Source organism: Aquarana catesbeiana, linkage group LG07, assembly GCF_042186555.1.
Source record: "Aquarana catesbeiana isolate 2022-GZ linkage group LG07, ASM4218655v1, whole genome shotgun sequence".
In the NCBI taxonomy this organism is placed as follows: domain Eukaryota; kingdom Metazoa; phylum Chordata; class Amphibia; order Anura; family Ranidae; genus Aquarana; species Aquarana catesbeiana.
This window is the reverse complement of record NC_133330.1, coordinates 291,585,375-291,642,095: the sequence shown is the minus strand read 5'-3', so window position 1 is coordinate 291,642,095 and position 56,721 is coordinate 291,585,375. Positions and strand designations below refer to the sequence as shown.

The following is a 56,721-nucleotide window of genomic DNA, read 5'->3' as shown; positions in this document are numbered from 1 at the left end:
AGCTGCACATCCATGATGAGAATCTCCCATTCCACCACATCCCAAGGGTGCTCTATTGAATTGAGATCTGGTGACTGTGGAGGCCATTGGAGTACAGGGACCTCATTGTTGTGTTCAAGAAACCAGTGGTGAGATGATTCGATCTTTGTGACATGGTGCATTATCCTGCTGGAAGGAGCCATCAGAAGATGGGGACACTGTAGTCATAAAGGGATGGACATGGTCAGCAACAATACTCAGGTAGGCCAAGGTGTTTACACGATGCTCAGTTGGCACTGAGGGGCCCAAAGTGTGCCAAGAAAATATCCCCCCCACCATTACACCACCACCAGCCTGAACCATTGATACAAGGCAGGATAGATCCATGCTTTCATTATGTTTACACCAAATTCTGACCCCATCGGAATGTTGCAGCTAAAATCAAGACTCATCAGACCAGGCAACATTTTTCCAATCTTCTATTGTCCAATTTTGGTGAGCCTGTGCAAATTGTAGCCTCAGTTTCCTGTTCTTAGCTGATAGGAGTGGCTCCCGCTGTGATCTTCTGCTGCTGTAGCCCATCTGCTTCAAGGTTCAATGTTGTCGTGTGTTCAGAAAGTTTCCCTTTGTCTTCCACACAGAACTGCGGTCCCATAGTGAAGAATGGGATTTCTACATGAAATGCCTTTTTATGCAGCAAAATGCATTTGTTTGCTGCATCAATATGGACAAGTGGGAATCAGGCCATAAGCTATCTTGATGCTTATGTGTCACTTTCCCCAGCCAGTATGGCCGGGCAGAGGCTAATGGAACACGATTTGCACTCCAATAGCTTCACGGGGACAGAGGAGACATTAGAGGCTGTTAGACCCCTGATGTTTCAATAAAGAGAACCTGTCACCAAAAAAAATCATCACATAGGGAACTTCTTGTCCTCTATGTGCTAAATTATAACGTTTAGTGAAAAACATTTTTTATTAAAAAAAGTATAAAAAAAAATGAAAGTTCCATCCAATCACTTAAAACGCCAACAAATGTTGAGCCCCCCCACATACAAACGTAAATACAAACATTGGGGGCACCTACACATGAAAATGTTGATTGCACTACACATACAGTATCTCCACTCACTCAGAGAGCAATAATTCTAGGCCCATTTTTCATGGTTAAAGCAGAGCTCCAGACCGCCACCAAAAAATTAAAAGTCAGCAGCTACAAATACTATAGCTGTTGACTTTTAATATTAGAACACTTACCTGTCCAGGGATCCCACGATGTCGGCGCCCCAGACGATATTTCAATGGGTTCTCAGGTGCTGCCACTGCCATTTCCTGTAAGGGGAACCAGCAGTGAAGCCTTGTGGCTGCACAGCCGGTTCCCTACCTACTCCCTACAGCGCTGCGCTTTGTGGATGCCCAGCAGCGGAGGAAGGGGGCCGAACTTCAGGGGGACATTGCTGCAGTGAGGTCACCCGGTAGTGGGGATAGGCATCTGTTAAAAAAGCAGTTACCCACTCCCCCCGAAAGTTGCCAAATGTGGCAGCGGGGGGGGGGAGGAATCAAGCGGAGTTTCCCCTTTGGGGTGGAGCTCCACTTTAACTGATGACCTGTAGGGACATTTAAAGTGTTTACAATTTCGATTTTTGTGTTGCTTTAATATTGAGTGACATGTAGAAAATGATAACCACCACTATTTTATTCTCCAGAGTCTGCTTTCATAAAATATATAACGATGGGGGGGGGTTAACGCCTATCAGCAAATGTATGCAGGCATAGGACACACCCCTTGCCACGCCCCCTTAAAGGAGAATTGTACACAAAAAACAAGATTGGGTAAACCCACAAGTGCTTTTTTTTACCACTATTATTCCTTTATTTTGGCTTTTGGAATTTACAAATGCAGCTATTTAAAAATAAGATGAAAGGTTTAGCACTGGGAAACCTTTTGATAGATAAAAAGTGCATTTTACATACAACTATATAGATCAGACCAAAATGAGGGACAAATGAGGAGGAAAGAGGGACAGAGGGACATTGCTCCAAATCAGAGACAGTCCCTCGAAATCAGGGACAGTTGGGAGCTATGGTTAACGTAACCTTCAGATCTAAACTTATTTTTTAAATGTAAAAAAACAACAACGAGCAAAACCGGTTTTGGCAGTGAAATAGTTAAAAGTGCACAGGTGAGAATGAGCCCCTTAGAAAAGATCTATATATATAATAGTAATCTTCTTGTCATGCATTATTGTACAGAACAGCCAACCTGCATACAATGAGATCACTGTGATCTGGGATTAATAAAGATCTGAACATACAATGCACATTGGGCACACTGGAGGTCACACTGCATCTGGAACCAGCTTTGCATATAGGTATTTTTTTTTTTTAGCTCAGCTCCCCCTTGCCCTTTGTCTCCGCCTCTTACTTCCAGATATCAAACTACAACAACCCAAATCAAGCAGCAAATAGGGACACTCAAAACCGTACAGGCACTGCGGCGGACAGCTCTGTGGAGGCCTGTGTTTCAGACAGGCAGCGCAGCGGGCAGCCCCGGAAGGGTCCTTGTTCTCCCATGCCGCGCTGAGGGTTTGAATGGTGGAAGCGGCAGCGTCATGACAGAGATTGGAGAGAGACAGGTGAGAGCCGGGCCCGGAGGGGCTCCTCATGTCTGGGGGAAGGGCTGCAACGTGTCACCCTGCAGCTCCCGCGGTAGCAAGGCTGGGACTTGTAGTTCTATGGAAAGGGAGACAGGCTAGAACCTTCCTCTGTCCCTGTGGTCGGGCCAGGCTCTGCTCTATGGAGGATTTATAGAGATCCTGTCACAGGACTCTTCATTTCAACAGCAGTCTTCCCACAAGGCACTCTATAGTGGGGGTAGGCGACCTCAGCACTCAGCTGGCGTGGAACTACAAGTCCCATGAGGCTTTGCAAGACTCTGATAGCAACATAGAGGCAGGGGCACCTGCCGCCACCACCACCAGAACACAGCGATCGCAGCCAATGGTTGCAAGCGCTGACTGGTTTTCCATTATGCTCATTTGAACGAGGAGCTGAACACACAGGTCAAAAGTTGACCGTTTCCTGCTGAACCAACCTTTTTTGGCCTCCATGTACCCAGCTTATCCACTTCTGGACTGTCCCATGTACATATACTGCAGCTGGGCGGCCCTTAAATGCAAGATCACACACCTGTACGTGATTTCCTCTTCTGGGGTGCGTGTGCCCGCCGGCAACCTGCTCCCGCTGTGATTGGACACAGCAGGAGCCACTCGTTCCCGAGGCAGACACAACGGAGGTCTGCCTATGTAAACAAGGCAGATCGCTGTCCTGTGACAGGAGCAGACCGAGATCTTGTGTTTTCTGCTAAGCAGGAACACAGATGTCTGTCTAACAGTACAAGCACCTCCCCCCCACAGAAAGCACTCCCTAGGGGCACATTCAACCCTTTGATCGCCCCTTCCCTGCCAGTGTCATTTGTACAGTGACAGTGCATATCTTTTTAAGCACCGATCACTATATTCGTGTCAAATAAGTGTCCGATTTGTCCGCCGCAATACCGCTAAAAATCAACAATAAAAATATCCCATAGTTTCTAGCTGCTATAACTTTTGTGCAAACCAATTAAAGTGGTTGTAAATGCTTTTTGCTGACTTTTACCGATGGGTAGAGTTATTGGAATTTCCTTTCAAATTTGGCTGTTAGTGAACATAACGAATACAAATTTATCCGAGGCTACGAATTATCTGAAAATAAGGAATGTTCCATCTAAATGGAACAAATTGATAATAATAATAAAAAACATTTTATTGTTTATTATTATTCATCCATTCGTTAGCTACAGCATTCGTTATTTTGGAAAATTCGTAGCTTTGGATAAATTTGTATTCTTTACATTCACTAACAACCAAATTAGAAGGGAATATCCAATACCTATAATTTAAGTTAGTAATAGTTAATAATTCTGATTTTCGTATTTTTGATTTTCGGAATTTTTGTAAATTCGGCATTTCCGAATATTTGGAAAAATTTGTTAAACAGGTTTTCGTTAATTCGGATATTTACAAATTTTTCGAAATTCAAATTGGAACGAAACTTATCGCACATGTCTACTTTTCAGTAGGCCAACATTTCTGTATTAAAAATCCTTTTTTTATTGGTCTTATGTAATAATAATTTTTTTTTTTTTTTTTTTTTTTTTTTTTTTTTTTTTTTTTTTAACTTTTTTATTTATTTAATTTTTTTTTTTTTTTTTTGTTCTAGTCACACTTGATAGTGAAGCCATGCTTTGATCACACATTGCAAAACAAGAAGTGTACATTGATACCTTTCTTCCCAATCACACATACTCACCTTCTCTTCCTTGCCAACTCTATCACCCTGTACAAAATTCACATTGATCCAGGTTAACTTTTGCTCCCTGCCTTTAAACACACCTCCATACTGTTGGTGATGGAAGTAGGCGTACATGTTATGTAAATAATCCATATGCTGCATTTGTGGACAGTGTAGGTTACTGTAAGTCATAATCTTGTTTTTTTGTTGTAGGTGTTAAAATGGAGAGTGGCAACCAGTTTTGCCTGGTCAGTCATATTACTACCTCTGAGCTGTATAACCTTCATAGCTCTCAGCAGGCTCAACATCTTTCACCCTATACAGTGGCTCACAGGTAAGTGTCCTGGGGGTAGATTGTTGCTCACTATTATGTAAGGAAACACAGAAGTGCTGGGGTGTCCCTTCCCCCACCTTCTCGGGAGGCATTGTGTAGCTGGGTTTTCAGGCCTAATGACTTGTGTGTAATCAAATCACAAGTGTGCCCCAAAATTGAAATCTGTGCAGTAAACCTTTTTAGTAGTAAAAAAACAAAACGCGGAAGTAGACAATGCATTTTGGGGTCTTGGTGGTCCCTCCATTAGGGCTTATGATGGTGGAAGTTTTTTCACAAATTTTGTACCAGGGTGCGTTTCTTTAGGGGAATTGCTAAGTGTTCATGTATGTGCTCACTTGGGTATCTGGTAGAGCTGCATGATTAATCGTTAAAGAATCAGATTCTTCACTCCCCCTCACGATCTTGACACAGCATTATCCCGATTCTATGCAGAGTTCTCTGCTCATAGTTGTAAAAAAACAAAAAACAGGCAGCCTGCCAAGTGTATGACAACATCGCTAAGTACATTGTAACACTTAGTCCTTTTTAGATCAAAGGAATAAACTTTACTCTGTAAATGAGGGAAGCGGACCTTCAGTCATTTTTTTTTTCAACTTTGCATTAGAGCTGCGCGATTAATCGTTAAGAATCGAAATTGCAATCTTTTTCCCTTCCCGATCTTGAAAACATCATGTCACGGTTCTTTCTAACAAGTGCAGAGTCACAGCTGGAAAAAAATTAAAAATAAAAATTCCAATTTAATCACAACACCAAAGTATCTTTTCGTTCTTTTATCAAAGGAAAGAACTCCGGAGTGTAAATGAGGCAAGTTTAACCATTTAAAGACAAACCCTTTTCTGACATTTTGTTGCTTACAAGTATAAATCATTATTTTCTGCTAGAAAATTACTTGGAACACCCAAACATGATATTTTTTTTTTAGCAGAGACTCTAGAGAATAAAATGGTGGTTGTTGCAATATTTTGTCGCACCATATTTGCGCAGCGGTTTTTCAAACGCAATTTTGTTTTTTGAAAAAATACACTGAAAAAAAAAAAAAACTAAACAGTAAAGTTAGCCCGATTTTTCTTTTGTATAATGTGAAAGATGTTACACCGTGAGAATCGTGATCTTTATCCTAAGATTTCAGCTCCTGGAGAACAAGAAGTGATCTCAAGAGAATCACAGGTCTCTTGAGCCAGTTAAGACACCTATCCTGGCATTGTAGATTGTGACTGTCCAGTTTCCGGGGCAAATGCTTGCTCTAGGCCAAATTTGTCATCATGGGGTTGATTTACTAAAGGAAAATCTACTGTGCACTTGCACCAGAGCTTGGTAATTAAGGGAAAGCTTCACTTTGCAAAGAATACACAAGGAAAAGGAAAAACAGAATTTTTGCTTGCGCGTGATTGATAGAAATCTTCAGAGCTTTCCCTTCAGATCTAGAGCAACTGCACTCGCCATGCACGGTATATTTCTCTTTAGTAGATCAGCCTCCCCATATGAGGCTAAGGCTTCCCTCATTGTTTGGTTTTGGCAGCCTTCAAGACAGGTTAAGTATTTCATTAGACAAGAATATATGTGACACATTCCCTTTGATAAAAACGATCAAGTCATAATAAAAAGTTTATTGTAATTTGCCTTTCTCTGTTTTACAGATGTACTGGGTGATGTTTCCAGCAGTTCCACATTCTTTTGTCTGCTTCTGCTGTCATTACTGCAGGGGGTCCAATGTGCCTTCAATGTAAAGTTTTACTCAGGTGAGCTTTAATAGATTTTAGAAAACCTGGACCCAAAACCAGTGACCTTTTTTGAGATGAGAGCAATCCTGGAAGTCACATTTTAATGATCCCCGTGCCAGATGGACAAATCCCAAATGCTGTCATGGTTACCGTGAGATCTGATGACCAGGAAATGTCTATACAGTTAACTATTCCTTTTTCAAGGGGACTTTTCATAATTTACTTGAACAATTTGCTTACTATTGCAGCCCTTCAGAATGCAGCTGTCATTTTATTTCTAAGGCAGGTTAAAATTGAGGAATAATATTTGATTCTCTTGGGCAACAGCCTCCTTCCTGTGAATCTGTGCTCTGGCCAATTCACAGTTGTTAATGTTAAAGGGTAAAGTGAATCTAGGACTGAGGTGCCACATTTGTATTTTCTAAGTACTTTTTTAGATTGGGGCAGCTGTTTTAGGCCTGATTCACACCATAGCACAGAGACTTCAGTTTTTCTACATGCATTCAGCAAGGGCAAAAAAAAAAAATGTTCTCTGTGCTCTGTTCATACCAAATTTTATTCTGCACAGGGCAAAAACAGACTCAACATTGGTGTGAACGGGGCACATAACTGACACGTATGAAAACTGATGTCTCTGCAAATGAAATCTGCGTGATTTTTCCCTTCAGTTTTCATGCACGTATGGTATGAACGAGCCCTTATACTATATTATAATATTCTGTGTCTGTTACCTGCAAACTGTTATTTTAGTATTTTTCACTAGAAGCCAAGAGCCCCTAAACGGTAAATCATAAAGCGAAACTAAGATTTAATAGTTTAAAAAAACATCATTCCCAGCATGTGCCAGGGATGTAACTGCCACATTTGCTTGTGTCCTCAATCAAACTGTCAAACCATCAAATGGCTGGTGTCATAACTGATCATGTGCAGCACCATGACTGTTGCAGATCCAACAGAAGCAGCTTCCTTTGGCTGTAAAGGATAGATGGATTTCACCATTTGACCTCTGAAAGATTTACCCCCCTTCATGACCAGAGCACATTTGCACGGACATGCAATGCTGTGCATGAATGAAAATTTGTAATTTTTTTTCCCCACAAATAGCTTTCTTTTGGTGGTATTTGATCACCACTGGGTTTTTTATTTTTTGCCCTATAAACAAAAAAATGACAATTTTTTTTACTTCCTGCTATAAAACCTATCCAATAAAAAAAAAAAAAAAGTGAAAAATCTAATTTCTACATAGATTTAGGCCAATATATATTCTGCTACATACTTTTGGTAACAAAATCCCAATAAGTGTATATTGATTGGTTTGCGCAAATGTTTTAGCATCTACAAACTATGGAATGTATACCTTTGTGGTGATCAGCAATTTATAGCGGTACTGCGATTTTGCAGGAACTAGTGACAGGAATACAGTGATCAGTGCTAAAAATATACACTATGTAATGAAACTTGCTGGGAAGGGGTTAATCATCTAGGGCGATCAAAGGGTTAAATGTGTGCCTAACCAGTGTTTTGTTTTTTGTTTTTTGTACTATGTAATGTTTTTACTAAGGGATGTGCTGGATTCTATTCCCTGCTTCGCAGGGAAATAAAATCCAGGACATCCCCGCTGACAGGACAGAGCTCTGCCTTGTCTACATGGGCAGAGCTCTCTTCTGTCTTTCTCCATTGACGGCACCCGCTGATCGGCTTGTACTGGGCAGCACAAGCAGCGCACCCCTAACCGTAAGTGAAGCATTCAACCTCTTTAAGGCTGTCAGCAGATCGGCTTGTACAAATTCGGTAGTGCCAAAAAAAAAAAAAAAATTTGGAGCAACTAAGCATGTGCAGAGCAGGGTGAGACTGTGTTTTATTGGATTTTAAACAGCATAGGCATTTATTTTTAATGTTTTACATACCTACCAAAGGGGCCAGAATCAAGTGATCTATTGGAACTTTAAGACTTCACGTTATTGTTATCTATAAAAAAAAAAAAAGTTATACTTGCCTGCTCTATGTAGTGGATTTGCACAGAGCAGTCTGTATCCTCCTCTTCTCAGGTCCCTCTTCGGCTCGCCTGTCCCCTCCCTCCAGATGAGTGCCCCCACAGCAAGCAGCTTGCTATGGGGGCACCCAAGCCAAATCACTGCTCCCTGTGTCCATTCAGACATGGAGCTGTGATCTCTCCTCATTGGCTGACTGACTTTGACAGCAGTGGGAGCCAATGGCGCCGCACTGCTGTCTCAGCTAATGAGGAGGGGAGTCCCAGGTAGCCCAGACAATCCTACAACATTGCTGGATCTAGATGAAGCTCAGGTAAATATTAGGGGGGCTACTACACACCAGAAGGCTTTTATCTTAAAGCGGAGTTCCACCCAAAAATGGAACTTCCGCTTTAAGGGAAGGTGACCCCCTGACATGCCATTTGACATGTCATTTTTTTGGGAGGGGGAAGCGGATACCCTCTTTTTTTTTTTTTTAGGGGATTCCAGCTCCCACTTCCTCCTCCATTCAGCACCGAATGGGAGAGATTCCCCCCCCCCCCCCCCCCCCCCCCCTCGGCAATCATCTGGGACACGTTACAGGTCCCAGATTGCCCTGCCAGTCACGGCTCGGGCATGCGCAGTGCGTGCACGGCTGTGAAGCCACAGACGGGTGCCCACAGTCACAATGCCGGAGCTGCAGAGAGGAGGGGGAGATGAGTGGGGCTTTATTCCCCCGCATCGCTGGACCCTTTTTTGCAAAGGCTGGTACATGATATTTGCTGCACAATATACACAGTTCACAAATACATTCAAATTATAATAAGAAAGAAGAGGGTGGGACTTTGTATGAAGCTTACATCCCTGGAGATGTCACGGTATACATAATAGTGGGCGATACTTAGTATATTAGAGCTATGAACGTTGACAAAATTGTAAAACAGACATTGAGCAATCACTGATTTATTGGTATATAAAAAATATAACAATAATAGTATTAACATGGTAGGATAATGACATAATAAGTTCATAATGTAACCACTATAGAGAATCGGATACATTGCAATAAATATAACAGTGATATTGATAATATATTATACTTATAACCGAATCAGTTCATATTGTACCCATGATAGAAAAACCACTTTCATTGAGACGTGTCTCCCTGGTAAAAAGTGTAACTCTGATTGTTGGTACAGTCCAATTATTAAATATGATAATTGATAAAAATATGAACAAGACGGCATCTATTGGCTCGACGTGTTCCGTGGCGACTGCCACTCTTCAGGAGCAAGTATGAGGTAGATGTCTAGGTATTAAAACATAAAGTTAGTTTGTAAGGAATGTACAAAATAATGGGTAGGTTGTAATAGGGAGAGGAGCGGGGAGAAATCCCCATTTACCACGACCACTTACAAAAATGCCAATGAAACTGGGTGCAGGCATGGAGGGCTGGAGGCCGCCCAAAAACAATATCAGTCCCGGGAGCTGAGGTGGATTGCCCCGACCAAGATGGAAAACCAGGGGGAGACAATGTTCCCCAGGAATAGGCCTCCATGGGTGGGGGTGAACCACAAAATTGTGAGGCAACTATAAGAAAGGGGAGGGTATATAATGATATATGTGAGTATACCAGTAAATGTAATAAAATAAGTAACTAATAATGTTAAAATAAGGTAATGGTTCAAAATTGGGAGTAAATGGTGCAGGGACTATGAATGGTATAAAAATAGCAAGAAAGTGACCTAGGGTGCAGAGAGATGGTGGTAACAGATTGACCCTAAAAGCTATAACAAGGTAGTGTATAAAGTGGAAAAATACCACCTGACCCTAAGGGTGAGGTATTGGGAACAGAAGTGGTTGTGAAAAACGAAAGAGAAAAGGGGCGAGGGAGAGTCAGTTGATGTACCTGAATAAGCGAGGAAGCTGATGAGGTCTGGTGGTGTAACATAGCCAAGGGGGCTTTGGCCCTAAGGGGAAATTGAATAACCTGCAAGGAGTATATATACTCCACTTGGGTCATGGGTGTCCACCAACGGCACGTTGACTGCCTATGAGGGGAATTGGCGCCAAAACGAGGAGCGGGAACCGTCTGGCGCCAGCCATCTCGTGGAGGACGTCTGATGGACAAATATACATATATAAATACATTCAAATTGCTCCCGTCTTCCTTTACAGTGGTGCCTACCATCCCTGGCTCCCGCCTCTCCTTGATTGGCCAGATTCTGCTGCCACAACGTGTGCTTCATTCATTTGTTCATTCTCTTATGGGAGTGTTGGTGTTTTGGTGCTGTACTGTCCTCAGCCAAGGTCCATACCAAAGTCTGGCTGTTCCCTGCAATACTGATCCCAGGTGAGTTAGTCTAGAACAAATCATTGTAATAATGCAAAGAGTGAGGTGTGGTTGGGATTTGTGATCTTTTCACTGATCTGCTGTGTACTTGTGTTTTTTTTTCCTTTCAGTGATAAAGATGGTGTACAGAAGATGTGTTTGAATGAGCGTTACCTCTTCCTTCTTCTTACTGGAGCTTTTCTGGGTTACAGTTACAGCGTGCTGTATTTCATACACAACATGAACTACCTGTCCTTTCCTTTCATGCAGGTGAGAAAGGGCAGAATATTTATTAAAGGGGTGCACCACTCGCTGCTTACATTAGATTTAGAAGTGAATGTTGGGTGATTGATTCACCTACTAGTTTCTCATATCTTTTTTGAAGCATAACTGGTGATATCTCGGCACTAAAAATTTCAGTACCTCCAGCCCCATGCGGGTACCTACTCTGGTACTAAAGTATGGGCAGTCATAGGGGCCTATGCGGCTCACCAATGGAGACACGGTGCTGCGTCTCAGAGGCAGCCGATTGTAGATGGAGGCATAAATCTGTACTACTGATGTTACATGTATATCCTATTGGTAGTGGAGGGGCTTTAGAAATGTTTGTATCATAATTCTAGTCCCTCGTTAAGCACTTCCTGCTTGGCCTGTGTGTGTGTGTGTGTGTGTGTGTGTGTGTGTGTGTCCACACACATACATACGGCCGGCCAGGTGCTCTCCAGTTCTGGGAGGGGGTATAATTCCTGTCACAGCTGTGAAGCTTATTGCACAGCAGGTGTACTTCCTAACCGCTGCCTCTGCAGCTAAAAGGGTATAGCGTTTGAGGGATGGTTCAACTACGAGGTTTGGCTGTCCCTCCAACTACACTTGTGCACGAGCCCCAATAGTGCAGCCAGTCACAGTTCTCCAGTCACCACCATACCAGCCACAGTGTTGTCAGACCAGTATAGCTAGAATTAGTGTTCCTGATTTGCCTGTTGATTGACCACACTTCTGCCTGTTGCCTGGACCAATTCCCGCCACCCCCCCCCCACACATTCCTAGCCACCCCCCTGCAGACAACTACCCTCCTGTAACCAAAGGAGCTCTTTATCTTTTTTCCTTTTTTTTTTTTTTTTTTTTTTTTTTTTTTTTTTTTCTTGGCCATGGCATTTCTAGGTACAGTAGGCTAGGTTTGCTTGGCTTATAGGAACCAGGACTGCTATAGGTGACGATACACTAAGCTATATTCCCTGACCAATCTTATAGAGATGACCATTACAGTACATTGGTTTTGATACAATTGGTTGATTTTATGTGATACACAAGGTAAAATGTCTGTTACATTATCAGTCCAGACACTAAGTCTCACACGTGCGGTACCATAAGAAAGAGTAGCGAAATGTGTTTTGGGTTGTAATTCTAGGTATGACCATGTTGTATGTGAAAAAAATCCTATTAACCACTTAAGCCACGGAAGGATTTTCCCCCTTAATGACCAGGCCATTTTTTGTAATACAGCACTGAGTTGCTTTAATTGACAATTGCGCGGTCGTGCAACGTTTTACCCAAATAAAATTGATGTCCGTTTTTTTTTTTTTTCCACAAATAGCGCTATCTTTTGGTGGTATTTGATCACCTCTGCGGTTTTTATTGCTTTATTGTACATCACGGGACACAGAGCAGCCTTAACTAACTGGGTTATACGCCACCTATAGGTGAATGTAAGGTGATGGTCATGGTTGGAGAAGCTCTCCATGATCTAGCTAAGAATGGTCCTGGAACAGATCCTGAAGGATTTAAAGGGCTTGTATAATCGTATCCACCCGGACGGTGATGCACTAGAATGGATGGTACTCGAACCTCGTTTACACAAGATTACAAGATATTGCCTGTAATGTGACCCTTTGGGCACTGGACCCTGGAAACCGGACCCTTGGTTAGAAAAAAACCCCAAAGGAAGATCCGGCAGGGTGCTTCACAGGTCCAAGGGAGTGGCTCCATATTCAAGAGGACCCGGTCCTTGAAGGTCCAAGAGACCTAACCCGCCGTGATTGGGGAAGATTGAAATTTTAGCTTTTTAGCAGAATCCTGTGGCGGGACTGGTACGGTAAGTGTTTTAAAAAAAACAAAACAAAACAAAAAAAACTCTTTGCACTTGTTTAAATTGAAAAATGTATTTGCAGTCTCTTACTTTTTATAGGACCAGGTGTCATATTTTTTCTGTCCACTGGGGGCAGTGGTGTTGCAGTGCAGCAGCCCTTCTCCGGAGGCTACCAGCCGAGATCATCCTAACAGGAGGCAGGTGGCTCTTCAGATTCCCCCACCCCTGTACACCTAGTTCCTTTTCCGGCACCTTCGGTGGCCCTTTCCCACCGCTATTTATGCGGCGTGCACGTGGGAATGGCGCGACGAGCGTGCATGTGGCAAACGTGCACGCTGGACATGCGCAGTAGGGGCGGAGGCATCCATATTGGCTGTTTCAGTACTAGGCTTCTGTAAGCAGGCTGGAGGGGACACAGCAGCGTCAGCTGGGAACGTGAGTCACTGTGGGTGGATGAACCAGGGCACTTATTACCACCAAGTTTTGTCCCAGGCATGTCTTCCCGGAAGAGAAGTGGGGGAGGCACAGAAGGAAGGGGTGCAGATGCACCACCATCTGTATTGGGGGATGCTAGCCTTACATCTGCTCTGTTTAACTCTCCTGAAAGACCTGAGGCAACTGGCCAGTCTGGGCCATTATGGTTGTCAGGCATTGTAGCAACAGCTAATGCTTCTGCCTCAACCTATGTCACAAAGGACGACTTAGCATCAGCTTTAGCTGGGCTGGAGGGAAAAATAGCAGTTATGATTACTTCATTTTCCCAAGGTGGAAGGAAACGGGATAGATCCCCTTCACCTGAGCCTCCACCTGCATTTGAACAGGATTGGGCAGAAGAGGTGGAAGAAGTGGCAGTAAATGACCGTGAAGGAGGTCAGGCCACTTCTGAGGAGTCGGGTTCTGAAGAACCATTTTCAGCACCTCAATCCCAGAGACTGCTAATCCAGTGGGAGATGGTCCAATCAGGATTTAAATTGCCGCCTGTAGAGGTCTCTGAGGTTTCCTTGTCTTCTTTAGGATCTCTGTGGCCTCCACAGAGTTTGCAGACGTTTCCGTTGCTAGAGCAGATTGTGTATGCTGACTGGGATCACCCTGATAAACTTTTTATTCCTCCTAAAAGATTTGCACTTCTGTATCCTATGGAGGTAAGTTTCCTCTGTGAATAAAAGTCTTACCTGTCCTGTAGATAATGCCCAGGTGTTTAACCACTCCCATATGACTTCCTTGACTTTCAGTGGGAATATCTGAACGATGCCTGGAGCTACGGCATCATTCAAATATCCTCGTTTTCAGCCGGCGATTCTGTGCACCATAAGAATGATCATAGCGGCAGGTCCGCCGCTTGATTCTTCTTACAGGCGACGGAAGGGGACATCCCAAACCCCCCCCCCCCCCGCCGCCGCCATCCGGTGCTTCTCTGTGCCTCTCTCGGAGACCCAGAGAAAGAATCGGCTGATGGCGACCATAGAGATTTCTGGTGACCAGATGGTCTCTGTCTGTTGGAGGCCCGGGCGCAGCGTTATGATGTCACGTCCGGGCCGCGATTTTAAACAAAGCCGGTGATCTCATGCTTTCAAGCCTGGAGGAGAGATGTGGGGTCTTACTGACCCCGCATCTCTCCATAAGGAGGACCTGTCACGCACCATTCCTATTTCAAGGGGTGTTTACATTCCTTGTACTGTAATAGGAATAAAAGTGATTAAAAAAAATGTAAAAGAGAAAGTGTAAAAAAAAAACAAACAAAAAAAAAACCTGTCCCCAGTAGCTCACGTGTGTGTTTGCTTCTGAGTGCAAGTCCCGCTCACATATGTAAACGCCGGTACCTCCTCTAACTTTAAACTGGTAACCTGTAAAAAAATTTTAAAGCATCGATCTTTATTTACCATCGATTTTTATTTACCAAAGTTTGGCGCCATTCCATGAGTGTGCGCAATTTTAAAGCATGACATGTTGGGTATCTATTTACTCGGCGTAACATCATCTTTCACGTTATACGAAAAAATTGGGCTAGCTTTACTGTTTTTTTGTTTTTTAATTCATGAAAATTCCATAAAAAAAATGTTAGGGGGTTCTGAGTAATTTTCGAGCAAAAAAAAAATAATTTTTACATGTAGGAGAGGCGTGCCAGAATAGGCCCGGTATGGAAGTGGTTAAAGATCCAGCAGATAAGAAATTGGAGTCTTTTATTAAAGGGTTCATTTGCTATTGCCAGGTCTGTTACCAATAGCTGCCACTGCGATTGTGCATCTGTCAGTCTTTTAAAGGATCAGGGGGTATCTGCTGAGGATTTGGCTGAGTTACCTCATACCTTATGTTTCACAGTAGATGCTCTTAAAGTGATTGTAGAGGCTCGTTTTTTGTTTTTTTTTCTTGGGGTGTTTTTTTTTTTTTTTTTTTTTTTTAAATGTCATACTTGCCTCCACTGTGCAGCTCATTTTGCACAGAGTGGCCCCAAACATCCTCTTCTGGGGTCCCTCGGAGAAGCTCTCCCTGGGAGGGTTACCTTGCGGGCATGCTCCCGAGTCCAGTATTGGCGTCCATAGACACGAATGCCGGACTCGGCCCCCACGTCGTTGGATTTGATTGACCGCAGCGGGAGCCAATGGCTGCGCTCCTATCAATCTATGCAATCAAGAGCCAAGAACCCCGGACAGAGAAGGAGCGTGTCTCTGGCGTGTGAAATTCCAGGGCTCATGTAAGTAAAACGGGGGGGGGGGGGGGGGCTTGGGGGTTAGTCACTGCCAGGTGTTTTTTCACCTTAGTGCATAGGGTGCATTAGGCTCGATTCACACCTATGCATGTTGCTTTTGAGCGTTTTTGGAGGTTTTTTTTTCATGCTTGCCGCGTTTTTGCCGCGATTTGCGTTTTGCGTTTTTTTTTTTTTTTTTTCATTTTTTTTTACAGTCTTAAAAAAAAATTACAAAAAAAAAAAAAACGGCAAAAACGCTGCAAAAACGGTGCACTTGCGTTTTTGATGCTTGTCCATTGAAAACCATTACATGCAAAACGCTGCTTTTTGCATGAAAAAAGTCCCCGACCCTTTCCAAAAACGCAGAGATACAAAAAAGCATTGATGTGAACATGTTCCATAGGAACCCATGTTAAAAAATTCCCGTGCATTTCTGCAAAATGCAAAATGCATCAAAAAACGCGCTAGTGTGAATGGGGCCTTAAGGGGAAAAAACATGAGGGTTTACAACCCCTTTAACCACTTGAGGACCAAGCCTCTTTTTGAGATTTGTAGTTTACAAGTTAAAAACAGTTTTGTGGTTTGGCTTTTTTTTTTTTTTTTTTTTTGGAAAATGGTCTGCGAAATTACCCTGCAAAGGATTATTAGCTGGTTTCCCCTTTCACGGGGAGCTGCTATTTGGAGAAGATCTGGATAAATATATCCAGATGATTTCAGGGGGTAAAAGTGCGCTTTTACCAGTTAAGAAGAGGAGCAGACCACTTCCTTTTTAAGGTGTCTAGTGCTTCAGTACCCAGCACTTATAATTTCAGCCAGTTTCAACGGCCTCAGCCGTCTGCGTCTAGGGGAAAGCCTCAAGGCCAGGGACAGAAAAAGCCCTGGGTCCAGAGACCCCCTAAAGCCAGTCCCAAGCCCTCCTTATAAAGGGGAAGCTATTGGAGTTCTCGGACGCCTGGGAGGAAGTGATCCGAGACTGGTGGGTTATTTCTACGGTGTCTCAGGGGTACTAAATAGAATTCCGGAGGCTTCCCCACTCTCTCGGTTCTTAAGGTCCAACGTCCCCATAGATCCGGTAAAGAAAGTCTTTTCTTCAGGCAATAGATCATCTAAGGTCACAAGGAGTGATTTCAGAGGTTCCAGCCAATGAGAGATTCGGGGGCTTTTACTCAGATCTTTTCATAGAGCTAAAAACTGAAAACTGGTCTGGAAAGGAAGGGGGTGAAAGTGCCCAGTATTTTAAGTGGTTAAATACCACCAAAAGAAAACTCTGTCTCATAAAAATGGTAAAAATGTAATTTGGGTATAATGCACATGACTGAGTTATTGTCATTCAAAGTGTTACAGCACTAAACTTAAAAATGGCCAGTTGCATATCCTAGATTTTCTTTTTGTAGTATTGGTTGTATTAATAACAGTTTTTTTTATGTAATATCATTGATTTTGTATGTTTGTTTTTTTTTTTTCTTCTTCTTTTTTTTCCCCCCAGCAATTTAAATATGTGCAGTTCAGGCGTTTCCTGCCTTTACTTCTGCACCACAGCTGTGTCAAGTCCCTGTACTTAGTTCGGAATTGTACTGCTCTCTATTATTTCCTGGGTATGTCTTTTGTCTCTTAACCTGATTTTGTGTGGCTGCCCAGCCAAAAGGTATGTTAGTGGTAGCATTGTATGTGTTTTGGACTGTGAGGTTAAGGCTGAACTCCAGGCAAATGGCTAAATACACTGACTGAATACATATATTGGAGCTGTCATACCCCAATGGATTTGGTCTAGTCCTGAGATTCATGCAACCCCATCACACTTCGAAGCCTTGTCTGCCAAGCCAGAAGACCTTACTCTTCATTCTTCTGCTGCAGATACGTAACACTTGACCAGTTCAGCCCCGTAATGATTTACCCCCTTAATGACCAGGCCATTTTTTTGGGATACGGCACTGAGATACTTTAACTAACAATCGCGCGGTCATGCGACGTTGTACCCAAACAAAATTGACATCCTTTTTTTCCACACAAATAGAGCTTTATTTAGGTGATTTTTGATCACCTCTGCGATTTTTTTTTTTTATTTTTTTTTTATTTTTTGCGCTATAAACAAAAGGCAACAATTTTGAAAAAAACTACTACTACAAAAATATAAAAAAACAAATGTATTCATCAGTTTAGGCCAATATTTATTATTCATATTTTTGGTTAAAAAAAAAAAAAAAAAAAAAAAAAAACCCCAATAAGCGTATATTGATTGGTTTGCGCAAAAGTTATGACGTCTACAAAATAGGAGATAGATTTATGGCATTTTTATTAATAATTTTTATTTAATTTTTTTTTTTAACCAGCTAAAAATATGCATTGACATTGTACTAATGACACTGGCAGGGAAGGGGCTAAATGTGTTCCCTGTTTGTGATTACTAACTGTATGGGGGACTGTGTGACCGGGGAAACGCACAGATCTGTCTTCCTGCTTGGCAGGAAGACAGATCTCAGTGTAATCCCCAGACAGAACGGAGATCTGTTTTTGTTTACTTTTTAGATCCCTTTTCTGTTGCTGCGGGGAACGATCCCGGGCGGCCGGTGTTCTGCCGAGAAAGTTCCCCTCGGCGGATAAAGACCCCCCTGTAGTGCGCAGGCACTACTGAACACCTGAGTCAGCAGTACACAGCGCCTGCGTAAAAAAAAAAAAAAGAAAAAAACTTTGTAACAGGCCCCTCGCGGGCTCGCTGCGCTCAGTATTTTAATATTCTAACTCCATGTCTACTTGGATGGTGGGGCTTTAATGTGGACTTAGGTCAGAATGTAGTGCGCAGGCGCCGTATAGAGCTGACGATCAGCTCTTCTTCTTCGGCAATTTTCGGCAGCTCTGTAGTCATTCGTACTGCACTACAGTTTGTGTGTTTTTTGTGGTGTGTTTTTTTTTTTTTTTTTTTTTTTTTTTCGGTCAGCCAGCTGGCTGAATTTAAAAAAAATTAAAAACGGAATCTCCCCCCGCCACTGTCATAATACACTGATGAAAGCGGCATCCAATTGGCTGAATGTGTTCATCAAACAAAACTATACCAACAAGCCCATTCATTAAACGTTGGCCGATAGATTGATTTCTAATGAACGGGCACAGCCATACATTGAAATTTGGCCAGCTCCTTACACTTTTTTTTTTTTTTTTTTTTTTTTTTATTATTAATTATTACTATTAAGTTATAGGTTTCCCCTTCCACACTGTACAGATAAAGCCCTCAATCATTACATATTTAACATTAACTTTTTTCAGTTTAATTATATCAAGTGTGGTGGTGTTGTAAACAAGTGTTTAAAGCGAGAGAGATCATATTTACATGTATACACGCGCATTTCAATTTTATTTAACATCTCTCTGGTTATTATTCTTAGGTTATATTCCACGGACTTGGTTTCAAGGCATTCTAAACTTGCACCTTGATCAGTGAGTATTTCTGGACTCGCTCTGTAAATTATTAGTTAGTTATTTTATTTGTATGTCATTATTTTCTTTTTTATATATACAGACAGTTACCACCGCTTGATTCTCTGTTTGGCCTCCTGGATCTGTCATTATTTTGCCAGATTTGGTTATGTGGTGCTTTCCTGCTTGTCACCTGGCACATAGTCTGGTTACTATTCCAGATCCACGCAACAGAAGTAAGTACCAGGGCTGTCATCCTGTTTTCACTAGATGGTTAGAAATACAGTATGCACTCCTGAATCGTTATTGAGCCGAGTTCAGTCCTGTGGGTGTTTTAGCGACTATACTGTATGGCTTTGGGAAATTAGTGCTGCTGTAAACTCACCCATTGTATGTATCTTTACTGAAAGTGGTTGTAAACCTCAGACATGAAATATGAACAAAGCATATCCCCTAATGTGTACTCAATCCAGAGCATGAAGTGTCATTTCTGTCTGCTGCTTCATTCCTCAGCTTTTAGAATCACTTCTGACAAGTTTTACTGACACCAAGAGAAAAATGATGAGACCTCCAGCTGATTGACAGCCTCAGCTCTGTTGTTGTGGGGGTCCCTTCCCCTCCCATCAGCTGTCAGAGCTCTTCTCACTAATATCTGCAGAGTGCAACTATAATTCTTTGCCCCCTTTTTTCTGAACTCTCAGGAAAGCATTTAAAATTCAGCACTTTCTACGGATGTAGTTAAGAAAGGGCTGCAGATAGAACTTTTATATAGGAGATTTTTTTTAATCTCTATGTATCACCTGAGGCCAGTCAGGGTAAAAGGCCAGTGACAGCGGCCCTTTACTACATGATCGCTCCATCCAATGACAGAACAATCACTTGTCAACAAACCGGACCTTGTCCGATGCAGCTCCTCCCCTCTCCTCGCACCGATCAGTAAAGTGTGCGAGGAGAGGAGGGAGCCGGGTGCAGCAGCGCTGTGGGCTATCTCTGGAGTGCCCACAGTTCTCCATATGTGCCCATCCGTGCTCCATCCATCCCTGGCTCATCTGTGCTCATCCTTGCCACTACAGTGCCCATCAGCGTCTCTCAAAAGTGTAATAGGTAGTCAAATTAGAATTGAAATGTATGTCCCTGATGGTGTTCCCTGCATGTTGGGCCTCTGTATGTTAGCAGGCTGTGGAAAAGTCTCCCACATGTGGTATGGCCGTACTCAGGAGTAGCAGAATATATTTTGGGGTCTCATTTTTGCTATGTACATGCTATGTGTTAGAAATATCTTATAAATGGAAAACTTTCTGTGAAAAAAAAAAAAAAAAAATGTTTTCCTTTTTTTTTCTTTCTGCGTTTTCCAAAAACTTGTGGAAAAAAATGACATGTTCAAAAGACTCATTATGCCTTATAGAATATATGTTGGGGTGTTTACTTTCCAAAATGGGGTCATTTTGTGGGCATTTCTGTTGTCCTGGTGCTCCAGGGCTTTCAAAAGTGTAAGAGGTAGTCAAAAAGTGAAATGTGTAATCTATGTCCCTTGAATGCGTGATGGTGCACCCTGCATGTTGGGCCTCTGTATGTGGCCTGGCTGTGTAGAAGTCTCACATGTGTGGTATTGCCATACTCAGAAGGAGTAGTAGAATGTGTTTGGGGTGTAACTTGTGGTATGCATATGCTGTGTGAGAGAAATAACCTGTTAAAATGACAATTCTGTGGGAAAAGAAAAAAAAAAATCTTCATTTTGCAAAGAATTGTGGGAAAAAATTACAACTTCACAAAACTCACAATGCCTCTTACTAAATACCTTGGATTGTCTACTTTCCAAAAAGGGGTCATTTGGGGGCTATTTGTACTTTCCTGGCTTGTTAGTGTCTCAAGAAATGAGGCCTTTAGTACATCAGATGAGATCAATTTTCAGTGATTGGCACCATAGCTTGTAGACTCTAACTTTCACACACACCAAATAATATACACTGATTTGGGTTAAAAAATTACTAATTTGCAACATTTTATAAAGAAATTCTTTTTAATTTTTTTTTTTTTTTTTTGCTACAATGTAAAGTAGTGAATGTTCAGCTTGGATAACAGTATAAATTTGCTGTCCCCTCAAAATAACTCAACACACAGCCATTAATGTCTAAACCTCTGACAACAAAAGTAAGTACACCTCTAAGTGAAAATGTCCAAATTGGGCCCAAAGTGTCAATATTTTGTGTGGCCACCATGATTTTCCAGCACCGCCTTAACCCTCTTGGGCATGGAGTTCACCAGAGCTTCACAGGTTGCCACTGGAGTCCTCTTTCACTCCTCCATGACGACATCATGGAGCTGGTGGATGTTGGAGACCTTGTGCTCCTCCACCTTCCATTTTGAGGATGCCCCACAGATGCTCAATAGGGTTTAGGTCTGGAGACATGCCTAGCCAGTCCATCACCTTTATCCTCAGCTTCTTTAGTAAGGCAGTGGTCGTCTTGGAGGTGTGTTTGGGGTCGTTATGCTGGAATACTGCCCTGCGGCAGGGACATGCAATCAGGTGAGGCAGAGCCATGAACATGAAAAAATATAATAAAATCAAGCTTCGTAGCCCAGCGACCTGAGGTCAGACAACCCAAATTTGGGGGGTAGGTAGCCTAAGTTCTACCCCACCACTGGTAAAAATGGGGCTCCAACGACCTATGGTAGTGGAGATACGAGGCTCCTTGCACAGCCTGTCAGAAGCTACATACAGAGCGGCCAGTTTAAATACAAGCTGGCACACTGTTTGCAGCAGACTGAGAGGATGAGCTCACAGTGCCTCTTGGAGGCACTGAGCTCAATGGACAGATTGGAGTCTTGGACCAATAAAAATGCTGCAGTGTGGGCACGCCTCTCACTGCAGTGTCATTAGAAGGGGGCATGTGTCTTAAAGACCAATGCTAACTTCCAGCCCAGCCCTCTTAACTACAAGGAAAATACATGGGTTTATGGGTATAAGATTTACCCACAATCCCATGTTTTTCTCACACAGTTAAGAGGGGGAATGAGAATCTGCTGTTAGAAAGGTACTGTTATCAAGCAACACTATTTATTTACTGTGAAAGTACTGGTTTGAAGTTATAACGTTGAGGGCAAAAAAAACCACTAAAGATAACCCAATTTATTTATGTATTTTTTTTGTGAAAGATGTTACGCCAAGTAAATGGATACCTAGCATGTCACGCTTTAAAATTGCGCACGCTCGTGGAATGGCGCCAAACTTCAGTACTTAAAAATCTCCATAGGCGCTTTAAATTTTTTTACAGATTACATGTTTAGAGTTACAGAGGAGATCTAGTGCTAGAATGATTGCTCTCGCTTTAAAGATTGCGGCGTATGTATGTAACCCGTGTGTATCTGGCTCTGATACTAGCCAGTACCTCACCAGTCAATAACCTCACTGCACGTCCCTGCCCTGCGGCCCAGTCTCCAAAGGGAGGGGATCATGCTCTGCTTCAGTTTGTCACAGTACATGTTGGCATTCATGGTTCCCTCGATGAACTGTAGCTCCCCAGTGCCAGCAGCACTCGTGCAACTTCAGACCATGACACTCCCACCACCATGCTTGACTGTAGACAAAACACACACTTGTTTTGTACTCCTCACCTGGTTGCCGCCACACACGCTTGACACCATCTAAACCAAATAAGTTTATCTTGGTTTCATCAGACCACGGTTCCTGTAATCCATGTCCTTAGTCTGCTTGTTTTCAGCAAATTTTGCAGGCTTTCTTGTGCATTATCTTTAGAAGAGGCTTTCTTCTGGAACAGCCATGCAGACCAATTTAATGCAGTGTGCAGCGTATGGTCTGAGCACTGGTGGTTGTGAACAAGCAAGCTATCGCTTGTGAAACGTCTACCATTGCCTGTATCTGTCTGACCCTTTTGACAATAAAGATGACATCGAGATAATTTGGAGTTCCAGTGTGCGACCAATTCCTTGTCTTGTTGGTCCGAGCACTGACAGGCTGACCCCCCCACCCCTTCAACCTCTGCAGCAATGCTGGCAGCACTCATACCTCGATTTCCCAAAGACAACCTCTGGATATGATGCTGAGCACTCAACCTCTTTGGTCGACCATGGGGAGGCGTGTTCTGAGTGGAACCTGTCCTTTTTTTTAACCACTGTATGGTCTTGACCACTGCTGCTTTCAGGGTCATGGCAATCTTATAGCCTAGGCTATCTTTATGTAGAGCAACAATTGTTTTTTTTTCAGATCCTCAGAGAGTTCTTCGCTATGATGTGCCATGTTGAACTTCCAGTGACCAGTATGAGAGAGTGAGAGCGATAACACCAAATTTAACATGCTTGATTCCCATTCACACCTGAAACCTTGTAACACTAACATGTCACATGACACCGGGGAGGGAAAATGGCTAATTGGGCTCAACTTTGACATTTTCACTTAGGGGTGTACTTGCTTTTGTTGCCAGCGGCTTAGAAGTGTCGTTTCTTCAGTGTCGTTGCATGAAAAGCTATAATAAGATTTACAAAAATCTGAGGGTGTACTCACCTTTGTGAGATACTGTGTGTGTGTGTGTGTGTGTGTGTAAATATATATTATAATTTTTATTTTTTCTGTAAACTGTCTTTTGTCTGTTTAGGAACGAATGTTTCCTGTACAAATATCCTTTGTTGAAGATGCGGAAAGGTGCCTTCCCAATGCTTTAGGCTGCAACTCTCCATACTTAAAGGTAAATGATTAATTTTGTCTTTTATCAAAGCACACAAGGCATACTAATATTGGAAGTCTTCAATTAAACTGCATGAACCCTGCTGATATAAACATTTACATGAGAGAATCTTTATTTTCCAAACTATTGTGAGCAAAAAATTCCAACTTCAAACTTTTACTAAATACATTGGACACTCATCTTTACAAAAAAGGGGTCATTTGGGGGGGGGGGGGGGGGGGGGGGGTGGTGGTATCTGTACTGTCCTGATATTTTGAGCCTCAAGAAATGAGAGGCGGTCAGTACATCAGGATTTTTTTTTTTTTTTTTTTTTACCAAAGACATGTAGCAGAATACATTCTGGCCTAAATGTATGACTGAATTTGATTTAATTGGATTTCTTTTATAATAGTGTGTATAGAGAGATAGATATATCTCGCTCTATATATCTATATCTGATGAGACCAAGATAGAACGTTTTGGCCTTAATTCTAAGCGTTATGTGTGGAGAAAACTAGGCACTGCTAATCACCTGTCCCAACAGTGAAGCATGGTGGTGGCAGCATCATGCTGTGGGGGTGTTTTTTAGCTGCAGGGACAGGATGACTGGTTGCAATCGAGGGAAAGATGAATGCGGCCAAGTACAGGGATATCCTGGACGAAAACCTTCTCCAGAGTGCTCAGGACCTCAGACTGGGCTGAAGGTTTACCTTCCAACAAGACAATGACCCTAAGCACACAGCTAAAATAACAAAGGAGTGGCTTCACAACAACTCTGTGACTGTTCTTGAATGGCCCAGACAGAGCCCTGACTTAAACTCAATTGAGCATCTCTGGAGAGACCTAAAAATGGCTGTCCACCAACGTTTACCATCCAACCTGACAGAACTGGAGAGGATCTGCAAGGAGGAATGGCAGAGGATCCCCAAATCCAGGTGTGAAAAACTTGCTGCATCTTTCCCAAAAAGACTCATGGCTGTATTAGATCAAAAGGGTGCTTCTACCAAATACTGAGCAAAGGGTCTGAATACTTAGGACCATGTGATATATTTCAGTTTTTCTTTAATCTGCAAAAAATGTCAACAGTTCTGTGTTTTTATGTCAATATGGGGTGTGTGTATATGTATATATGTGTGTGTGTGTGTATATGTATGTATGTGTGTATATATATATATATATATATATATATATATATATATATATATATATATATATATATATATATATATATATATATATATATATAGTGTATGTGTGTGTGTGTGTATATATATATATATATATATATATATTATATATTCAAAATTTTTGCTCCCTCCTCAGATCGCAAAAAAAATTAAACGCAGTGGTGAATAACTAACCACTAAAAAGAGAGATCGATTTGTGTGAACAAAATTATAAAAATTTGATTTGGGTACAGTGTAGCGTGACTGAGTAATTGTCATTCAAAGTGAGAGCACTGAAAGCTGGTCTGGGAATGAAGGGGGTGAAAGTGCCCAGCATTACCCAAAGGTAGTTTAAAAGTCAGTTTATTACTAAACTCGCAAATTTTATATATGGTCATATCTGTTCTGCAGTGGCTACTGGGCTGCTTTCAAACTGATCCACAGGTGCAGGTTACCATTGCGCATGACTGATCGGGTCCGCCTATCTGCTTTTCAGACAGGCCCGATCGGACCCTTCATTCACCTGTATGGAGTGGCAGATGTAAATGAACTTGTGTCCGTTTTATACTCTCCTACTCCCATCTGCTAGAAAAAAACATAAGGGGATCCCTCCTCTTCTGCCTGGGTGGATGGGATCGGAGGGCTCATAGAGTAGAGCGGGCTGTGTTCGTGTCCACTCCGCATATGCAGAGTGGACATAGACCTGTCATCCTCCAGCTCCACTCATTGTGACCCGCGACCAGTTACCAAGTCTCTTGAGTGGCCTTGCTCTTCAAGGGCACCCCTGGAATAGAAAGTAAAAACTAATTTTCAGCTTGTTTGTCTTTTACTCAATAAACTTTTTAAACTTGGCTATGTTCAAAAGCATTGCGCTAGTTTCATTTTTGTATATGTAAATTTTTTTTTTGTCAGTAGGTAGCTCATCTTAAAGTGTTGGGAAGCAGTATAACCTAATTTTAATGTTGGGATGAAGTATGTCAGGTTTTTTTGTTTACTAAATTCCTCCTTCTGTGCTATGTTGTCATTCCAGTACCTGGCGTTTCAAGATCTCGTGCTGCTTTCTCAGTATTCCAAAATTCGGAGACAGGATGTGTTCAGCCTCAGCCAACCAGGTAATTGTCAAAGAAAACAGAGCAGATCTAGTCTGTCATCTAATAAAAGGAAGACTGAAATAAAAGCGTCCGTGTTCTTTCTATGGCAGGAGGTCATCCACACAACTGGATCGCGATCTCAAATGAGTGCCTGAGCGTTTTAAGCAATCTCACAGCCAGACTGGTGGCTCACCAAGAAGCTGCTGCAAGTAACGGGCGTGTGAGGCTCCCATCTTCCTCAGCAGAGTTGAGGAAGTCCTCCAGCAGCTCAGGTATGTCTTCTCTGTTGTGCAATGTATTATTATGTTTTACTGTACAGTGATACTAATGGGGTGATGTAGTTTGAATATTGGTGATAATACATTTCACACAGGTCATGAAAAAGTACATTGTATCTATACAGTTTTGCGAGCTCCTGTACTGGTAAAGTGTCAACAGATGTAAAAGTGAGAATATAGGGAGTGAAGGGCTATCCTGGAATCGAGTATTTAACCGCTTGCCGACCAGTGCACAACGCTATATGTCGGCACAATGGCGCGGCTGTGCAAATGGGCGTACAGGTCCCCTTTAGGACGCGGTATTGTGGGCGCACCCGCCGCGTGCTCCATGCCCGTGGGACCCACGGACTTTATGTCCACCGGTGTCCCACAATCGTGTCACGGAGCAACACAAGGCATTTCCTTGTTCTGCCTAGTGACATGACAGAGATCTACTGCTCCCTGTCATGTCCTAGGTAGCCCACCCCACCCCACAGTTAGACTCACTCCTTGGGACACACTTAACCCCTTGATTTTCCCCCCAGTGTTTAACCCCTTCCCTGCCAGTGTCATTTATTCAGTAATCGGTGCATTTTTATAGCACTGATCTCTGTATAAATGACTGGTCCCAAAATAGTGTCAAAAGTGTCTGATGTGTCCGCCATAATGTCGCAGTCGTGATAAAAATCGCAGATTGCCACCATTACTAATGAAAAAAAATTAACAAAAATGCCATAAATCTATCCCCTATAGATTTAGGCACTATAACTTTTGCGCAAACCACACTTATTGAGATATATATTCTTATTTCTTATATATATATATTTTTTGGGGATATTTATAGCAAAATGTAAAAAATATTGCTTGTCAATTTTGTTTGGGTGCAACGTCAAGCGACTGCATAGTTGTCAGTTAAAGCGACGCAGTGCTGTATTGCAAAACGTGCTCTGGTCAGGAAAGGGGTAAATTCTTCCGGGGCTGAAGTGGTTAAATGACACCACCTAGCACATTGAAGGCTAGGCATAACCCCTCACAGCTAGGTGAGGCTTCAGTTTTTTTCTTTTTGTTAGTGTCTTTGACCATGACCATCACATCATGTCAATGCAGCATCAGCACGAAAATGGCTAGCTTCTCAAGAATTCCACCAGGGGTTAGGAGACTGATTGTTTTGGATTCATTGCTTACAGCTCAAAGTAATGATACCCAAACCCCACACTGGGCATGTGGGGATGAGACCCTATGCAATGATGATATATTGCCTTGCAGACCGATATGGCATTATACAGATCCAGGGCAGTATTCCCCATCTGGGGAGTCAAGCCTGTGAAGGCCCTAGTGGAACAATTTATTGTGATGGGTGAAGATTGTACCTCTTGGGGGGGGGGGGGGATTGGGGTTCCTGCAGCTGTACTGGTGAGTGCCCTGGGGTAGTGCTTTCTGTGCGCTCACACTTTTTTTTTTATTGCTTTGGTGTTCCACTGGTGAGATTGGAGGTGGTCACTTTTTCTTTTTTTTTCCCCTTGTATCGGTGTGTTCCATATTGTTCTGACTCCCTCTGCCTATTCCGGATTTCCGCGGCGTCTTCAGGAGGCATATTCTTTTAGACCCCAACCCCCCCCCAAAAAACTGTCTGGCTTGGACTGCCTTGGTCGCAAGTGGAAGTGTTACCCTTCCCTCTTGAAGAGAAGCCAGAGGAGGGGTAAGAGTTTTTTTCTCCAGATGAAGGCGCTTCTCTTCTGAGAAATCTACCCCCCCCCCCCCCCCCCCCCGAAGAACCCCAGGGCCTGGGTATATCTCAGACTCACAAGGTTTTTTGTGAGTTTTCTCTTGGAAGTGGTCTAGAACTACAGCTTCCCGACTTCTAGTCCATGAAGATTACAGGTTTTGAATGGTGGCATTCTCTGCAACATCCTCAATTCTTCTTTTTGCAACCTCGCTTAAAGGATGTTTTGAACGCGCACACCCTGACTCCAGCAATACCCCGTGGAAAGTGAGTTCTCTAAGAAATGAAGTATGCCTTTGGTGCCTCGGCACAAAAAGACCCTCGTGTCCAGTGAATGAGGTCCCAGTATTTAAAGTGTTATTAAAGCCTTCTTTTTTTTTTTTTAATAACAAACATGTTATACTTCCCTGCTCTGTGCAGTGGTTTTACACATAGCAGCTCTGATCCGCTTCTCTTCGGATCCCCTGCCAACTCCTCCCCCTCAAGTAGTGCACCCAGAGAAAGCTGCTTGCCCTGGGGGCACAGCTGCATGCTTGCTCACAAACTGCTGCCGTATGTGTCAATAAGATACAGAGCCGCAGCTCAAATGCCCCACCTTCTTTTCAGGTCCCCTGCTGGCACTCCTGGTTCCTCCCTGTCAAATACTGCGCACAGAGAGAGCCACTTGCCCTGAGGGCACCGCTGCATGCTCACTCCCAATCCCAACTCTCGCGGCCCTTTGTGGGAGTTTGGCAGGGGGGATTGCAGATAAGTGGGGCTGCAACACAGCTACAAGCTGGAATTTCAGAGCCTTGCCCTCCATGCTGTATGCTTTCAAATGTTTCTTTGAATCCACAATAACAAATATGCACTTTTGCAAGCCTTGATCATTTTGTATCTTGGAGTGATCATTTCTGTTCCAAGGTTGAAAGGTTTTGAGGTTTTTACTCGAACCTCTTTGTAGTCTTGGGGCTCAAGAGACTTTGCAAGTTCAGAAGTTCCAGATGGAATTGGTGCAGTCTGTGGTGGCCTCTTTCAAGAAGAGAGATTTCCAGACATTGGTGGATAGCAAAGATGCTTTCCTGCACGTTCTGATCTTTCCACCTCACCAAAGGTTTCTCCGGTTTGTGGCGGAGAACCACCACTTTCATTTTCAGTTTGTGGCCATGTCTTTCAGGCTGTCCACTGTTCCCAGAGTGTTCACCAAGGTTCTGATACTGATTCTAGGGCTCCTGCATACCTGGGGTATCCCTGTTATAGGGTACCTGGGTGACTTCATACTGAGGCAGCGATCTGTTTCTCTATTGGAGACCATTGTCTCACATGTTGCAATCTCTGAAGAGGTTTGGCTGGGTTCTGAATTTACAAGTCGGCATTAATCCCAACCCTTCTTACCTAAGGTGGATTCTACATTCCACCTTCATCAGGAATTTCTGTCACATAATTCCTTCTGTTCTAAGACTCAGATGCCAAAGGTACAAGGCTCTTCACAACTTGGACGTTTGAAACTTTTTTTTTTTCTTTTTAATGCATTTGTAAAACACAATGAGAAGATTGATTTGATCAGCTACATTAAAAAAAACAAGCTTAAAGGTATTTTCAAACTAACGCAAATCTTTTATCATTTTAATCATATATGACTCCTTCTGCAGGCACATCCTTGAATGAATCTATTGACCAGGCTGGGAAGATTGCTCCTGTCTCTCGAACACCCATGTCTTCTCTTCTGAAGACCACAGCTTCTCTCAAAAGACCCTGGGACTCTAGCAGTGCCTTTGCCTCCCCAGTGGTAGGTCATATTTCTACTGCCCAGGACCAGAATTCTCCATGGCATGGATCAGTGCAGAGCCCCAATGTTATTAGGAGAGGTGCAAAGCTTTGGACGTGTGGTACAGGTGAATGTCAATCATTTTGGTATTTTGTGCATATTTAGTTTTCTACCTGAAGCATTTACAAAGGAATCTAAGCTCTAGAGAAACTTTTTATTTTTTCAATGATTAAATGTTCCATCCTGTCACATGGAGGAAGGGGAGTGAGTTATGTGCTCCTCGATCCCTGGAAGTACCTGTTATTTCTCTTGGCTCCCAGTAGCAAAACAGTGCCCAGGGGGATGTAGAAAAGCTGAGGTGTGTGTGTGTGTGTATGTATAATAATAGGTTGGTATTTGGCTTTGTCTCCATTTAGTGCAGATTTTGTTGAGAAATGGTAAATTTCTTTTTACTATCATCAGTGCATGTCAAAATGTTTGGCATGCAGTTAAATAGTAACCATGTGGTATGCTGCAGCGAACTGAAACATTTCAAATTGGTGCTCAAATATGGGGCTAACAGTGTCAAAGAAAAACATGTACCCGGGTTATTATTGTCACTGAAAAGAAATGGCCTCAAGTTGGGGGTGTGACTGGAGTGAAAAAATGTCCATGCGTCAGTGGTATCACTGAAAGGAAAATGTACCTGCGTTGGTGTTGAAAGGAAAGCCATTCCCCCTCAGGGTTGATTTGATTAAAATCACTAGTAAAAAGGCTTGATTTAAATCAACTCGATTTTAAATCATAATTTTTAAATCGCAACTGTCATCTCCGTCCTGCAGCCGCTCCTCCTCTGACTCACCGACAGTCCCATTCGCTTAATGGGACGGCTGGTGATTAGGCAGTGACACAACAAGGTGAGGGACGTGGGTGCCCGCTAACAGGCGCTGCCATGATGAATCTGAAATGACAGGTGCTCTTTAAATGTAAGAAATCATTCTTGCTGGTAATTAGAATCTTTAATATTTGCAAACAAAAAATTAAGGTTTCCTATTTAGAATAATAGGATGTTTGCTTAGTAAAACAAAGATATCAGAATCGATTCAATCATACAGTTTGTAGTGCACATACATTTGCAAAACAATGGGATAAAGGAATATTCCTGAACTTTGTTTTATCTCATGATTACTGTGAAATTATGTGAATGCATCAATGCAGTGCATGTTATCTCAGCTTGCAGAGCTTGGATTCATTGAATGAGTTTACCAAAAATGTAAACATTGCAGAGTATACAGCTTCATGCTACATAACTAAGCTTCGTTTTATGCTGAATAAACTTAATTATACTTTAAGGCTTCCTGGGGTTGATTTTACTAAAGGCAAATAGGCTGTTTGAAGTCTCACTTTGCAAAGAATGCAATATCACAACACTATAAAGAAAACACAGCATTTTTTTTTTTCTTGTACTTGATTCATCTCATTTCTGGGACAGATTCCCTTGCAAAGTGAATAAGAATATTTCCATTTATAAATTAGCCCTATTCCCCCCCCCCCGAAAAAAAAATGTACCTTTATCCAGCTAAGGTGATGCTTATTTCTATTGTTTGCAGACTTGGATATCCAGAGAAGCGGTTCAGAAACATCCTCTATCTCCCAGATGAGCCCAAGACCTGTCGGCAGCAGTGAAGGGCCGAGCTTCCTCTTTGTTTGGTACCAAAACAGACAGGAGCAGGTAAGTGTAAGCAGTAGTTGGTGTAGGTCTGCAGGTGCTAGTAATTAGATTTGCAAAGCAAAATTCATCTTTAGAATTCTATTAGCATATCACTTTAATGTATATCCTAACTGACCTATAGGAGGAAGGGGGCCAGGTCTTTAGCTAGTCACAGATAGGGAAAGTGAAAATTCTTAGGAAAAGAAGGCTCTAAGAACTTTTTTTTTTTTTGTTTTTTCTAATCCTTAATGGGGGGCAAATCAACATTCGTTTTGATAAACTGCCAGTGGCCTTTTCTCTAACGGATTCAGATTGCACTACCCTCACTGACTCTACTATGTCTCCCCCCAACCTGGTGAGAGCATACAATTCCCAAAATCCAACAGATGAGCGGTCATCCAGCTGGCGGAGCTGGCTGGAGGTACATGATTTAAAACGTCTGAACTTGAAGGAACAGTGAAAAAAATCATTGCTACGGGGGCGACTTTTCACTGCACAGTGCGTGGTAAGGTGTTGGAGGGAAGTCAGACTGGTGGGGGGTCTGGGGTAGAATTCCTTCCGTGGGGGCCACTTGCATCCAAGCAGAGTAGTGCTGTAGAAAATGCCTGTCATCAGGGTCTTCTCTGGACCTAGCAAGTAGTAAAGGAGCGGAAGCACCAGGAGTGGGCAGGTTTAATATCCAGAAGGGCACTCATAGGAAGGGATGTGAGGCAATGGTACCCCTTATGGGTAAGTTGTGACACCAACAAGTCACGGGCTCCAAAACAAGCAGAACTAACAGGTGGGGGGAGGGGAAAACACCCGTCTGCTTTGAGCCAGCCATGCAGAGGCCTTGGCTGGGTCCTCGAACTGTACACGACCGTCCTCTTCCACCCGCAGCCTGGCGGCAAACAGCATGGTGTACTTGAGGTGCAGGGCGCACATGCAGCGTTTGACACCTTGAAACTGGGATCTCTTCTATCTTCTGTACCTCGTTAGAGAAACACCGCAACTTGAACATTCCCCACAGGTCCCGAAAATTAAGAAATTGAACCCATTCTACCGCAAACATAACAAAGAAGGCTTCTCTGCCATAGGTCTTAATGAGGAGGGTCTCCAGATATTCCACCGGGTCATTACCTTCTGCTCTCTTGGGAAGCCCAATGAATTGGAGATTGCAGCGACAAAGGCGAATCTCCATGTCATCTTTGGTGTGTATGCAGTTGCTGTATTTGCCTCTGCATCTCTTCAGTGGTATGCCATAATGGGTGCAGGATATCCTCTGCTGTTCCTATACTAGCTTCAGTCTCTCTAACCCTGTCTTTTAGTTTGGAGAGATCCTGACGGAGAAGAGAGATGTTGATTTTGACTTCATCAATCTTAGCCGTAAGAGTACCCTGGAATGCAGCTATAGCCTCCAGCACCTTGGCAGTATCGGCCACATGGTGTTCTGAGTCAGAGCAGATGACAGCGCCACTTTCGGCCTGCTGGTCTTGTCTTGCCGACGATATTAGACTAGCTGATTAGCCGTCTCCATGTTTCTCTTAGGTGGAGATATATTCCTTCCGGGACCCAGAGGATGCTATGTAGGGAAATATAGCTTCGGTTTTAGCGAGCAGGATAGTATACAGGATAAGTAGCAAGCGGAGCTCTTACAATCCATAACCTACTCCATCGCTCTCCAGGCCACATCCCCTGTTCCTGTTAAGAGAAATAAAAACCTCTTTTATTTTTAAAAGTGACTGGCGCCCAATCTTTCCACCTTGCACAACACCCACTATGACTAGTAACCTGCACCCTGAGGAGGAATGTCAGCTCTCCCTGACTCTGGGGGTCACCACTAGGTCTCTGGACGTCGGGGAGACCGCTACATGTGCAAAAATGTTTATAATACTTTCCTAATAATTTTTGTGTGAAATTCTATCCACCTATGGCCAGCTTTTAAACTTGGCATGCCATAAAGAATGGGAAGTCCCCATATGCAGGAGTCTTACAAAGATGTCAGAATTGTAATGCCACAGCCTGTTGTAGTATTGGCTGGTGTATTTTGAGATGAAACTAAGATATACACTGTGGACACCTTTCCATAGCACACAACTCCTTTCTATGTTTAATCTTCCCTAGCACCCCGTCTTCACCCCCCCCCCCCCTCTTTTTTTTTTTATTACTGTGTGTGTTTAATATGGTTGAGCAAGAGGCAGTTGTAGGGGTGGATTTGAAACTAGAAATGAAATTGCACACCTTAATCTCACTTTTGTTGCTGGTGTATTGACATTTAGGCAAACTAAAAAGATATATATATTTTTTTTTTGTTCCTCAGATCAAAAACTTCTTGTCAAAGCGAGTCTTGATCATGTATCTTTTCAGCAAGGTAAGCTTATTGGAGTTGCTCTTCTAATTGAACATGCAAATGTGTGTGCAATGCTTCAGGTTTATCATTGCTTGCTCTTTTGTATAACTGTTGCGTGTTGTGAGTTTACAGGCTGACAGTGAAAGATGCTTTATTTTTAATGGCCCTGTATCCCAAAATTAGATTCCACTCCAAATCTTTGAATGGCTAATATCAGGTTCAGACATCTATATGGGTTTTAATTCACTTATTCATTTATATATGGAGTTCTCGTTCAGACAATGTATCCCTGTGCACTCTGGTGTGCATCCTATGCTTACCATGTGTCTGACAGCGATACGCGATTCAAGCATTTCATTATTATTCTTAATATACTATACTGAGAGAAATACTGTAGGTTGCTCTAGACGTGTATGGGCTTGAGAAGGTGCAGCTTGCTGCCACCATGTATCCCAGGCTCAGCTGCCCCTCCTGCAATCCAGTGATGGGAATTGCAAAAGTTAAACATATGTGCTTGTTTGGGGGTTTTAAAGGCTAAATTCACCTTTTTATAAAAAATAAAAAAAATATGCATTTTCCTTTTTATTATTTATTTTTTATTTATTTTTTTAACTCTGCAGCCTTTAAGGCAATGCACCCATGATCTGTAGATTTTGGGTGCAATGCCAGGATCCTGCAGACTTAAAGTACACTGTCTGCTCATACCTCTGATATGGGCAGGCAGTTACTGAGTAGCAGGAAGAATCTTTGAACTACGAGAGCGCCCACCAGCGCACACTCAGTTCATTGGGAACTACAAGCCGTTGGCCACGGTGACCGATGATAGTTGCAGTTCATGCATTCACAGAACTCTCTTAGTAAATGAGGTGGCAGTGTGGGTGGGGCTCTACTTGGCTGCGCTTTCTTTCAATTCTGACAGCAGATTTCACAGTGGGGGGGGGCAGCGGGATGAGAAGAGTCAAGAACTGGAACATATTAGAAGTTCCAACCTAAATACAGGTGGAATATGTAACATGTTCCAAAGGTGAACTTAACATTTTAAGTACATTTTCTAGCCACAAATTCTGATTTTATCGGTTTAGTTTACCTTTGCCACAAAACTATCTATGCTGATAAGGGATTGCTGTAGATGAAAACATGACAGGTTTGACTAAAGTTGAATAATACCTTCACTATAGGTGTAGCCATTTATGTACTTCCATGAAGCCTGACCTGAATACCCCCAGGACCTTGCTAGGACATTGATAAGAGATGCCTAGCTATTACTCTTCACCGGAGTGAGTTGTCAAACGCTGTGCGCACAGCTACTGCATCAGGTGGGCAGAGCATGCATGTGAGGAGATTTGACTCTTAAGAACTCACTCCTGTGATGGTGAAGTGATTTGTAAAGTCTTCTTCTTTATTATTTTTAACAAAAAAAAAACATGTTCTACTCTGTGCAGTGGTTTTGCACAGGGCAACCTGGATCCTCCTCTTCTTGGGTCCCGCTTTGGCTCTCCTGGCCCCTCCCATTGAGTGCCCCCACAGCAAGCAGCTTGCTATGGGGGCACCTGAGCTGAGCTGCAGCTCCGTGTATCCATTGAGACACGGAGCTGAGGACCGCCCCCCCCCTTCTCTCCTCATTGGCTGACTGACTTTGATAGCAACGGGAGCCAATGGCTCGGCGCTGCAGTTTCAGCCAATGAAGGGAGTCCCAGGCAGCCAAGACAGTCTTACAGCCTCGTGGATAGAGAGGGGGTTAGGTAAGTATTAGGGGGGATGCTGCACACAGAAGGCTTATTATCTATCTTGATGCATAGAATGCATTAAGATAAAAAAAAAAATACTTCTGACTTTACAACCACTTTAACAGTAATAGCTGGGCCTCCCTTGGCAACATTCCAGTCAGGCTTTATGAAGTATGTATCTTGCCTGTGCCTATAGAAGGGGCTTTTTATGCAATTTTGGTCAAAGCTGCACAGCTTGTTTTCATCTACAGATATTATCAGTATAGGCAGGTTTTGGTTAAGGTAAACTAAAAAAATTGTTCTGTTTTAAAGTGGTTAAAACACGCACATATGTATGAGCAGTGATCAGTCTGCAATATGCAACTCACTGCTTGTCTGAACAGCTCTAAAATCTCACATGTGTCTTTCAATGAGTTTCTTACTGCTCTGGGATGTTTTATTCCGTGAAGGGAGTGATGTGTATAGTGCAGGTTTATAGGGGTGTGTGTATATGTGGTGCTGCTTTTATTACATCTGTATGCTATATCACCAAAATGGTGTTTGTTATTTTGTCTATGCAGCACCCGGAAGCCTCCAGTCAAGAATTGTTTGCAGATTCACAGATTCATATCTGGGCTTTGGAAGGTGAGATATGAGAAAACCTCTAACAAGCAGTTTAGGTCCTGAACACAATACAATCTCATAGCTATGCATTATTTCCACATTGAGCTGTACACTGGCCTCAATGTCTAATAATAGTAACATTTTACAAAATAATTTCCTTACCCCTAGCATTTTTACACAATTAGAAATGCACCTAAGGAATAATCTGAATAGGCAATCACTTGGGAACAGAGCTTGTTAGATGGGTTGAGTTAACAAATTCTGTCCAGGGGCTCCTCAAGCTGAAGGGATGATGGAGAAATGCATACAGAGGTTGCTTTCAGTGTGTGTTAAAAAAAAAAAAAAAACTTAATGTATCAAAGTGATCAGTAAACCTAGAGTCCTAGATGGCTAAACCATCATGTCAATCTTACCTAATTGCCCCTTCACTTACAGAGCCTCTCTAGTAGTCAATGAATCTGTCCATTAACCGCTTTATGACTTCCCCATAGCAGATTTATTGCTACAGGGAAGGCCGCTCTGTGTAGAATTACGTTGTATGCATTTCTGCACTTCTGGGTTTTGGTTGGGAGCGTGTGCCCCTGGAGGCCCGCTCCTGCCTTGATTTTGCACAGCGGGAGCTGATGAGTGGGTCCCGCGGACCCGATGTCCACCAGGACAAGACAATTGTTCGGTACTATGACAGTCTGCCTATGAAAACAAGGCAGACTGAGTACAGAAGACATGGATCCTGTGTTCATGTGAAGCAGGAACACCGATCTATGTCTTCGAGTAGTAAAAACACCTCCTACCCAGTTAGTAAGCACTCCCTAGGCACACTTTTAACCCTTTGATTGCCCCAACGGTAACCCCTTCCCTGCCGGTGTCATTAATACACTGATAGTGCATATTTTTAACATTGATCACTTGAGTTTGGTTTGTGCAAAAGTTATAGCATCTACAATCAATATACGCTTATTGGGATTTGATTTTTTTTTTTACCAAAAATATGTAGCATATATATTGGCCTAAATTGATTTAGAAATTCAATTATTACATTTTTTTAAAATGTGTTTTTTAAAGCAGAAAGTATTATTATTATTATTATTAATTTTTTTTTTTTTTTTTTTTTTTTTTTAATTGTTGGTCGTTTTGTGTTTCTAGCGCAAACAATAAACACAGGGGTGATCAAATACCAACAAAAGAAAGCTCTATTTTTGGGGAAAAAAAGGACATAAATGTTGTTTGGGTACATCATCGCACGGCCGCGCAAATTATCAGTTAAAGCAATGCAGTGTGCTTTAACTGATAAAAGGGGAGAGAGAGGGTTAACCTTTCTGGAGCTGAAGTGGTTAATCGGAAGTACCAGGGAGTGAAGTGTTGAAGGCTTGACTTTACAAAATTAGCAAAAAATTGCAGGTGTATATGACTTGTGTGTTTTTTTTTTTTTGTTTTTTTTTTTGTTTTTTTTGTTTTTTCTACTGATGTTTTATATTCTGTGCTAAAGTTGACCTTTGTATAAAAGGTGGGCTCTGACTATGTAGAGTTTTCTTTTCTCCACAATATTCTTGGATTGTTCACCATTGTGAAAGGGTTTCTTGTATCATATCAACCAGTGACGAGTGCACACCTCTCCTGTAGTTTATATCCATTAGCATTTCTATTGATCATGCTAAATGTTCACACAATCGCAAGAAAGGAATAATGTGCTGCAGACATTCATTGCATGGTTTGTGTAATATATATAACATGCAGGCAGCAGCACCAGGAACTGAGTAGGTTTAAGCTGATCTCCACCTTTTTTAATGTTCCTTTTTAAATAGTTCATTTGAGCCATGCTGAATTAAACCAAATATTTACTGCACTTGCTGGGCGCACTGTATGAATTCTATGCAGTCTCGGCTACATGTAGTATATATCAATGTGTTCCGGCATTGGGATGGGAGCTTCCTGTCTCACTACTGGAACACAATCAAATTGGGTTGAAGCCATTCATGGGAAGCTGGTTACAAAGCTTCCTCTAATTGGCTGATTTCAGAGATCGTGATGTCATCCATCCGCCTCAAACAATTACAGGAAGATGAGACTACATACAGTTCATTCTGTGCGCCCAGCCATGTGCACCTGCTAGCGCAGTAAAACATTTGTTTGAGCCAGCTTGGCCCAAATAAACAATTTAAATGGACATTAAGATGAAAATCAGCTTTAAAGCTTTTGTTACCCCAACACTTCATGTTCCTGATATGTGCCTGCTGTACCATGTACTTGTATGAGAAAGTATCCTGTTCTCTTTGTATTGCTTCCTTTATGTGAAATCCCTGGTGTCCCTGCCGGTCCCTCTGCTTTACTGTTAAAAGCTGACCACACTAAGCAGGAGAGCACCCTGTGGTTAGTTCTCTAGCTATGCCATGTCCTGACATGCCCCCCTGCACAGCCATTCACTGGGAAGCTCAGTGTGCTGTTGCTTCTCCTCCCCCCAGCTCTTATGCAGCTGAGAACAGAGAGAATGAGATCACATAATAAAGGGGGAAAAAAAGGTATTTTATAGTTCTTTATATCTATACAAAAATCCTATTCCTTTCCTTTTTTCATTTCCATTTTTCTTAACTAAATGGGTTGTTTTAAAAAGGTGGTTGTTTGCAGTCACTTTAAGCCTGTTCATTTTTGAAGTTTGTTAATGTGGAACACTTCAGCAGAATGGATTATATGCTATAACAAAAAGATGGTTGATGTGTTTGCTGTAGACTAAAGAGATTGTTCTGTTCTTTGTGTACCCCTTATTTTTTTCCTGGCACTAAATTGTCATTACTTTTAATAGAGCTCTGTGATGAAGTAATACCCTTTTTGTCCACCCTACATCCTTAAATCCTTGAATGTTGAAAGCCCATCATGTGGACAAATAGATGCTTTGTGCATTGGTGACGTGATTTACACTGAAAGGGGTAAAAAGAGGTCAGACAGGACCTGGCTAGTTTATGAATCATGTCTACGCCACACCTTTTTAATAACCCCAGCTGTTGTATCAATAAATAGCCTCTGATATTTAGAGTACAATACAATATAAGACTGCTTAAATCATTAACATCTTATATACATACATTAAATAATGTGTAAATGCAAGAAATCCTGTGCAAAACACAATACATCTTTTTGTGCAAAAGTCTTTGATGCAAAACTGTGCTGGAAGCTGTGAATACATCAATTCCTAGTATATAAATATAAATATATAGATATGTATATGTATGTATGTATCTATCTCAAAAATATTTGTAAAGATCTGTTGGAAGCTGTGCATACACGAACAGTCAGTGCTATGTGCAATCTTCAAACACATCAAAAGTGCAACAACTTCACAGTGTGACACCTTCAATCAGTCTTGTGTGAATCCTTTCCCAATTCTCAGAGAACTCACCAAAAACAAAGACCCTTAAAGTGGATGTAAACCCGAAAATTTTTTATTGTGTTTTTTTTTTTTTATATCATACTGTAGAGTAAAAGATTTCCTATCATTTGAGCCCAGTCTTGCCACACAGAGTTACTCTATCTCTGAGCAATCTCTTTTTTTTTTTTTTTTTTATTGTTCAGTGAAAAAATCTTGACATACTGAGAAACTTTGTCAAATACTCCCCCTTGCTGTGAGTGACAGCCTAAGACATGCATTATTTTTTTAATTCCCTCCCCCACTCCTTTCTTCAGCAGCTCTGCAAGGATTGGCTGTTCCACACCTCAGCATGATTTGGCATGCTGAAGTCATGTGGTTACTTTCCTGTCCTTTCACTGGATGTTAGAGATCATAGCAGAAGTTCAGTGTTAGAAATACACAGGAAAAAATGCATATTGACAAGGGGAGTGTAGAGGTGGGCGGGGAGTTTACTGACATCACAACTCCACCCACCGAGCTCCAGACAACAGACCCACCCACAGAATCTGCAGTTTTTCGGGTCTCATAACAGACAGAGGGGAGACATTTGACAGGTAAAGATACAAGCAGGAGGCATGTATATCCTTATAGATAACCCCCATGGCAGTAGTTTAGAAAGGATGACATTGGGTTTACATCCACTTTAAGATTTATGAGTTATACTTGGTAATATCCAGATCTCAAAAGCCATAATTATCCCCTATGTATTATACATGAAAACAAGACGATAAGCGGAAAGCATTGCATAATTCAGTTTATTATAACACATTAAAGCGGAGTTCCGCACAAAAATGGAACTTCTGCTTTTCGGAACCCTCCCCCCCTCCGGTGTCACATTTGGCACCTTTCAGGGGGGAGGGGGGTGCAGATACCTGTCTAAGACAGGTATTTGCACCCACTTCCGGCATAGACTCCCATGGGAGTCTACGCCACTTCCCGTCCCCACCGCGCTGTCTGCTGGGAACACACAGCTCCCAGGAGAGAACGGGGACCACTTGGGATGCGCAGCGCGACTCGCGCATGCGCAGTAGGGAACCGGGAAGTGAAGCCGCAATGCTTCACTTCCTGATTCACTCACCTAGGATGGCAAGGCAGCTGCCGAGAACCGAGCGGGTTCTCTGCGTCCCCTGCCGACATCGCTGGACCCTGGAACAGGTAAGTGGCCATGTATTAAAAGTCAGCAGCTGCAGTATTTGTAGCTGCTGGCTTTTAATTTTTTTTTTTTTTTTTTTTTTTTTGGCGGTGTGGGTGAACCCCCGCTTTAAAAGCAAATAATGCTATTGCAGCAATAACAATAGAGCTTATGTGGTTGTGAATAGAACTTATGTGGAAAAACACAGCGCCACCTGCTGTCTGTCAGTGGCTTTTCTTTATCATACATCATGGGACACAGAGCCTAAGTATTTACTTAATGGGTTATGGGCCACCTTCAGGTGTTGACACTGTTCAGTTCAGTCCCTATATAACCCCTTCTCCTTCCAGGAGCACATCAATTTTTTCGCCAGTGTCTAAGGTGTTGGTCACGAGTGAAGATGTGCTCTGAGGAGCTCCAGGAGGCATCCATGCTGGATTCGAATTCCTCCATTTGACCGGATCCATCCAAGCCACTGAGGAAGGAGGTTTTGCCTGTAACTCCTCTTTCGAGGGCTGCTGGACCCTAGGAACCAGGACTCTCTTCTTCTTTTTTTTTTTTTTTTGTCATGCATCACCTAAAGATTTTCCTGAAGGGTGCTATACAGGTCCAAAGGAGTGGAACCCCTATAATAGGGACCCAGTCTTTGAAGGTTACTAACGCTGCCCGCCGTGATGGGTGAAGTTTGGATCTGTCTGTTTAAGCAGTATCCTGCAGCGAGGAAAAGTTAAGGGAAGAAACTTAGTAACTGCAAAGTCCACCTATGCCTTTTTTTCTTCCATATGAAAAAATTGTAAATGCCTTAAAATCTCCTCTAGAGGGAGTAAAAATACCTTGTGCTTCTCAGCAGCTCTGTGTCCAGCTACAAACAGCAGTGTGTGTCCCAGTAGCAAGTGGGGGTTTGTAATTGAACATAATGTCGCCCCCCCCAATTGGGGAAACTAAGGGGCTGGGGCTACAGCATTTTTTATGTAAAAGTTGTACTACATCCTACATTTGGGTATTGTTGCATGTCTGAATAAATTATTACATGATTGGCAAAAATGACAGCGCTAAAGCTAAACTAATTTACGCTTATGAAAACAGAATATAAGCCTCAACTGCTAAATAAAATTATTTCCTGCCCCCCCCCAGAGGGGTGCGGGGCGGCTTATTATACATCATGTGGTTAGGGGGTTTAGCAGCCAACCAGCAGTGTTGATGAGGATTTTAAAAGATCTTAAAACATTTTATTATGTTTTACCCATACATATAGCAATCCTGCCAGGAACGCCAGATGGCGGCTGCAGCCTCCTCTCCTTCGGGTCTGCATTCAAACCCAAATGCCGTGCCATCCGCGCGCTAAGGTTCATTTGAAAGGAGGAGGGCGGGTCACTGAAGGGGCGTGGCTATGGCAGGCGGCGCCGTGTGCAGGACTCAGGTAGGCTTTCCGGGTCAGTTATCTCTACTTTGATTAATGCAAGGAAGCCAGCTTCCAGAGCTATATATTATAGAGTCCAGAAGGCTTATGTTTCCTGGTGTGAATCCAAGGGTTGGCACCTTCGGAGATATATTCTAGGCAGAATTCTTGCCTTTCTACAATTAGGTGTAGAGATGAAGTTGGCCTGAGTACTATTAAGGGCCAAGTCTCAGCCTTATCGATTTTATTTCAATGACTGCTTGCTACGCATTCTTTAGTCCGGGTTTTATGCAAGGGGTGATGCGGATTAATCCGCCAGTTAAATCACCTTTGAACCCTTGGACTTGAATTTAGTTTTGTCAGTGTTACAAAAACAGCCATTTGAACCGATACAACATATTCCCTTAGTCCTTTTGACAAGGAAGCCGGTGTTTTTGGTTGCTATATCTGCAGCAAGGAGAGTTTCGGAATTGGCTGCTCTTTCTTGTAAAGAGCCATACTTGATTTTTCATGAGGAAAGCGTGGTGTTAAGCCCTCTTCTGGGTTTTTACCAAAAGTAGTCTCAGGTTTCCACCTGAACCAAGATATTGTCCTGCCATCGTTTTTTCCAAAACTACATTCCAGGGAAGAAAAGTCACTACATTGTCTTGATGTGGTGAGAGCAGTGAAAATCCATTTAAAGGCAACTGCTCAGGTTCGTAAGACTGATGTCTTATTTATTCTGCCAGTGGGTTCTAAGAAAGGACAGGCAGCTTTGAAATCCACTGTTGCTAAGTGGATTCGGCAAGTGATAATTCAAACATATGATTTAAGGGGTAAAATTCCCCCGTTTCAAGTTAAGGGGCACTCTCTACCAGGGCGGTTAGTGCTTCTTGGGCAGTGCGTCACCAGGCCTCCATGGATCAGATCTGTAAGGCTGCAACTTGGTGTTCAGTGCATACATTCACCAAGTTTTATCAAGTGGATGTAAGAAGGTATGAGGATATCGCCTTCGTGCGCAGTGTGCTGCAGGCAGCAGTATAAATCCTCAAGTCTGGGGGTACCCTCCGGGTTGTGTCTCCCTCCCCTCAAGTAGCATTGCTATGGGACGTCCCATTAAGTAAATACTTATTCTCTGTGTCCCATGATGTACGATAAAGAAAATAGGATTTTTATTACAGCTTACCTGTAAAATCCTTTTCTTGGAGTACATCATGGGACACAGAGGTCCCTCCCCTCTTTATGGGGTGTTTCTTTGCTACAAAAACTCATGTGCTCCTGGAAGGAGGAGGGGTTATATAGGGAGTAAACTTCCTTGATTGGGTATACCAGTGTCAACACCTGAAGGTGGCCCATAACCCATTTAGTAAATACTGAGGCTCTGTGTCCCATGATGTACTCCAAGAAAATGATTTTACAGGTAAGCTGTAATAAAAATCCTATTTTCTCAGTGTGGGATGACATCTCATTCCTGTAGCAACGCCATATTGTTCTTCTCGTCAAGACGTCTTCAGGGGCCCCTTTTAAGACACGTTTGATTATAGCACTTTAGTTTAAAGGGATAGTGCACATTATAATGCTCCACAGATAATTAACTGGCTAATTAAGCACCTGTTCAGGGTTTCCCAAATAGTATTGGCAGTTCCTTCTTTTTGCCTGGTAAATGGCTGGATTCTAAACTCGGGATATCTTTTCAGGGTTGTCTCATCTGGTGGCAGCCTCATTCTCTGAAGATCGCATGGGAGTGGTACAGACAACATTGTCCAACATACTAGCCACACTTCTGAATCTACAAGAGGTAAGAGACAGTGGTCATGCCTTAGCAGCTGTGTTAAAGCTAAACTCCACTAAAAGGCCACCCTTTAATAACTAAATTCTATTCATTGGCTTCACCCTGTATAAGTGCAGTGTACTACAAGATTTTGCAAAGCATTTTTAAGCTTTCAGCAAACTTGCAGCATCTTATTGGAAGTATTTAAAGTGTTATTAAACCCACAACTGTAAAATCAGTCTGTATATGCAGTAAAGCATGCTTGGTATACTCACTGTGGAACCTCAGGGCTTCTCTGCATTGTGTAAAAAGGCAGTTTGATCCTGTCTTCTCTTATCCTCCCCTCCTTCCATAGTCCCCAATCCATCTCCTGATATAGGTGTGTATTGCTAGAGGTGGTGTGTGTGGTGTTGTGTTTTTTTGTTTTTTGTTTTGGTTTTTTTTTTTGTTTGTTTTTTTGTTTTTTCTTGGGAGGGTGCATGTGATCAGCACAGAGCCAATCAGTACTGTCAAGACAGAGGGTCAGGCATCCTGCAGCCTCATAGAACAGTCAGAGGAGAATGGAAACTCCTTCTACAAGCTTTAACTAGACACTGATAGAAGTCATAAGGCTGCTATATACTGCCGCTGAGAAAAGGTATTTAGCAGTTTAGATTTTCTAGAACTATTGCATTTCCATTTTCTGTGTACTGCAGGAGTACTGTACTGTACTGTACTTGCGCTATAAACAAAAGTGACAATTTTGAAAAACATTTTTTTTTTTTTTTTTACTTTTTTGCTATAATAAAATTATCCCCCAAAAATATATATATAAAAAAAACACGAATTTCTTCCTCAGTTTAGGCCTATATGTATTCTTTTACATATTTTTGATTAAAAAATCTCAATAAGCGTATATTGGTTTGCGCAAAAGTTATTGCGTCTACAAAATAGGGGATAGATTTATGGCATTTTTATAAATTAAATTTTTTTTTTTTTTTTTTTTTATATCGTGACTGCGACATTGCGGCGGACAGATTGGACACTTTTGACACTGTTTGGGCTATTGGCATTTCTAGGGTGATCAGTTTTATAAAAATGCACTGATTACTGTGTAAATGTCACTGGCAGGGAAGGTGTTAAACATTAAGGGGCGATCAAGGGGTTAAGTGTGTTCCCTCAGTGTGTTATAACTGTAGGGGGGATGGGCTCACTAGAACATGACTGAGATCACTGGGAACAGTAGATCTCTCATGTTGCTAGGCAGAACAGGGAAATGCCTTGTTTACATAGGCATCTCCCTGTTCTGCCTCTCCATGCCACGATCGCAGGCCACTGGCGGACATCGAGTCCGTGGGCGCGCCCCCGCCCGCTAGCTGACAGTGACGTACGGGTACGTTGTTTTGCGCACCAGTGCCACTTTTCCAACATATATCAGCGTAAGCCGGTCGGTAAGTGGGTTAAACAAGCTGCTAGCAGGCCTTTACTAAGCTTCAGCATTACATGAAACGTGTTGAAAGTTTTGTACACACATTGTTGTTTCACAAATTTGAGCCCTGCGTGTACAAGGTCTGCATGTATGTTTTACATACAGCTGGCAAATTTACCTGAATGAACCTCCTCTTGCTGTCAGTCTCTCTCAATCTTCTGAACAGCTGACTGAGAGAAGAAAAGGCAGAACTGTTGGCCTTTTTGATTTTGTTGCATTACAGTGGTGACCATCTTCCTGTGGGGAAGGAGAGACTAGTGATGGTGCCATAAGTGTTTTGCTGCTCATTCAGTTAGCGTCTTGGGGTGAGATCAGGCTCTATTTCTTAAGAGGTATTGCCAAAGCTTTTTGGTCATACACCTCTTCTGGGTCACAGGAGCGCACTTAGTTTGCTCTCCTCTGACCCAGAATCAGCAGACAGTGGGCTAAAGCCTGTTATGAGCTGTTGTCCCAGAGCTGGGACATATCTCTAAGCTCTGAAGGGATCCCAATCATATTGTTTAGATCCACCCAGATGACTGATCGACAGTTGGCTTCAGCTCTTAGCACACCACTGACTGTCAGTGACTGCTCGCCACTCTGAGCAGATTGAGAACCAAGCGATCTGCATTTTTTGTCTTTGGGGGGGGGGGGGTGCAGGATTTGGCTGTGGGTTCGAATTTTTTTTTTTTTTTGTTCAATTGCAAACAATTCGTCAAGTTAGACAGCTCGCTTAACTACTTTTTTCATGTAATTTGTTGAAACTTAAAGCGGACCTTCAGTCAATTTTTTTCATCTTTACATCTATTAAATCTTCTGACCTTGTTGTTAACTTTGGTTAGTAAAACATTTTTTTTTTCTGCCAGTTAATACCTTATACAGCCCACTTCCTGTCTCTTGTCTGGTCATTAGCCTAGGACTTATGACATCATACACAGCTCTCCCTCTCTTTCACTCTTGTGAGAGTTTGCCAGGAAGGGAGAGGGGATGAGAGCTACAGAGCTGGAGGTGTGTGTCTGTGTTTGTGTAAATCCAGGAAATGAACAGGCAGCAGCTTCAGCTGCCCACAGTTAAAATGGCTGCAGCCAGACCTAGTGAAGGGAGATTTCTGCAGCATATTTGGCAAGTACAGAATCACAGTATATATAAAATAATATGCAAAGTGGTTGGAGGGAAGCTTCAGAATGGTAAAGATAATTTTATTACAATTTATGTGAGCAGACTGCAGTTCTTCTTTAAGCCTAGTACACATGATGAGGGCTAATCTCCATATCAAAAACGAATAGGTCGCTAAGGTATGAAAATTTTCATATAACAGAATGAAAATTGGGAAGTAATGCATTGGTATTGTATTTTCGGACAAAAATTCTACCGATTAAACAAAAATCTTATGATCTGGTATCGTACAAGAAAAAAGTTCTTGTTTGTGCCTTCAGAAAATTTTGGATGAAAGCTTTGTAGTAGTGATCCGGTTATCGTATGACCGCTTCAAAAGCAGTAATTTTTTTTTTTTTTTTTTTTTGTACGATATTCTGTTCATGTGTACAGAGCTTTAGCCTTTTTTAACTGCTGCTGATTACATTTTACTTGTTTTGTTACAGGCCGTAGAGAAGCATTTTAAGCTCCCACATGTATCCAGCAAGCCTGCCAGAGCTGCACAATGTTTGGTAGATTCCTCCTATAAGACACTACGATTTGCCCTGCGATCTACTCTAAAGACTGCAATCTATAGGATAACCACAACGTTTGGAGAGCACTTGCAGTATGTATTTATCTGCTCCAGCTATCATTCCTTCTCACCCCTTTTTTCTACTATAGGCCTGTTTATTCAGCAAAAAAGTTTTTTTTTTTTTTTCTCTTTTTTTTTTTTTTCTCTTTTTTTTTTTTTTTTTTTCTCTGGGACAAGCTAGGCTTTCTTTTGACAATATGCTAAAGATAAAATAAGTAACAAATTGTAAAAAGGAAAATAAATTCTAACTTGACCTTAAGAAAAAAATATATATATTTACTGTAAATAAGTGTATATTTCTTGAAGTTGTCCTGTTTAAAATGACACTAAAATATTTTACAGAACATGGAAGTTTTTTATTTAATGCAACACTGGAGAAAAACACAAATGTAAACTAAAACAAAAAAGTTTAAAATGCTTAAACGGTTGTTAACTGCGTTTGACCATTTCCGGACCTGCTGCCGCAGTTGTACTGCGGCAGGTTGGCTCGGCGAATCAACGTTACAGTATGGCGGCCGCGATGATCAGATTCACTTAAGAACCGATCAGTCTCCAGGCCCAGGCCAATGATTTCTGGCCTGGACCTGGTGATCAGTTCTGGCAAATGAAATCCTTCCCCTGCTTGTAAGTGTAAACACAGGCAGGGGAAGTGATGTCCTCTCCCCTTGTGGAACTCCTTTTTCCATTCCAGAGAGATGTCTTCTCTCCTCTCACAGTAAGTTGCACCAACACTACACAAACACCAGTACACATAGGTACATTTGTCACCCCCCTGATCGTGCATTCCCCCCCCCCCCCCCCCCCATTAACCCCTTCACTCCGTCAGTGTCACCCAGTGCAGTGTTCATATTTTTCTTTGTCACAAATGACACCAGTACAGTGATCAATCAGTGTTAAGGTACTTGGTCGTTGCCCCAGATAGGTCTAGGGAACCCCCCCCTAATAAAGGTTATCAGTGATCACCATATTAGTGTTACGGGTGACGCTGGTTAGTGTTTTTTTTTTTTTGTTTTTTTTTTTCGTCAGGGCACCTAATAAATTACCTTATTACCTAATAAAGGGTTTAACCCCCTGATCCCCCAGCAAGTGATATCAGTTAGGTTGTAGCATCAGTTAGGGTCTGTGTCACCCCAGGCAGCGTCAGATTAGTGGCAGTAGCGCTAACACCCACGTACGCACCATACGCCTCCCTTAGTAGTATAGGGTCTAAACAGATTGATATCTTTTGACCTGATCAGAACTATATTAGCGTTCCCAAAAACGCAGTGTTAGCGGGATCAGCCCAGATACCTGCTAGCACCTGCGTTTAGCCCCTCCGCCCAGCCCGCCCAAGTGCAGAATCAATCGATCACTGTCCCTTACAAAACACTTAACACAACTGCAGCATTCGCAGAGTCAGCCTGATCCCTGTGAACGCTAACAGTTTTTTGGTAGCGTTTGAAGCAGTCGCTGACATTCAGGTGCTCTCTCTTTCCTGTGAGTCGCACTAGTGTACCAGTAAATTTAGAGTCCAACATGTCCAAATTGAAGGTACACTAGTGAAGAGGCTTACATGTTTCTGAGCATGACAGATGAGAGTGGAGAGGAACTCGCCCATCTGTGAGATTAAGGCTCAGAATACAAACCAGTAGACAGCAGCAGCACCCTGACAGATGGCTCTGATGACAGAGTAGTGGTCCCTGCCAAGGTCAGGCGTACCCGACCCCGTTCTGCTGTTGTTGAGGTACAAGAACCGCAGGGCTCTCGTATGGAGCAGAGAGCCAGTACTAGTGCCGCTCGTTCTGGTGAACTGGCAAGCAACAGCAACCTAGTACATCCTGGTCGTACATCCAGCACTGTAGTAACACTTGGTGACGTGGCGAGTCCCATAAGTGCAGTTCCAGCTGGTAAGGTGGCTAGCACAAGTTGAGTCCCGCAGCCATCAAGAAGACAAACACAGGCCCGTCGAGCCCATAGTGCCCTTCCTGCTGCATCTGCCAATCCGAATTGGGAGCCCACCACTTTTGCAGCACCCGTACTCTCCCCCCCCCCAATCCCCCCCCCCCCCCCTCCCCCCGGAATTCAGGTGGAAACAGTTGATTTCACATCACTTTATTCGCTGTTTTTCATGGGAGATCTCTATAGATCTGTTGTGGACCAAAGCAGTTGTATGCTGGTCAATTCATTGCCGCTAATCCCCAGTTGTCATTTGCCAGAGATTGGAGACCTATTACGGTTTCCGAATTTAAGACTTACCTGGGCCTATCCCTCCTCATGGACATAGTTAAAAAAAAAAAAAGTGAGTTGCGGTCATATTGGTCCACTGACCCAATTCACCATATGCCCGTGTTCTCTTTCCATGACCAGGGCACGATACAAGCAGATCTTGCGGTTCATGCATTTCAATGACCTTGAACTTGGGTTGACCCTGGATACGATCGGCTGTACAAAATTCAGCCCCTCCTAAACCACTTCAGCCAACAGTTTGCAGCCTTGTTTACTCCCGAGCAAGTTGTCTGCGTTTGATGAGTCCCTGGTTAAGTTTTCTGGCCGCTTGTCTATCAAACAGTATCTTCCCAGCAAGCTTGCCAGATATGGGGTCAAGATGTATAAGCTCTGTGACAGGGCAACAGGCTATACATATAGTTTTATGGTCACGTGGAGCCCGAGAACTGCCCAGACTACATAGAGCGCGCTGGTAAGATTGTGTGGGACTTGATGTCACCAAGTATTTATTCCAATTGTGTCTGCTGCTAAATGCTTATGTGCTATAGAAAGCTTCAGGACGAACTGGATCCTTCCTTAAATTCCAGGAAGAGATCATCACAGCCCTTCTGTTTCCAGACGGTGCTGTGGCCCACCATCCCAACGCAAATGCGGTGAGCCGGCTGCATGAGAGGCATTTTCCGTATGTCCTCCCTGGTACCCCTACCCAAAGAAATCCCCAAAGAAGATGTGTCTGCAGAAAATGTGGATTTAGGCGTGACACCCGCTTTTATTGTCCCTCCTGTCCTGACCAACCTGGTCTCTGCATCAGTGACTGTTTCAAACGCTACCACACACTAGTGGATTTTTACCATAGGACTGTGCAATGCTGTACCCTAGGGCACACTTGCACAGGGTCTCGAAAGTTGAGATGTCCATCACATTTTGAGAGACCCTAATCTGGAACGTTTACAGTTTTAAATAAAAGTGCAAAAAATTAAAAAAAAAAATAAAACACAAAAAAAAGCCAAAAATAGTTGTGGTTTTATTTTGCTTCTCTCTATTGTTCTCTCTTATATTCGCTCTCTATTGTTACTGTATTTTAGAACTGTTTTATTTTTGCTATTTTTTTTTGTATTTGCTTTGCAGGTATGGTATGTCTTACTGTTATACTGTAATGTTACTTTGTTTTATTGTTAACCATCATTTGCTTAGCAGGTACGCCATTCAGCTGCAGCACAGGTTTATTTATTCTGACAGCAACAGCGTTTGCTCCCACGATACTTAAAGCCGTGACTCCAGCGCTGTAGTTAGTGATTTCACCACCACAGTTAAAAAAAAAAAAAGAGCATGTCAAAAAAAAAGAGTGTCAAGGCTTTGACTTCAAGTGGTTAGAAGAGTGAGTGATGTGCGACATAAGCTTCTAATGTTGTGCATAACATGCCAGGACAGTTCAACACCTCCCCCAATTACCCCTTTTTGGAAAGTAGACACCCCAAGCTAATTGCTGAGAGGCATGTTGAGTCCATGGAATATTTAATATTTTGCCACAAGTTTCAGGAAAATTACAAACTTTTTTTTGCACAAAGTTGTCACTAAATAATATATATTTCAAACATGTCATGGGCATATGTGGAATTGCACGCCAAAATACCCATCACATTTTCGGAGGCCATGAAATGTCAAGATGGCACAAATGACTACATTTTGGAAAGTAGACACCCCAAATTATTTGCTAAGAGGCATGGTGAGTATTTTGCAGCTCTCATTTGTTTTTCTAAATGAAGAAAGAAAAAAAAAATTTTTTTTTTTCTTTTCTTTTTTAAATTTTCAAAACTTTGTGACAAAAAGCGAGATCTGCAAAATACTCAACATGCCTCTCAGCAAATAAAAGAAAAACAATAAAGTCTAGAGCTATAACAAAAGCTAAAAATCTACATTGATAGATGTAGAATCACAATTGTGAGAGTGATACCTGAAATTACCAGGTGTGTGAACAGCCTCTATAAGGTATATGACCTTAAGCAGAGGATGGATGTATTCAGAAATTCTCAACCAGGTTAGTGTCATTAAACTGTGTAAATGTGTCTCACTGATTGTGACATCAAACAAGGCAAAATTAACCAAAGTATGATGGGTGGTCTGAGAGATTACATTAGCATGGTGATACAGACATAAAAAAGCAAAAGCAGTGTCACATGTCTGTCATGACAGAAATGCACCAAAAATTGTGAGCAAAAAAATATAAAATATTGACAAAGAATAATATAACGTGGACATATATGTGATTGTACAAGTCTATATAGAGTGGCAATTCTTGGGAATGCAGGATGCTCAAAATTTATGTAGATACTTTTCACCGCGAGGTGTAAGGCATACCGACATACAAAGCCAGATCTTCTTAAAACACACACTTCAGCAGAGAGAAATGTAATGCCCTTACCAGAGATATTGGACTCACAGGCCGTTGGCAGTGAGTCATATAGGCTTGTACCGTCAAAGCGGTAGGGTTAGATCCGGTTCCAATCCAGAAGAGATGCTAGGTGGGCAGGAAAAACCTCATGGCTCTTGGAAGGGATGAGAATGGGTCCAACCCTCCTGTTAACGTTCCTGTTAATCTGGTTTCCTATCAGGATCTAGGCTGGAATCGACCGCCGGGTTCCATCCGGTCAGCGGCAATCCTCCAAATGTGGCAGGGAGAAAGTAAAGAAAAAGAGCTTCCACATAGTGTAAATCTGATTGTGCAAGGAAAAATTTATTGTTAAAAAAATATTTCCAACAAATAGTAAAACGGGCGGTAAAAATTTAGTTCAATTGAACAAAAAGTAGCGCAGTAAAAGGTAGCTGGGGTAGCATAAAGAACCCGATGCACTTCGGCTGAAGTCTTCTAAGACTTCGGCTGAAGTCTTCTAAGACTTAGAAGATGAAACGTGTCGGGCTCTTTATGCTACTTAGAGTAATTTATGTACTCTAGTTTGTAGACGCTATAACTTTTGCGCAAACCAATAAATATACGCTTATTGACTTTTTTTTTTTTTTTTTTTTCTTCTTACCAAAGACATGTGGCTGAATACATTTTGGCCTAAATGTATGACTAAAATTGAGTTTATTGGATTCTTTTATAACCAGAAGTAGAAAAGATCTTACCAGTTAAAGCAACGCAGTGCCAAATTGTAAAAAGTGCTCTGGCCATTGAGGGGCCAATTCTTCCGGGGCTGAAGTGGTTAAATAAAAACAAACTGGTCCGAACCCCCCACAAGCTCATATCGTCATGTGCTAGTACAGTATGTACCGCATTCTAGCACAATATGACAAACCTAAAAAACTGTATCGCTTCAGCAGAGCCCTGTCACCACTCACAGGGATTCCATTTTCACCCAGTCTTCCTTCTGGCTTTACAAGCTCCGGCCGTTCGCCCGAGCCACAATGTCGCTCCCGCTGCGCAGCTCTCTCAATAGCCCGCATACCTGTTCATTAAGAGCACGATGCGCATATGCCAGTTCCCACATTGGCTGTTAAACATGTGAAAATCTCCTAACTGGTGCATGTTTAGGAGATATTCACTGTACCTACAGATTATCCTTATTATAGCCTTAGGAATCATGTACACAGAATGTTGTTCAACCGCTCCTGAACGATTTAACTTGACAGCTAGAGACTGGCGTCTAAAAACAGGAGTTTAGCCATGTTTACATGTCGAGTTTAGCCGCGTTTGCGTCTAGGAGCGTTTGTAAAAAAAAAAAAGCTTGTAAACGAAACAGTTATCACGTTTAGCAGCGTTTACAAGCTGTTGCAGGCATGTGGTGTTTTAAATGCCTCTGAACATTTTTCTAAACTCATTTTTTTGCGTTCTAAACGCAACTGCCCAGAAACTATTATAGTCGTTTATAGGCAGTTGTTTAGAGGCTTTTTTGGAACCCAAAAAAATGCGTTTAGAGGCATTTCAAGCACCAAACATGGCTAAACACGGCTGAACAAATTCTCTGGGTAATTATGCAGCTGAACATGCATATTAGAAAGTATCCTGTGGACATGTGTTGAGCCATCAATGGATGTGTCCAGTAGCAATGAACTCTGGTCCTCTCTCAATTTTCTACATCTTTTGGAGCCTCGGCAAAAGCAACATCAGGATCATTTCCTCACACATGCTCATCATGGGATCCATATTAACAAACCAACCAAAAAATAACAGCTACAAGCACACTGCTTTTTCAGCTGCTACTCACACTGTTCTCTCACACTGTTCTCTCACAGAATGGCTGAAATAGAAAGCACTAAAAACAAGTATTTATTTAGGAATAACTTGGGAGGGTCTCCTGAGGTTATCTTTAGTAAACGCTTCTGAACGCAAATGCGGCTAAATGCAGCTAAACGCGGCTAAACACACGTTTTTAAACGTAGATTACTAGCTGTGATGTTCCAGCGTTCAGGAGAGGTTGGAAAACGTCCCATGCACATGAAGCCTTACCTGTAAGTACAAGATAAAAAGCAAAGTTTACTTTAAAAAAAATAAAAGAACACTGGGTAAGGAGGAATTAATTAGGGCTGGTTAGGGGTACCTAAGATAACAAGGGGTTAAAGGGCTGTACATTTTATCTAAATTTGTAGGGTTGGCATTTTCCCAGCTGTGATTTTGACAATCAAGAATTGCTGATAATAGTGGTGGCAGCGAGAGAGGAGCTAAATATAGGAGGTGCGCCCTAGAGGCGCTTTTGCGTTTTTTTTTTTTTTTTTTTAAAGCATGTATGTTTTGCACTCAAGTTTGCCATGTGGTTAATGATGGTGAGAACATGGCTTATGTGGTGGTCCTTTCTTTTAAACCATTATTGGGATGTGTTTATAGTTTTTATGTAAATGTAATAGATGGACTTTTTTTCCTCCCCCTATTCAGCGCCATTCCAGCATCGGCAGAACAACGGAAGAAGCTGCAGCAGTTTCTCGACTTTAAAGAATGAAGCACTGATTGGGAGTCTTCTCAAAGCAGTGTAATGTGTGGACTACCCCACTTCCTCCAGAGAGTCCTTGGAGAGAATTTGTCACAAATGAATAACCGAACGCAAGAAGCCTCACATGGAAGCTGCTTTTGTTTTCTAGGCCGCCTTCTAGTTCTGATTGGTCAAATGAACTTGCTAGTGCTACTATGAAGCCCAGTATCTGGAGAATTGCCACTTTCTTGGAAGATTATCTCTTGTCTAAGACAGGTTCCTTTTTAACATTTACTTGGAAATACTGAAAAATGGAAAAGATGTGGACTTTGTTACTGCGTCTATTTATTGTCTTACTGTAATTTAGCAATGTTTGGTTCCATTTTTGTTCCTTTCTGTATTTGTTCAGTTTGTAAATACCATGAAACTTTTTTTTTTTTGTTTTTTTTTAAGTGAAATCAACGCTACAATATTAAAGGTGAAAAAAAAGTTCAGACAGCTTCATTTTTATCCTGTGATTGTGATATACAGTCGATGATAATAGTATGAGATCATGGGCAACTGTCAATGTGCTATGGTTCTAAACTATATCCACTAGGAAAAATCTGTGTAGAATAAAGATGAGCACACCCTGAGGTTTTAAAACTTTGCCTATGCATATCTGGAGTTCAGAAAACCTACTGCTTCAGCTATCGTGTATGTAACATTTCCAAGGGATAGCAGAAATGCTTAACAAAAGAACAATATATAATAGTCCCAACTTACATGTATTGGAGAAACCCATTGTCAATAAATTTTAACACTGTGCCTAATAAACTTGATCTGCACTATCAGCAACCTTGTGGCACTTTTTTTTTTCCCTTGTATAATATGACGTGCAACATTCATGGACCCAACAAAACAATGGCCTTCAGATGTTGCAGCTCCAATCTCTGTGGATCTCATTTTGAATATAATCTTAATGTTGAACTTGATTCGGACCTCAGGGCTCTTGCCATAATGTGCAAATTTGCATGTTATGGCGCACATGTATTCCTATATAGGCTAACACCATCCTCACTCTCAATATCAGCTTCTGATATCTTCTGGATCCAGGCTCCTAAGCTGTCTTGCTTGGCACACCAAGAACGATGTAACACATGTGTAGGTTGGGGTTACTTTGTCCTGGCATCCACAGTGTGCTGAGATTCTACACTGACCTTCACATGTGTGGCTCGGTGTACAATTAGAGGGACAATGCTAGTAGGGAGGAAGCCCTTAAGCCGGAAGAGATGGGGAAGTTGATTTACTAAAGGCAAATATACAGTGCACCATAAGTGCAGTTGCTCTAGATATGAAGGGGGAAGCTCTACTCATTTCTATCATCCAATCATGTGCAAACAAAATACAGTATATTTGCCTTTAGTAAGTCAACCCTAGTGGGGTTTTTTTTCCCCATACTACTACACCTACTAACAATTTTTTTTTTTTTTTTTTAATATTTTAGTTTCATTTTAAATTAAATCTGTCATGAGAGAGAAGGGCTACCATTACTGAAAAGGCTGGTTACCTGCCAGGGATTCCACCCTCTGGCTTTAATACATTTCTAGTCACTGGCCTGCAACAGGAAAGTTGCAGTAGAGTCAATGACTTTTAAAGCGTTTATTAACCTTATAAAAATATATATAAATAAAATGGATCCTGTTCCTTCAAAGCATGTTACACAGCACAGTGCTTGTGCCGTGTCATTTGGCCCCCTGTAATACCTGGCTGATCCTGCCAGTTTCTGCCCTCCCCCCTGTAAGCTGTATATCAGAACTGCTGAGCCCTGACTATCTGTGTTTTATCAAAAAAAGTCTCCTTTACCGTATTTCAGAGCATTTCCCAGCAATCACGTGGCCGTCTCTCTCCTCCTCCTCGCGTCCCGGCTGACGTCCAGTTTGGGGCAATCTCGGCTCCGCCCACTGCATCTGTCAGCCGGGCAGAGGAGAGACGGTGGGTCATGTGATCGTGGGGATCCACCCTGAAATACGGTAAAGGAGGCTTTTTATAAAACAGACAGGAGCTCCTGTCATTAGGGAACAAGGAGGATTGTGCAAAGTGGGTTAACAACCACTTTAATCTGTATACATGTGCTGGGTTGATGATTTTAATAAAGGGCCAGCATTAAAGCCAGATAGCAAAGTCACTAACAGAAGCTTCCATGTCAATTTACCCTTTAGGCTGGGTTCACACTATTGCGAATTGAATGCGGGATTTCCGCATCCAATTCACAATAGCAGGAGAATGTGAATGGCTCTCTATGGAGCCGGTTCACATATCTGATTCGGCTCCAAATTTGCATAGGAGCCCTGTGCGTCTTTTTGTCCGTTTTCAGGTCCGAATTCAGCCCAAAATTCGGTCTGAATTTGGACCTGAAACAGTGAACCAGGACGCACAGGACCACTGCTGTGAGCCGCATCGGCATTAGGTGTGAACCGAGCCCCTTAGGGAGAACCAGCTATGACTGGTATGTCTGTCTATTGATTATTTCAGAACTGACTTTCTCATTTACAAAATATCTAATTTAGGCCTATGGAATTAATTTGCTTTACATTTTTGCCCACTGGGTGATCCAGGAAGTCATACACTGTCAGGTTATACTGCTGCCTAAACACTGGCAAGCAAAGTCTGTAGCCCTGCCCAGGATTACCTCTCTACTCAGGATGTCCCCCCCCCCCCCTCCCCAATGGTTCTAGGAGGATGAAAGTTTTTCCTTAGCTATGCTGTAAAATGGTATTGGGTGAATCTGTGCTATGGACAGCGATTTAGGTGTCCGTTTATGAAGCAGTGAAATCTATTCACTGCTTCGTTCTCCGGCATTCACAGTAAAGACCTTTCTCCTCTGGATGCCAGTTTATGAAGCTTTGTA

At 42.3% G+C, this 56,721-nt stretch overlaps 1 protein-coding gene across 1 annotated transcript; it reads left to right on the top strand.

Annotated features, from left to right (window-relative positions):
• The first annotated feature begins 2,436 nt into the window (after window positions 1–2,436).
• NDC1 (NDC1 transmembrane nucleoporin) lies at window positions 2,437–54,669 on the top strand. Its single transcript, XM_073593524.1, has 18 exons — window positions 2,437–2,614; window positions 4,524–4,644; window positions 6,282–6,383; window positions 10,514–10,688; window positions 10,799–10,937; window positions 16,926–17,034; window positions 18,820–18,871; window positions 18,954–19,086; window positions 23,464–23,553; window positions 25,729–25,810; window positions 25,900–26,061; window positions 29,401–29,643; window positions 31,106–31,227; window positions 33,506–33,556; window positions 35,823–35,886; window positions 43,473–43,573; window positions 46,595–46,755; window positions 53,798–54,669. The coding sequence occupies exons 1-18, from the start codon at window positions 2,591–2,593 to the stop codon at window positions 53,859–53,861; spliced, it is 1,995 nt and encodes a 664-aa protein (XP_073449625.1). The 5' UTR covers window positions 2,437–2,590; the 3' UTR covers window positions 53,862–54,669.
• The last annotated feature ends 2,052 nt before the right edge of the window (window positions 54,670–56,721 follow it).

Coding starts and splice junctions, on each gene's coding strand:
- NDC1 (XM_073593524.1), top strand. CDS start 2,591: ATGACAGAGATTGGAGAGAGACAG. Junction 10,938..16,925: donor TGTCCTTTCCTTTCATGCAG/GTGAGAAAGGGC, acceptor TTTTCCCCCCAG/CAATTTAAATATGTGCAGTT. Junction 33,557..35,822: donor TCATGTATCTTTTCAGCAAG/GTAAGCTTATTG, acceptor TTGTCTATGCAG/CACCCGGAAGCCTCCAGTCA.